The sequence below is a fragment of the Phalacrocorax carbo genome, chromosome 5 (genome assembly GCF_963921805.1).
Source record: "Phalacrocorax carbo chromosome 5, bPhaCar2.1, whole genome shotgun sequence".
Lineage (NCBI taxonomy): Eukaryota > Metazoa > Chordata > Aves > Suliformes > Phalacrocoracidae > Phalacrocorax > Phalacrocorax carbo.
This window is the reverse complement of record NC_087517.1, coordinates 68,109,693-68,180,408: the sequence shown is the minus strand read 5'-3', so window position 1 is coordinate 68,180,408 and position 70,716 is coordinate 68,109,693. Positions and strand designations below refer to the sequence as shown.

Genomic DNA, 70,716 nt, shown 5'->3' with positions numbered 1-70,716 from the left:
GTGGAAGCAGTCGGTCCACCCTTTCCTGTGCGGATCAGTCCTGAGAAAAAAAAGGTTATTTATTTTCCATTGCTTGTTCAGTCCTTGTCTTATATTTTTTAACTAATGCCATCATAGGTATTAAAACTAGTCTACTTCTATTTAACTTAATTTTTAGCGGCTGGGGAGGTGGCTAAAGACCATCCATAGCTCAGCATCAGTATCAAAATTATATAAGCACAGTCTAAAAAAACATTTAAGTTCTAAGCACTCCTTGAAAACTATGGGAAGAGGAAATGCTCTATGCAAGCAGCCGCTGGCTGGCTCATAAACAGGCCCACAGTAGCCTATTTAAAGAGCGTTGCAAACAGTTTGGACAATGTGTATTTTATTAGGAAAAGGAAGCATTGAGGAATCAACCAGAATACACAGCAGGGAAAAGTAAACGCATTAACCAACTTCAGTGTGGATAAAACTGGTGGCGCAGGGAGAAATTCGGTTTTAGAAAGGTCATTCATTTGCCTCTGCATTCCTTCCCCACATTTACATGCTGCTTGCTGGATTCATCAAAGGTCTTCATTATTCGCTCTTGGCACACATAAAACAATCACTTTCAGATATAATGACCTAATTACTCAAACAAGGCAAATGAAAAAAAAAATTGGCAGTTATTTACTTCAGATGTTAGCATTCAGCAGCTCGTCAGAGAAGAGTTTTAAAGGACTTGTAGCAGGCATTTAAAACATGAGAGCCAGTACCCCCTAACAGGGTGGATTTTGACAGCTACAAGCACTGGTGACGATTCCCTTTCAGTGTGACTCTTGGGCTGCCCCAACTTATACGCCTCTCCCTAGGGACCAGGACAGCTGCAGGTAGCCAGAAACAGCTGCAGAACGAGGACGTTTTCACTATGTTTTTCCCCCAGCTTCCCTGTGGTCAAGCCCAGCTCATCCTGCAGGCCCAGGGCTGGCCGGGAAGGCTTTCGGTGGCACTAGGGCCTCTACACAGGCAGGGAAGCCCCAACAACCAGCCCTTACCTTTGAAGGCCATTTTCTACTCCCTCTATAACCTTTTTCTACTGCTCGAGTGGTGCGAAGATCAGATGTAACATGGGAAAATTTTAGACGGAATGTTTGTAAATTAATGCAGAGCTGGGGCAATTCCGTGTTCAGATTTGCTGTGTCTGAAAAAGCGACGTGGCTCAAAAAGTGGATCATTATGGTTCTTGTTTATTTTGTGATGTTCTCTAGGATGGCATAGTAGTAATGATGTAATCACTACCAGTAAATGTCACAGTCAGGCAATGACTCATCTAGAGCTCACATGATTACAGGAAAAAATAGATACTGGTGTTATTACGATGCGTATCAGTGCTGTGTCATATACATAACCATGTGAATTGTCTCAGTTAAAAAGAGTTGATTCTGGGGCCAAGAGTCAAAGCATGAACTTTTGAGCCTCTCTGCACTTTCCCCTACAGAGATGTATTTTGTTTGCCACCCCAGTACCTCTGCAGGTGTGGAATATATGTCCTTGTATTTTTCCAGAGTAGCCTGCCTACCTTACTGCTTTGGCAGTGTTAGAAAATGCTCACAAATGTTACACAGCAGTTTGCTTGAGCCTGTTACATTCACATAAGTATACACCGTTATAGAAAGATCTAGCTCGTTTCCTAATTGCTAAGTATTTCACACTGGATGGCAAATGAAAGGCTTAAACCCCAGTGGAACCATATGCGTCTGACCCACAAATAATTGTTTGACATCAGAAGGTTTATTATCTCCTAGCAGGAATGAGAAGCATATTTCTTAATAGGTTCCCCACCCTGGGCAGTGCAAGCCTTCCTTTGAAGAGTGTCTCTATGGTAATTGATGTTAATGAGCAGCAAGCCAAGGAGAAACACTGGGTCACCAGGTAGGAAGCCCCCCAAGAGATAATCTAATTACTCTCCAAAACAAATTACTTTCAACCAAAACAAATTACTTTCAATTACTCTGCAACAGATAAGATCAGTGGAGGGAGCTCAAAGCTGATGACAGCTGGAGACTGAGGCTTCACGAGTTTATGATTGATCGCTTTTCTCTTTGGTCCGTTTTGTTGAATGACAATGCAGTGACAGAAACGTGGAGCCAAAAACTGAGCTCCCTTTCATTTCATTCAGATGAATGCGGAGGACCTGCCAACTTGATGCTCTTTGCTGTGTGGCTCATTGATCTAAAACAGGAAAAGCTGTAGCCATGCATGTTCACATCTGTAACGTGAACAAAACTCGCCATGAATGAATGTACAGGCTGGGAGGCTATAAAATCCCCTCATTGTACGAGCATCATTGAGCTAGGGAGCAGAAGGAAAACATTACATCGTTGCTTATTTGTGCGTGCACATAAAGTATGAGGCAAAATGGAGCCTTCATTCTTATGAGACCTTGACAGGCCTAAACTATAAATATTAATTGATACTCTAATAATAATACTATCAAGAATTTTTGCAAAATATCTGACTGTTCCCACTGAAGTAAATGAATTTATTCCATGGAAGGCAGAATTGGGCCTTACCTCCTTTTCTTAACAGAGTATTAACAATATTGTTCTGAACGTTAACTGATGATCATTATTATTGTTGTTGTTGTTATTATTATTATTATTATTATTCAGTTCCATATGGTGAAGTCAGACTGAAATACAAACTACCCATGACAAACCACCACATTAACCAAATCTTAAGATTTGTTTCATGGCAAAGTGGTGACTAGACATCATAACTGGAAAATCTTACCTAATGACAGTGCAGAAGGAACTTAGGTAGCAAGGGTTATAAATTACCAGCAAAAGCTGTAGTTGATATGTCTGTCACTACCTTTCTCAGGAAATCGAGAGTTAAAATGTGGCTTTAAATGAAATGTAAGTCAGGCAGTTACTGTGAGGGGTGAATGATTAATCAATTATTTTTTATATCAATCACTGCTATTTGCTGTGAGGATGCAAAGAGTTGTCATTGCTATTTGTGCATGTGTTGGAGGAAAAAGTAAATTTGGGGATTGCTGCCTTTAGAGAATGAGATACTGGTATTGCCACTGGAGCCATAAATAGGAAGGGTTTGTGTAGGGTCCATTTATAGTTCGGTTGCTCTTTATTTCATTAGTATTGGTTAGTTCCTTCTACGATATTATACGATCAATGGCACATCTGCCTAACTGAACCCAAATCACACTGAATGCAATGTGTGACCTATTAGGCAAGAGAATGGCAAAACGGACGTCCGTGGCCCAGCAATAGCTGTTCTTCTGCAGAGTGAGGCTACAGTGACAGAGAGCGGTAGCTGTTTTGTTGCAGGCTTTATCTGCTAGAGACCTCTGATAAAGAGTAATATACAGGTCTCAGGGAGCCTTCACTACTGAATGAAACCTTGGTGCCCCACATAAGGCTATGAGAGGGACTCCTGCCCCACTCTGGAAATATTCTGAACCAGGTTAAATGGGGAATTAGTTGCGGGGAGCCTATCTTTACAATTCCCTTTGCAAAATGAGTGTCTAAATCAATAGATACATATTCAAGAGTATACGAACTTGAGACAGATCCATATGAGACACCATGGCTCCACTTTTTCATCTTCAATACTTTCGTCTGCTTTGTTCACTTCAAGAACTGAGGTGTCCCTGCCTCTTGTCATGCAAGGATCTTCCTTGTACCTCCAGCCATGAAAGAACCAGAGGTAATTCGGCTCTCATCTTTGGCCTATAGTATTTAAGGAACCTTTTTTCCAGGAAAATGAAAAAAATTGAAGATGCATTTAAAATAAAAGTATTTGGGGTTTAAAGGTGGTAAATTAGTATCCTTCTGACCATTATATGTCTGATCACAGTTGTAAAAACACATAAAAGAAATACTGAATTTAATTCTGCTTCTTACATCAAGTCAAGGTACTTAACATACACAATAGCCAGATGGGGGGGGGGGATTTTACATTCTGTTTAATATTTGCTGTGATGTTTAGATAGATAAATCCCTTGTTTTAATGCAGGTGTTTTACTTCACTTTTCAGGGATGCTTCAGATCTTATCTCATACTAAAACAAGTTATTTAATGGATCTGAATTACTTTTGGAGTAAGACGTCCATTGCCTACTCATTTTCTCACTAGTCAGATGTGTAAAACCTAAGTAAACTTGAATTACTCTCTAAAGACCATCCAGGCTTTTTCCATGATGATTTGTTCTGCTTCTCTTACTTTCAAATGGCCTTTTAATTGGCCATTAAACTAGGAAATTATGGCTGATTAGGATCAATCCAAATGCAATGTTTTGGATGGACTGGCTATTTGAACACCATTCTTTTAGATCCCACGTTACTTCTGCTTTGTCAAGTAAAGGTCAATTTTAGCTGCATTGGCAGGATGCTTCAGTAACCTTTGCCCTTCGGTTCTTGACCCCAAATGTCCCACAGCCGTGTTTCATGGTAGCAAATGTGACTAGTTAAGAAGCTGCAATAAGGAACATCAGAGAAAGTTACTCAGTTTCCTGATCCATGGTAAATCGTGCAGCTACTCCATGGCTATGGTATAGGCTTCCTTTCAGCAGAAAATTATTTCCTCTGACCTCCAAGTGGAAGAACGGTTACTAATAATCTTCATTTCTTGCCTCTTGAGCAAAGCCACTGTATAAACTTTCTACGTGACTGTCACCTATGTCAAGGATTGAGTCTGGGTGTCTTGTGAAGAGGGGGGGAAGTTAGCATCACACTTTTTAAAATCCAGGTAAAGTAGCTCCATCTACTAAACAGATTTTTGAGGAGTTGCACAGGAATTTTATTTTATTTCTTCTCAGGTATTTGTCCATGGTTTTAGGCCCAGGAAATGGGCTGGGGTGAACGGGAGCCTTCTATTGATTCAGCTGAGTCACTTTGCTTTCCAGAAGCTGAGGAAACGGCTGTGTGCAAAATATTCTTAATAGCCTTAAATGGTGCCATTAGGAAACTTTGTACATTTTTGAATTTACATTTGTCCAGAACTCTTTCATAAAGGGCTTCATCGTTTCAGTAAGAGTCCTTCCTGCAATATCATCATGATCAGAAGTGATGACAGTAGGTGAATAAGCATTTGTGGAGTGAAGTGACACTTTGACACAATGTTCACCTGCATTAACTAATCATTTCTATCTCTCTAACAGTTTATCCAGTTCTGTTGGTGACCTGCAATTCCTAGTAATGGTAAGCAGCAGAGTGTAGCATGAAATAATAGGCAGCAAGAAAACTGTAAGTCTCAGCTGGCTTCCTTAACTCCCTTTTTACCTCTTTTATGCCACAACATGGTAAACTGTTCAGCACAGACCTCAGAGTCCTTTTGTCTGACCTTGGCCAAGTGTTTGAAGCCCAGATCTAAAACCCTTACAACTCTCTACAGTGGAATATAAGAAGTTCCCCAGACACATATGATTCTTTACAGGACTGAGCAACCTGGAACTAACCCGTATAGGGGCAATCTGAAGCCAGGCACTTCTCCACCTCTGTTCTCCAAGAGACTCATTGTGCCAAGTATCTGCAGATCTTACGTATATATTGGCAAGTGCAGGCTTCTCATAGAAAAAAAGCAGCGCCAGCTTCATCAAACCATGGCTGGACTAGAAACCTTCCACAACTTTTAGCAGAATGCAACAGTGATTTACCCTCAGCCTAGCAAATAGAGAATGTAGGTCTCTTGCCCTGCAGCAGTTCAGACCCTTCAAACCTTCCCTAAGAAAGCACAAAGGCAAGCCTAGCAAGTAGATTGGGCCGACAGCAGCTATGAGGAAACCTAGCTCTTTGTTAGCACAACTGCTTGCATATACGTTTGTTCCATGGACTCTGTACACGGTTGCGTGGGATCATCCTCCTGAGACAGCTGCAGTGTGTAAATTTGACATGCTGTACAGCCTTAGATGAACATCTCAAAGGCATCTTACCTTTGTGGGCTGTCAGGGACAGCTATAGGGTAGTCTGACCCTCAGCATCACATAAGCTGTAACAATTCTCCTGTTGGTTCTCAGTCAAGCCTAACAGATTCTAGCTAAAACACCACTTAGATGGCCATAAACCTACCAAATCCTATTAGTGACATAATTTATTATCATCTTCACGACTAAAAGACTTTGTGGTATCAATTCTACAACAAATCAAGATTATTATCAGAGGTGCTTTTGAGGCATGGAGAAAATGTCTGTCTTTAAGTGGAATTATAATCACATTGCCTGATATACAGGAGGTCTGACTTCAAGAGGAGGAGGGGATTCAGTGCCTCACCAAACCGACAGACATAGCTAAACCCCTTTCACTCCCTGCCCCTTCTTCCTTCTGACTTCCAAAAAATCACCACCTGGGAGCCCCTGGCTCAGTGTCCTTGTTAACAAAGAAAACACTTTTGCACCTCCAGTGAAAGGAAGTTAGACCTTTATGGAACAAATTCGTCCCAGATATAACTGAGTGAAATTGCTTCAGGGCCAGCTTTCGTTTAATGTGCCTGTATCGGTCTCATTACTGAAGTCCTTGCACGTCCCAGCTTCCTACTGTGCTCTTTAGGACCGATTTTGTGGGAACTGTCACTGTATCAGACTAAATAGGATCATCTGGTAAATTCTGTTTCTCCAGGGCTTTGGATCTGTTTGAACAGGACCACAGCTCTAGGTATGCACTCTTGTGAGACTAAAGCATATCTTTGGTAGCAAATCTGTGTCCTTCTTCTTCTAGCATATCTTCTACTGGCTCATTCTGTGTCTATTAAGGGAAAAATATTTCCAGTGGAGTTGGAACTTGTGATAAAGGCAACATTATTTAGCCACTGACAAGAAAGGAGTACAGGTAAATGCTCTATGGACACCACTTTTGACTGAGAAGCTGGTGATCTAGAATTACTCTTTTCTGAAAAAGCTAGATGCTTTCTTCATGGTTTTCACCAACACATTGCATAAACAAAGCCCAGGGGCATTACTCCCTAGGTCAAGCTAGAAATGAAAATATAACCTACTGGCAAAGAAATTTGCAATTATTAATTTCTGCTGTGGGATGCAGGTTTGCTCAAAAAATAATCATGGTGGAAGATTATTTTAAAGAAGATGTCACCATCCATAATAATCCAGCAACACTGCGCATTTCTGTGTTAAGTCCACAACAAAATTAAGAAAAAATGAGGATCTCAGGAGGCCAGATCTTCATAAAGAGGACAGATTACAATTGCCTGGGGTACTGAAATATTTTAATTAAATTAAATGTTTAGATTATGTGCCTACATTTTCAAACTCTTGTTAATTTGGTGTAAATAAGGTGCTGGAGAGCCACCGTACCAAATATATTCCCAGAAAATCAATAAGGCTCCTTCTATACCAGAATTACAAAGGATTTCGTATCACATAGAAAAGATGGGGTGGATCAAGTATTTCCAAAGCATGAAATAATGACTTACAGTGAGGAAAAAAAGCATTTAGGCCATCTGAAGCTAATGAGACTTTTGTAAACTTGAGAGTAGACTTAATCAGAAGATATCATTTGACCGTGAGAGCTTTAAGTCAATTCCAGGCTAAGTATTGCTCTCAGGAATGCATCGACTGATAGCAATAGTTAAGAAAGCATTAGATAACAGAATGGTGAGAGATATTTGAAATTAGTTGTCTGGCTGTGTTCATTGAAAAGAACCAGCAATAACACATGCAACTATGAATTACGGTAGCAGTGATCTCTCCAGCCTGTTGACCTCCTTTAGCAGAGCAGTTTTAGAAGAGGAACCCCTCCGGAAGCTGATCATCTGAAAAGTCTTCAACTATCTGCATTTGGATCCTCCTGGTTCGCTGGGGACTATTATACTATATTATTATCTGGGGAGAGCCTCCGTGAATGCTCATCCCGTCGTATGACATCCTGTCAGTGGGCACACGCAGCGGGAGCTGTGGAATCTCAATTCTGCGCTCATTCACAGCCCAGGGAGAAATATTGTCACCTTTCTGCCTCTTGGATTGCAGAAGCAGCTGGGAAGCAGAGCAGTCCTTGACATATGGTGGAGTAACCTCTCCTTCTTAGGCAGGTTTTTTAACGTGTGCTGTGCTGATAAGGCTCTTTATAGAACAAGCCTGTGCTCAAATAACCGCATATCGCAGTGTACTATGTCTTCACTTCTGCCTTCCCTCATTTGCCTGACATACTCATCTCTCCCTGAAGCAAGAGAAAGGAGTGGACTGTTCCGCTGGCCCTCTGCCACAGGGGAAATAAAGGCTTTCTCTTTGCTGTCACTTCGGGGATGACACGCAGGAACTACGGCAGAAATCAGAAACCAAAGGAGTTAGCATTAACATCTCTAGGTCTGCTTGGGACCTTACTTCCACCAGAGTATTGACAGCCTGTCTAATTCTTCCACTTCTGACTTCAGAGAAAAGGGGGAAAGGCTTAAAGATCTCTTCTCAAAAGTAATATTGAATCCCATTCATGTAGTGCCTATGCCTAAATCTGTGGGAGATCCCAAAGATACCCCAGAGGAAGTAAAAAGTCTTTAAAGTTCCTGTACTATTTTCCTTTTTCTGCAACAATTGACGTATCCAAAGTTTTCTCTGCAATGTTCTGTAGATACTCTGAAGTTATTCTGCTTTTGAGCAGATGTCTCTTCATCCTAGACGCATAAAGTTCATCACGTTTTGACCCTCAATCAGCCTTCAGTGACTCACCTGTGCAGTTTTTGATCTCCACCATAAGGTAGACTCCTATGACCACCTTCTACTCATGGGTGGCTTCGTGCCCCATTTCTGATCATTGTTTGTGGCAATCTTCCTCGGTTTCCTTTCAGCTGGTTCCAATGATGTTATTCAGTAGTTAGGCACAAGCCCTCTGCTACCTTTTTGGCATGCTCCAGGATCTCTGGATGTCTGATTTTTAAACATAGGTAGTTATGTTCTTCCAAAACACATTCAATTCAACTTCAGTGTTACAGAAAGCTGAAGTTCTTGTTCGGCAGAGATTACACAGGGACACTGAAAAGTGCAGTGGAAATAAATGATTCATTCCAACAGGTGAAAATGCTTTTGCAGTTGTGTACTATTGGGTCAGGAGGTATTTTTATTCTATAAGACTTTCCTCATGGGTTTTTTTCCCTGTTCCCATAAAAGCAAAAAGCCCTACGCTACCAGGTTTCGTTGTTCTAGGCTCTGTTTATATAGGGAGCGGGTCCAGTACTGGAAGTGATGGTGTGATTTACCCTATAATACTTTTGTTCTGCAAATATTTTTTTTCTGCAATGCATTTGTAGAAACATGTAAAGATGTGTGTCTTTCTATTGAACTTTGGTAAACAGATGCCAATAAATGATAATGCTTAGTGACACAGATAGGAACTGAAATGAAAATCATATGTTGCAACTTGTATTTTTAAAAGAGTGAGATTCATTACCTCATTTAGCTCTAGCTAAAAATAAGGTTCTTAATCTGGGTTAATCACCTAGGCTTTTTTTCCAGAGCCAGTAAAGAAATGGGCACTTCCTGAGATCGTTTAAACCATATCTCTTAGACAGCTGTTTTGAGATAGGGTTGGTACTATCAAGTCCAGATAAGTACTTGGAGGCACTTACCTCTGTCACTGACTACAGAGGAACTTGGAAAAATTATTTAGATTGAAAGCTTTGTTTTCATTTTAATCGGATTTGATATGAACCTTTAAATGTCAGTCCACATAACGTCAGCAACAGTAACAATGAAAATAATTTTTAAAAGGTCTCCATCAAATGTTAGGAAATTTTCACTTATAGCCAGCTTTGTCACTGATTTGAAACATCATGTAGTGCAAATGATATGCCCTTTCAGCCTCAATTTTGGATCTTCACAAGGGAATAATAATACCATGAAAGTGAACAAACAAGCTGCAAGCATGAACTCCTTACCGCTTGAAAGAAGTTTGACTTCTTGAAGAAAATGAATATTTATGATCATTAATATTATTCACACTATAGTACAGCAGAAATACTAATTGCAAAATAGCTTCTATTTACTGAGATGCACAACAAAATGAACTAAAAAGGCCTTTCAGATTCATTTGAGACCATAACCTCTGTGTGTGTGGTGGGTGCTCGATACCTTGAAGAACGCATATGTAGGCTGGATGAGTTACATGCACAACTGCTGTGGGGCCCAGGGTTGCAGGGCAGCGAACCGCCTTTGTAGCAGTCATGTAGTAACATTGCAGAACTCTATAGAGGAAAAAAATGAGGGTCTTGGATGCCTCAGTATTATTTACTGGGTTTATAATATTGTGAACTTGTGTGAAGTTGGAAAGGCCAGAATTTCTCAAATCGGGCCATGATTTGGAGGATGAAGCAGAAGACACCCAAAAGGGAAGTGGTCCTGATTTTTATCAATTATTCATCAGCCATGCAGAGAAAACTGGGCTCCTTTTTGAGTGTCTCAAGCTGACCATCCAAAAAAATCCAAAGGCAGCCAAAATCAGCAGTTGCTTTTGAAACGGTTGGTGACATAAAATCCCTTGCTCCAGGGAGCTTGTGATACAAGACCCCGATCATTCAAACAGATTGACCGATGTGATTAACTTCAGTACCGTAAGCTACGCGTGGTAATAAGAGTAAGCGTTTATACAAGTGCAGGCCGCCATCCTACAAGAGTCTGTATTTTTGTATGACCTTATCCATGTGTGCAGCCTCACTGGGCTAAGATTGCTCATAAAGAAAAGTTATTTGTGTGAGGGTTTACAGGAAGGAGCTGCAAGTGCACAGACAGGAGGATGAAAGTAAACAGGCAGCAAAATTTAAAAACAGTATGTGGAAGCTGACTGAAACTTTGTTGTTTTGGAGAAGTTGCTGAGGGCAGGGGATTATGTTTTACTCAATTGTTATTTAATGTGTCCTATGGGGGAAAGCATTTTTTCCTTTATGAAATCCCATCAGTACCCATTTTCTTTTTTGAGATTTGAGAGATTTCCTTTAATGCTCAGTTTGGATGGATAGCAAAAAAGCCAGCAGCAATCCCCTAAAGTGCCCCTGAGATCTAAAAAGCATGGAACAAACCTAAATATGTGTGTCTGCTTCTTTCCATCTCTCTTGGTGCACTGAGTGAGCTCCCAGGGAGGACCCTGTGTGGAAAAAGTCCATGCACCAACCAGGACAAAAATCTGATTGATGCTTAGATGGGGCCGCTGGCTGCGGGCAATGCCCTTTTACTACACACACTTTTTTTTCCCCTCCAGATCTCTGTACAAATGGGGAAGCAGGGGAGCTGGAGAGCACCCCCCTCCCCGGGCAGCAGCTCCCCAAAGGCGAGGCCAGCCCGCATCCCAGGTGCCAGGCTCCATCTAGTGACACAGCCGGGGATGGCCGGGCGGCAATAAAGCCCGGGAGCAGCGCTGTCCCGCCCAAAGGCGCCGTACCGGGTCGTGCAAGGGCCGTGTAGGGCCGTACCGCGCCGTACCGGGCCGCCCCGTCGGGTAACGGGGGGCCGGCGGCACCGCTCACCCCGCGCTCCCAGGACGCGGCCGGGGGAGCTGCAGCCGCTTCGGCAGCCGATTTCCCTTAGCGAGGTTTACAAAGCATTCCCCGAAGGTGAAATTTCTTTCCGAAAAGGGCAATAAAGGATGGGCGAGCTCCGAGGCGGGAGCGGAGCGGCGGCGGCGGGAGAGGGCAGCCTCCCCTCCCGGCTCGGCTCGGCTCCCTCGCCTCCGCCGAGCCGCGGGATGGGGTTGGATTTACACACGCCCACCCCACCCCCCCACCCCCCCCCGGTGCCCTTCCCGGCCCTCACACCGGGGCAGGGGCTACGGGGCCGCCAGTGCCGCCCCTCCCGTCCCCTCCCGTCCCGTCCCGTCCCGTCCCGTCCCCTCGGGGCAGCCGCGGCCGCGGGGGTCCCGCCCGGCCCGACGGCGAGAGGCGCGGCCGGAGACGCGAAGAGAAGGGGGGAAAACTCGGAGATGCGGCTGGGGAGGGAGCGACTTCAGGGTGCCCCCTGCGAAATGATGTCATCCGATCAATATTTTCGGGGGGAGGGACTGATCCGACCAATTCCCGCTATGAAATGGGCTCTATATTGGAGCTGGATGCAGCCGAATCGATCGGGCTGATAACGGAGAGCTATAAAAGGCCGGGGGGCTGGCTTCGTCCGCGCTACATCCCCGAGCCGCAGCCAGCGCAGCCAGCGCCCGGCCGCCGCTCCGCGCCCCTCCGCGCCCCTCCGCGCCCCTCCGCGCCCCTCCGCGCCGCTCCCGCGGCATGGGGCCGCGCCCCGCCGCCCGCCCCGCCGCCCTGGCGCTGCTGGCTCTCGCCGCCGCCGCCGCCTCGCTGCCGTTGCCCGACGCCGGTCCTCACGTTAACTACGGCTGGGGTGAACCGATCCGGCTGCGGCACCTCTACACCGCCAGCAAGCACGGGCTCTTCAGCTGCTTCCTGAGGATCGGCGGCGACGGCCGGGTGGACGCTGCCGGTAGCCAGAGCCCGCAAAGTGAGTACCGGCGGTACCGGGGCGGGACGGGACGGGACGGGGCGGCGGAGCTAACGCCGTTCTCCCCTCTGCCCCCGCAGGTCTGCTGGAGATCCGCGCCGTGGCGGTGCGCACCGTGGCCATCAAGGGCGTGCGGAGCTCCCGGTACCTCTGCATGGACGAGGCGGGGCGGCTGCACGGGCAGGTGAGCCGCGACCCCCCCGGCACCCCCCAACCCCGCTCCCGACGGCTCTGCCCCGGGCTCGCCTTTCCCGAGGGATCATTTCCATCCCCGCCGCCGCGCTGAAACGGCAGGCGAGACCAAAGGGCTGACATCTTGTCTTATCGCTGCGGTTGGTAACGGGTTAACAAAGCTTTCGGGTCCCCACCGCACCACCACCCCCCCGTTCCTCCATAGGGCCGGGGATTCTTGCCGCTGTTACTGCCTGAAAGGCCGTGGGGATTCTTAGCAGGCAGCAAGGAAGCATCGTCTAGAAAGCGAAATATGTATTGCCCGTCCCCTGCCAAAATATACTGAAAATACAGTCCAGGGTGAAATTGCATTTATGTTTTAAAAGCCTCATCGGTGGGTGGCTGCGTTTATGCTGCAGAAATAGATTAAGTCACGCCATAGAATCTGAATAATTTCTCACTGTTCAGGTCAGGTATGATGAAAAAAAAAAAACAAAACCAAAACCGAGATTACTCCTTTGGAAATGAGATGTGGCCAGATGGCTGCCAGGCGTGCCCGTCCCAGAGACACGGGGTTGCCATCTCGTAGGTAGGACCAAACTGAAACAGGATTTCGAGGGGAAAAAGGACTCTTCTCCGCTGCCTCGCTTCTGCCCGGGAATAACAGCTCACCTGTGGGGCTTGGAGAGGTTGAGGAGTTGAGTGACCCGCTGACACCACTTGGTTAGGTCATGTCAGCGTATCGGCTAGTCGTTATCAGCGGTATAAACTTTTTAAGGCACACGAATGAGTTGCCAACTCTAGAATTCGAAGGGTAAGACTGAGGTTCAGTCTGTGTGTAAGTGCTTTACGGGAGCCTGAGTTTCACAAGCGATGGCTTTTTATTATGCCATAGTAAAGATAAAGCTTGATTCTGCTTTGATTACTCTGGCAAAATTTCTGCTGATTTCAATCAGGCAAGGACTTGGCCCATCGTCAAAACTCCCAGTATCTTTAATAAGAGCAATACTGATGCGGTGATGTTTTCTGAATGCATATATAACATCAGATTAAGCCTTTCTTTCTGAATTTCCTTGCTTTTCTGGGCTAGAACCAATCGATGCCACGATAAGGTGCATAGGTTCAGACGATATGGTAGGTCAATTATTAGCTTAATGTTTTAATGTATATCCAAAGCAAAATGATCAATGAAAACAAAGCAGAGCCCGGATCCTGCTCCCATTGGAGCTGCCGGCCGGACTTTAGCAGTCGCAGAATTTTAAAATACCTTTCATATAACACCATTTTGAAGGCATATGCATATGCCTAGACTGAGACTGGGTTTGTTAGCGTATAGTATTAATTGCAGGGTTTTTTTCCTGAAAATACAATGGCATATAGCCATGCTGTTGCATCTCTATGTTGTGGACACCTGCCGTCACCTCTCTGCTAACAGCCTGGGCAGGCAGCTCCGCAGGCGATTCTTTGCCTTATCAGCACTACGCTCAGGAGTGGAAGAATGAAAGGGCAAATATGGTGTCCGGGGACTGAACCCGGCAACCGCTTGCACTCCCGAAACATCCCCTTTTTTAACACTATGAAATTGATGGCTAGGGTTGATTTTCGAACGTGCAGTGTGCCATGGTCTGTGGTTTAGGGGGAAATCATGTAACTGCTGAATATACTGACATACTACAAATCCCTCCTGTGAAAAAAATGATCTGGAAATACTTGAAGTGTGTTTGGTACTTGTTTAAGAAATACACTAGAGGCAATCCCAATGAAATGAAGAGTGAATTATGCAGTTGGGGCATGGGGGGTGGGGGTGGGGGTGCAATCAATAACAGTTATTTGTGATGTGCACTTACTCAAGAAGCTTTTTTATTTCATCATCCTTGCTAGTGAGGCTGAGGAGTCAGAGAAATAAAGACAGCTAACAATTCAGGCATAAACTTGTATCATAGACACATGTTTTCCTGAGATATAATATGTGTAGAAGGATAAATATTGCAGAATTTTGTTTGGAGAAGAATGCCTTTTTTTAAAATTACTTGATTAGTTTAAAAAGTGCTTTTAAAAGACAACCACATGCATGCATTTAACTGTATTCCATATTTCTGAGGGTGTTTGAGGAAGGACTGAAGAGTACCATGTATGTTCTCAGACAGGCAGAGCATTCATGTATGGACACTTATATTGCTGCAGAGTGAGACATAATCAGCAATTGTCTTTTATTGACCGTGAGTTCAATCACCTGTAGTGGCTGAGCCTGAAATAGCACCAGAGTTCTAAGAAATACAGTGATTGTATAAGGACTGGAAAGGTCTGACCTGGTGATACAAAATCCTGATACACTATCTGTGCAGTATATCACAAGTGTAATTCTACAGATTCATACCTAAGAAAATACATTCTTCTATACAAAATTTCAACTTGCACTGTTATTAATTTGACAGTTCTAACTAATGTGTAATGAGAAAACAACACTGTGTTACTGGCCTTCTGTAATTCCAGTAAATGCTGAGTAAAAAAACCCGGGAGTTAACTTTTTAGTATCGTTTTACTGTTTGGCCATGTGTGTGTAAGTGCTGTCTTTGACAGCACTGCCTTTCGGCAGACCTGACCCTGAAGCCCTTACACAAGCGAATCTCTAACAGAGCTGGAGTTTTATGCCCAAGGATTGTTGGGTTAGGGCTCCTGACTGCGGTTAAGTACTGTTAGCAATTAAGGACAGTTTATCTAAATGAGCACTGTCATCTGAGATTCTTTTTCCCTGTGCTCAGGACAGGATGAGTGTGGTAGCTGTGGAGAAGTACACATCCAGGAATCAAAGCTTATTTAATGTGATGGGCATGCATTAACTTCAGGAGTTCTGGATTAGGTCTTTTAACAGCCTCATAACCCAAAATGCATTCTACATGCAACGTGGGGAGCTCTAGTAGAATAGAATAGAATAGAATAGAATAGAATAGAATAGAATAGAATAGAATAGAATAGAATAGAATAGAATAGAATAGGATATTTCATTTGGAAGGGACCCACAACAATCATCCAGTCCGACTGCCTGATCACTTCAGGGCGCTTCAGGATACTTCACCTCCGTGGCTGTGGTCCATCACTGAAAGAGCAGTCACCAGAGCAGTGGGTCCCCCCTGCATCCCTGCAGCAGCCAGGTAGAGAGGCAGTGGGCAGCTCACCAGCAAGGATCTGGCAGTGGGGTCTGCAAGGTGCACCAAACTGGGGCACCCATGACAAGCCAGAGGGATGCCCCCACTGACAGCAGAGGGAGAAGGGCTGGTCACATCAAAGGTTTGCGTTGTGGTTGAATACAATGAGTCTGGTGGGTCTGTTTGTAATTCTCGTTACTCCTTGCTGTTCAGCTCAGGTATTCCACTGAGGATTGTTCCTTTGAAGAGGAGATTCGTCCAGACGGCTACAATGTATATAAATCAAAAAAATATGGAATATCGGTGTCTTTGAGTAGTGCCAAGCAAAGACAACAGTTCAAAGGAAAAGATTTTCTTCCACTGTCTCACTTCTTACCGATGATCAACACTGTGCCCGTGGAGTCAACAGACTTTGGTGAATATGGTGATTACAGCCAGGCGTTTGAACCCGAGGTGTACTCCTCGCCTCTCGAAACGGACAGCATGGACCCCTTTGGCATCACCTCCAAACTGTCACCGGTGAAGAGCCCCAGCTTTCAGAAATGACTCTGATCACACACACATGTTTTTAAAGAAATATAGCAGAATACTGCAGGGGTTTTAGCTTTTCATGTAGTGATATTTTGACCTTTTTTTTGTATATTTCAGTACGGAGCCAGCCTTTTCCTTGCCGTGTGTTGTACCTGTAAGAGATGAGTGCCCAGAGGCTATTCTGTAGTCTAAAGAATAGTTTATCCATAGTTTTATTTGGAACAGGATTAAATAAGAAAAGCTGAATAGCTTCATCAGAGTTCCTCCATTACCATGGTGATGATAAAATAATTATAATTTTTCTACATCAACTTCATTACCACATATGTTCACCTGTTATCTCTGCTCATAGGAGCAAACACAGAACACCTTTTTTTCCAGTCACAGGGAGGTTAATGAACTCTTAGCTTCAGAGGCCTTAAAGACAAACATTTGGAACACAACATGGTTAAGGAAAGCCTAGAAAACATGGTTACGTGAACTAGCGTTAATGCTGTTTCTTGAAAAGCTGCTGACAATGTTCTGGGAAAACTTTCTATTGAAAGCATACCACTGAAAAAACAATTCCGCTTGTACATTGTGCTTTTTCTTCCCTCAGGAAATAAGGGAAGAAAGGGAATAATTTCTTCCTTCCCTTATTGCTAAAGGGTACTTTGGAAAACTGGATCTTTGATTTCTTTTAAAGGCTAATTTATATTCACTGTGGGATCAGCATCATCGAGCAGAGAGTTCTCATTAACACTAGTGAGAATTCAGTGTGTGTGGTTGGAAGAGTGCACAGAACTAGCGTTTATGTTCATCAGGTAGGGAATGAGCAGTTCAAATTAGTGTTTAAATTAAAGTTCTGTTGTATATAAGCATGCATGTCATTAGCAAACAGCGAGAAAGACTGAAAATGGATGATGTATAGGTCAAATCAATTGCAAAACAGGTTTTCGTGTTTAACCTTTAACCACCGGCAATTCTTTCAAGTCCTTTCCAGGCTTGATTCTGAATCCGTGGGAATCAGTGGAGAGACAATTTAGTGACTTAAATGCCACAGAACTGGGTCAGCCATGCTGTTCTTCTTGCAGGAAGGGATTATGAGCACCTCGTGGCCAAAACATGGATGTCTCATGTCTTCAGTTCTGTCCTCCCATTGTAACAATTTGATGAAGGAATAAGCAAGGTGAAACCAAAGAAAAAAGGGGGAAAAAAGCCTAGCAATGTCAGAAAAGGGTTCAGGGATTCTACTCATTTCCAAAGGTTCATTTATAATAGAGATTTCTATACAAAAAAAAAAGCTCTACTGGAAATACTGGTGTTCTTCTGACCTAGCACTTCATTGCCAATGCAATATTTATAATTAATTTATTGAATACATACATCTGTTTATTTTGTTACTGTTATTTATGCTCAAAATTCTATTTATATACTCTTGAAGGTGGGTTTTTTAGTTGTAAGAAATTTTGTGAAGTTTTGTAATCATGAAATTTTAGCAAAAGATAGCTTTTTAAATTTCTGTGCATTATCAATAGTGTAATGTGTACATTTGCAATAAAAAAAAAATCATCTTCAACACAGAATTCTAGCTGACTCTTTTGTCACTCCTTTAGTCTAGAGGTTTCAAGGAGCTTTAGCAAACCGTGGCATCTGGCTCTGCAGCAGCCGTGTGAAGGTGGAGTCCCTTGTGAAGGCGGCGTGGTTGAGGTACAACAGACAAGGACACGGAGAGACAAAGGGGTTTTCCCAAAGCTAGGCAGTGAACACCATGGCTGGAATTCGAGTTTGTCTGCTGCCAGTTACTGGTGAGCTCCATGTGAAACAGCAAGTCTAAGAAAAGTACCTCTGTTATGGAAGGGTTTTGGAAACAGCTCATTAAATTATGACCTTGGATTATGTGTGGGTCACTCCACCTAGTCCTAAATTGTTATTTTCTTCATACAATAAATGGGTGAAGCTCAGTTTTAAGCTGTGTGAGCGTGTCTTGATGTTTTCCCCTCATTCCTCATCATTCAATCATAGGAAAGAATCAGAGAATCATTCAGGTTGGAAAAGACCTTTAAGATCATTGAGCCCAACCATTAACCCAGCACTGCCATGGCCACCACTACACCATGTCCCTAAATCTTTTAAACACCCCCAGGGATGGTGACTCAACCACTTCCCTGAGCAGCCTCTTCCAGTGCTTGACAACCCTTTCGGTGAAGAAATTTTCCCTAATATCCAATCTAAACCACCCCTGGTGCCACATGAGGCCATCTCCTCTCGTCCTGTCACTTGCTGCCTGGGAGAAGAGGCCAACACCCACCTCACTACAGCCCCCTTTTAGGCAGTTGTACATCTAGGCTGGGGAGTGCTGCCTGCAGACATCATCAGTTATACTTCATCTGCAATAAAGCAGTAGTGGATTTGTATATATTATAGAAAACATCCCTTTCATATTCCATTTACATCATTAAACCCTGTCGTTCACACTGCTCGCACACAGCCTTCAAGGTGCTGGACACTGAAAGGAGTGTTAAACTCCAGTTGTTCAGAGGAGATGATTCCTTGGGGAGATGGAAGAACTCCCGATCAGGCATGTTTTTTTCTGATTCTTCTTTGGCTGCGCAAAATACACCTGAAAAATGCAAAATATCCTGTGGGTGGAAGCCTGATTCCTTTTAAAAATGGGAACCATACTCAACAGTGCAGCTGGGGGGGGCAACTAGTTCCTTTTGCTTGAAAAAGATGTAGATTTCTGGCAGGAAAAGAGACTGAACGTTTCCGTTTGGAAATGCTGTGAGTCACAGGAATTGCAGATTTCTTGGCTGGCAAACATCTCCCATGGTGTTTCCCATTCTCCTTTGTGCTGAGCCACTGCCACACATCCGGAGGTTTCTCGCCCCTCATGTACTGGGAGATGTAGTCCTGATTTTCAAGCTGTTTTATTCAAAAAGTTTTTAGGCTTGGGACATTCTGGTTGTCTGCTTTTCATTTCCAGTTTTCATTAGACACTATATTGTCTTTGAACATTAGATACTTTTCAAGACCTTTTTGTTCAAAACTAAAAACAGAGAAAACAAAATAAAATAAATATGAACTTTTAAAGTTTGGTCAAAAAAATCCACTTTTCTATTAAAAAAAGAGCACAGTTTTGACAGGAAACACAGCAAATAACAGAATTCAGAGGGTATACTCTTTAATTTAACTAATGAGAGATTTTTTAAAGTAGATGTAACATCGTTGTTCGTGAATATTGCTCAAGAGCAGAAATACGAGCAAGCTCACGTTTGTGAACTGCATCTTGAGCTCTCTTGTGACCCTATTTGCTGACACCTTTGGATTTGCATCTTCCACCAGCAGCGCAATGTTTCTTACTGCAACAGTATGGTTAGAGGTTGGTTCAATATTTATTCAGGCAGCGGGAAGAATGCCAGGAGCTAAATTACCCACACCGCTTCCTGGAGCACTTTAGTTTTCCTTGGAGGTTTCCCATCCAAGCTCTGACCAGACCTGGGTGTTTTGCTTGTAAAATCTGACAAGATCACAGCTTGAGGTGGAAGGATTACTGGAAAATGCTTTCCCTACCATCAGACACCTGACTCGGTCAGGAACTTGGTGTGCAAAACCTCGAAAGACCATCGCCTTTGGTCCTGTGGGAACGTAAACACCACCACCACCACCACCATTGCCGATATACCTCCCGGTTGATCATAGTTTCTCAAAGACAGTAGGACAATTGCAGTGCTTTCATTTGCAATAGTACATTTTACAGCCCTAAAAGGTTCTTAAAGGTCAGGTGTCAAATGTTTCCTTGTGAAGTCTCAGTTAGAAGCTATGATGTGCAAATACCTGTTGTTAGAGTAGTGGGAAGGCTGTAGGAAAGGAGTTACTGGGCATCTCCATTTCCACTTTGGGGAAGTGTAAAAAGCTATAAATCTTTTATTCAAGAGCCATAATATCAACTTTACCTCTGCTCAAAGCACTGAAACTTTGCTTGTGGAAAATTCGGGACCACTCTACTCTGCCATTGTACTTTGTGTATGAACAGAGCGCAACACAATAAATCACATAAATGTACTTTCTTCCCTCAGAAATGTGTGGAAGCCAACCTTCCTTTCAGGCAGCTTCAGACGTGATGAAAGCAGAGATGCATTTCCCTTGGAAGCGAATGCGAGTGCAAAAAAGACATCACCAGGACTCTGAATTCGGGGTGAATTTGCAACAGTCTAGGCACACAGCAAGTTCATCAGGAACCCCGTTGGATGAGACTGGTAGTTGAAGGTAAGTAAGAATGACCCAAAATGAGACTAGTGTTTGGTAGTCGTCTTGCTAGGACGGTATTATGTTTTCAGCATTTTTCATCAATCCCGGTACCTACTGAGATCAAAGAACTTGTTTTTCATTAAATTCCAAAGCAAGGTTTAAATTGTAGCTATTAGCGTAGAAGAAACCTTCAAAGACTCCATATATTTCGCCAGATATCGGTGAACAATATGTGTTTGCTTGTGACTGTGTGGTTGTAGAGAAGGTAGGTTTTCACACCTGGCAAACCTTCAGCGATTTCATGGGTGATCCGGTGATAGCTACGCTTTAAATTAATGTGGAAAAACGAGCTGGCCGACTGACTACAGTCGCTCTATTTAAATGACTATACCCCGCTGCCACAGAGCATTTTTAATGAACTGTGATTGCCACATCTGGTTAGCTAAGCCTTCAGTAGCGTCTCTTTATTTTCACTTTAATCTAGTTTTACTTTTTCTTTAGACCCATCTCTGGATTTTAAAGCTGTCTTTTTGAGCCCTCTGCCCTCCTGTGTGTGATTCGGAGGATGACAGACCCCCCCGTACCCCCGTTTGGATTGGCAGACTGCTTTGGTGTGCCCAGAGCTGCATTTTCATTGAGTATCTGGAAAACAACAGCATAAGCTAACATTAAAGTATATAGTTATAAAAATGTATAAATGCTTCATTTTAGCAGTGTTGATCTGTAACAACCAAGAAATGCTGTAACAAAGCAGTCTAGAATGGCACACTAAAGCTTGGTCTGGGTATTTACATTAAAAATATTTACATTTTGGCTAAATACATCAAAAATACGCTACTTGGGGATGAGAAACGCCTCAGGCCGACGCGAAACTGGCTTGTGTCGGAGCCCAGGGCTTGCGGGGCTGGAAACGAGCCTCCCGCACCCCGCTGGCCGCACCCCGGCTGTGGGTGCCCGGTCCGGTCCGGCCCCCCGCCCCCCCGGTCCGCCCCCCCCCCGGTGCTCCCCCGATGACACGCACCCTCCCTCCCCGCCCCCGGAGGCGCTCGAGCGCCCCCTCGTGTCCACACCGCGCGCCGCCGCTCCCGCCCCGGCGAGGGGCGGGGCAATGCGGGAGGAGGCGTGGCCACTGTCACCATTGGTCCCGCCCTGCTCCAGGCCTTGCCGAAGGGGCGGGGGAGATGGCGCGCCTGCGTACTGGCACCACCGCGAGCGCGGCCCCTCCGGCTCGCCGTCCTTTCCCGGCATACCCGGCGGGGGGGGGGCGTGGCCGCAGCGGGGCCGCCGTCGGGCCTTGGCGGCGCGATGGCGGCGGCGGCCGCGCCTGCGAGCCCGGATATGTTCGATGAGATCGTGATGGCTGAGGAAAGGTGGGGCTGGGGGGGGAGGCCTGGACCGGGACCCGGGGACCGCGGAGGCGAGCGGGTCTCCTTGCTTGCCGCGGGTAACGGGCGGCCTGGGGGGAGGGAGGGGAGGCCTGGGCTTGGGCCTAGGCCTGGGTTTCCACAGGCGGCAGTAGGGGCTGAGAAGGAAAAAGTGAGGGGCAAAGGGCGGATAATGATCCCGGGGAAGGGGCGAGAAAGGAGAAGGGCGGGAAAATCGTTCTCTTTGCTCTTGCTGAGAGACCGACCTGATAGATCTCGGCGCTTCCACCGTGAGGAAGCTTGTCCCGGGGCTGTGAGCTTGTAGTTAGCTGTGTTAGTCTGCTGAAAGTACTCAGCTGGGTTGCAGAATGTGTTGTTCTGGGCAAATTGCTATAAACTTGAAGAACTCATAGCGTTCATAATTGCATCTTAAATTAACCTTATATGAGATTTCTAAATACGGTCAGTTGTATTTCCGAGATGATCCCGCATGGCTTTGTTTCTGTGAGCTGCTAGCGTGCAGCGTGAGTTTGCTATAGAATGAAAATAGGTGGTAAAAAAATTTTTCTTCTGCGTTTACAGGTTTCATGGTGAGGGGTATCAGGAGGGGTACGTGGAAGGCAGTCATGCTGGAGTTGTTGAGGGAAGGAGGTATGGATCGCTCCATGGTGCCAAGATTGGGTCTGAGGTAAATGGGAAAATATTTCAGAATCGCAAGCTTTTTGTCATTAGAAAATTATTGTAATATAGAAGCTGTTGGGCAAAGCGTGATACATTGGTGGCTTGAGGCCTGCTCTCTTATACTGCTTTATATGTGTCCAAGAGGACCCATAAAACTAGTTTAAAGGTGGTATTTTGATTTGAACAGTTAAATAGATGGTTTGGTGTTTTCTGAGCTTATTTGCTCTATGAGATTTTGATTAATTTTTTTTTGAAAGAGAAGATGAGAAGGGACAAAATCAAACAAGCTTGGTCAGAAAAACAATGATGGACTGTACATTCATGTTTTTAGCTCCAAATTGTGGCTAAAAGCCCCCCTATACCAGCTCCTGTGGATCAGCATTAGGGAAAAACACGGGACATTGAGGCATCTTGGATGGAGAGCCTCAAAGGGGCAATTCTGGGTGTCTCTGCTGCATTCTTTGTTATTTTTAATACTGGGAGAGTTTGTTGGTTGAGGCACTGTTGTTCTTTAGTACATGGAGTCAGTTCTGTGTGTTGGCATGCTCACACAGTAGCATAGCTGAATCGATATGCCATCCTAGAAATGACTAGAGAGTAATGGTGAAGGACCTTAACTAGTCTCATATGTCCAGCTCAAGTTTATCATAACATGGAGTGTGTTCAGTGCTGTACAATGTAGTTATAGTGGCTTTGGACCTGAACTGGATTTTTTCAGCTTTGATGGGAAGCTGTACTACAGGATTCATGGCAGGCCTTATTTCAAGTGCAGCACCACAAATCTAAATCTATTCTAACTATTGAAACCCTTTGGGTAACTTGGCAGTTTGCCCTTTTGTTGTTTTCAGGTTTCAGAGAGTTAATTACTATGCAAAGAACAGTAGCAATGGTATTAATCCATTCTGAAGTGAAAAAGGTAAACTGTCAAATTCTGAAGGAGTGGTAATTGTAAAATTTTGGTTTGCGTTTGGGTGTGATACAGAGATGTACAGTGATGAAATATTTTCCTACTTACACTACAGCTATGTAATTCCAAGATGAGAATGTCAAACAGCGGCCTCCAAAGCCAGACAGTTTTATACAAAATGGTTCTAGACAGACCATAGTAGGCAAGTGCTCTCATCTAATTATATTGGGGAAGCTGCAGAGGACAGGGAGGTTGTAGGCAGCTAGTCATGTTAAATAAGAGGAAGAGTGTCTTGGGTAATCTTAGACCTGTCTTGGGCAAAATTATGATGCTGATCTGATACCGGCCTTGCTTGATAGAGAATGAAAGTAAGATGGTATAATTAAAGTGTGTTTGTTTTCAGGCACATCCCTCAGGCAGGCTTAGACACAGCATCTGCTTGGGCTCAAGCAGAAGATTGGCACTTTGCCCCTGTGGTAGATCAGTGCTTATTAAACTGAGAAGTCTGTGGCTAAGTGTCTGGGGGCCAGGTGTGTTTTACCATAATAGCTTGCGTTTCCAGCAGCAGTAACTGCTCTGTCAGTTGTCTCAGTTTACCGTGGGTATCTATACAGTTTTGGGGCATGCAAATTAAATTGCTGTCAATGAAAAATTAACTGGAAGCCTCACCTCAATTAATCTTGAGCACTTAACGGGATGTCAAGTCCCAAACCCATGTCTGGGCCTTAAAAAGTACCTCCACAGTGTACTTTAACAAATAATAATGAATGGAAGACTGGAACTACCAAACACTCCCACTCTGCTCTGAAGTGGTTTGCAGGCCACGGGAGCTTTCAAGTCCAACAATGTTTTTTAAGTTTAAATGGCAGGTGTATGCACATGCACGTGTGTGGACCAAAGAGGGATTAGGCTGTAGTTTTGGATTTAATTTCTCAAAGTCAGCTAACTTTTGTTTCAGGTGTCTGCATTGTTTTTCTGTGAATCCTAAGTCACTTTTGAAAGCGACTTCAGCTGACTTACCCGGTTGGTGCACTGAAGAACTTAACCTATGTTCCTATTTCATTTGGTGTCCAAAGTTGTAATGAAAAGTTCTGGCAGCAAGACTAGCTTACTCAGCTCCTCGTGCTTCCTTCTGACGCCATGATGCATTTTTCCAGCCTCTTGAGTTAGGCTGGTAAAATTGTTTGCGTATCAGCTCAGAAAAAAGTGTGGTGTCCTCTTTGATTGATTTGGTAGCTTCCTCAGACTGGCTGGAATACCTTTTTGTAGAGCTGTATGTGGGCTGCTTAAACTTAAGTGCTGCAAAAATAAATACTTACCAAAACATCTTAAATAGGTGGTTTTCTGTTTTCCTTCTACCACACTAATAAGTTTGGGGGTTCAAAGAATGTAAAGTATGGCTAGCGTTTTGCAGAATTGCTTTTTATGCTCTATTTTAAATATTTTGTCCTCTGATGCTACACAGATTCTTACGAGTTTTCTGACTCTTGTACTGTGTGACACACATAGCCCTCGTTTATTCTACCCTAATTTACTGAACTTTTCAGTGCAGAATAGAAACATGTTTGTATATCCCGTGTTTTGTTTCCTGAAGAATGGGATACAATGTAGTGTTTTATCTTTGATTATATACACTACATGTTTTTTCCCCCGCCCCAATGACATTCTGATGAATTTGCAGATTGGCTGCTACCTTGGGTTTGCACTGACGTGGCACTGTCTGCTCCAGAAATGTGCGGATGAGAAGAACAGGTAAGGTTGAAAAAAAAATTACTGTTCTTTTAATACTGTTTCAAATTACGGTGTCCAGTTTTGCTTCTTCCCCAGTATAAAAGAAATACTAAAAAACAGAGGAAAGGTGAGCACAGGGCCGCCAGGGTGGTATCATAAGCTGGACCATGTGATACTGAAAGGAGTATAAGGGAACTTGGCTTCTTCAGCCTGCAGAAGAGAAAACAAGGGAAATAACTATTTGTACCACATAAGGGCAAGTTCTAGATAAGGTAGAGGCACATTCCTTGCAAAAGTGGACAGTGAAAGGACAATAGGCAACTTTCACAATTTGAAACGAGTTAAGTTCTAACGGAGCGTGAGGAGAAGGTCCTTTCCAGTGTAAGCAGCTAAGCACTGGGACAGGTTGTCCAGAGAGACTCCAGCAGCTCCATCTTCATAGGTTTTCAAAATCTGGTTGGGTATGGCCCCGAGCAACCTTATCTAGCTTTGAAGTTAGTCCAGCTTCTGCAGAAGGTGGGCTATGTGACCTCCAGCTGCCCCTTTCAACCTATGTTTTTCTGACTTTCCTTCTTTCCTCCGTATTTTTTTTTCTCTCCAGTTTTGATTAATTTATCTGACAGAATTGCCACCATACTGTCAGCCATTTTGATAGTGTTCTGGTGAGCTTTTTTTATTGCATTTCTTTACTTTGCTCAGTCATCTAGTCAATATATCTGAAGATTCTTGAATATTTCTCAACTTCTGGCAGGTAAGTTAAAAGGGAAACTGTAACTTTGTCAGTTGTGCTACCGTGTAATTTCTGATTATGTCTTAAATATGTGTCAAATGCACATTTTCACTGAGCTAAATGGGAGAAGTTGAATTAAAGAAGGATGGAGGGCTGGGTTCTACGCTCTGAATTATTATATATAATTTTTATATTGATTGAGAAAACTTCTGTAGTAGGCTCATTGTTTTTTCTGTTTTGATTTGATTTTTTTTTTTTTGGTAGCAAAAAGATAAGGGCTCTGGATTCATTAATAGGGATGATTCAGAAATTCCCGTATGAAGACCCCACTTACGATAAGCTGCAAGAAGATCTGGAAAAAATCAGAGGAAAATTTAAACAGGTTTGTAGGATTAAGTTGTTACTTTAGCATGAAATGGTATTAATTTCTGAAAATATTTAGTCTCTACACCTGCTGAAAACCACAGTATTTGTGCAGAGCAATTATTGTTCTTCTTTTGCAATCATAGTAAAAATACTTGAAGTGAATTAAGTGAAAATACTTGGTAGCTGAAAATTCCCCAACTGATAGCAAATTCAAAAGAAAATAAAAATATTCTGTAAATGAAAATTTAATTTTTTTGACAATTAATTATAAGTGGGTCCAGAAGAAGAAAAATGGAGGAATTGGGAGTTTTGTTGAACATTCTTTGTGGGAAATAGATGCTTTGAAACACTTTCGTGTATTCTTTTTTAGGTTTGTTCAATGCTAAATATTCAGTCTGATTTTAGAATCAGTACTGAAAGAACTTCACTAACATTTTGAGTATAACAGATGAAGATAAAAATGGATGACCAAGAAGAAACGTTAAGAGAACAGATAACTGGAATAGTGTTTATCTACTCTGATTTTAAACAAAATCAAAATAGTGAAGAGGTGCTAAATATTAAAGGGGAAAGGGAAAACCATTGAACTTGCAATAGGGCTTCTCATTTGTCATTTAACATTTGTTATCTCTAGGTTTTATTAAGAATTGCTGAAACACCGGTGTGTATACCTGTTAAATAGAAATATTTGCTTTAATTCCTCGCTGGCCTTGCACTGACAGATCAGTTCCCCAAAAGGAAAACATAGGCATTTGCAAAGTTTCCTTATTTAAAGGGTTTATGTCACTTAAAAAATCTGTGTATGCAGATCATCAGTTTACACGATGTGTAGATATTGTAGGTGAACTAAATATAACCAACTGCCTGCAGACTTTGCAGTAGGAAACATTTTTGTTTGTGAAGGGTAGAATGACAAATGAAGTCAGAATGCAAAGGAGAAAGGTTAAGATACCTGCTCATAAAGTAGCTGCAGCTCAGAATATGAAATTTGCACTTTCCCTAAGTTCTGCAGACCGATGCAGGTTGGGAGGGTGAGGAAACCCCACCAAACCCCCCAAAAAGTAGTCAGTTTGTGATCAATGAGAGAAACATGACTACCAGAAGAGTTGTGATACTGATACTAGTATTTACTAGTACCCTTTATTCAGGAATAGCTTTTTATTTTCTGGTCTTGAAAATATACTCTTTAGTCTCAAAAACAACAGATGCTGTCGGCTAAATGTATTCAGCTACGTTAGTTTAAGAGAAATACAGTCAATTATTTTACCTGAAAAATGTTTTCGTTTGGGCTGCTCTAGATGTCTTTGCATACCGTTTGCAATACAGTTATATAATGAATATATACTTCAGTCAGTTGTAACGTATGCATGTCTGCCTGAGTCTACGTGGCATAGTGTAGCTTGATACAGACAGATTTGACCACCGTGAGTATGGGAAGCTGTGCGCAGGGTAAACTATCTCAGGTGAAGGAAACATTTTAATGCGGCCATATCCTTGAACAGCACTACTTTGTGCCACCTAGACCCCAATTCTGTTTTACTTGTACAGCTTTTTTATTATACAAGACAATAAGCAACTTGAATTTTTAAGTTGTTCACTGTATGTTCATATCTGGGATATGAAGGATGTGCGTTCTGCTAAAATTTTTGGATTTTGGACTCTGAAGATAAAGTTTTGCTGACTGCATGGAGGGGCTGATTTGCATATGTATCAATTTATTTTAAAATAATCTTTTACTTTTTGTCTGTTTTCTGAGTATGCAAATATGCCAATGTCAGAGGATTTTCTCAATAACTGGTTGCTGGTGTGCTTTTTTTGTTTGTTTAATTGTCTTACATGTGTTAAGTGTTCAAACAGCTCTGATGCATATAATGAGTGTCAGGGCCATCTAGTGGAGGAGGTTGTTGTATAAGAAACAGATTATAAGAGTTCACAAATATTTATGTAGATAAAGTTATTAACATAGAGAGTACAGAACATATGTATGCATGATACAGCTCTTCTAATTACGTGGTGAACTTCTTTGAAATAAAGTAATATTGAGGTAGGATTCATTTGAGACTTGATCCTCATTTGAGACCTTGGAAGGGGCATAGCTGCATTGATGGCCTCTTTGTTTATGACAGTTTGAGTACAGTTGGCTTTTAATTGTTACGCAGCTAAACCACTGGGAACCAGAACAAGCACCAAACTGTAAGTGCCTGAAAATAGAAGCAAAATAAAATAGCATAGCCTGCAATCTCAGTAAATAGGTAGGCACAAAACAAAAAGCTGGCATATTAGAGAAAACAAAGCTAATTTGACCTTATAATCAATCACTTCAGAGAAATCCAAATTTGTAAAAGTTGTCTCTGCATCCACAAACCAGTTTATTTTTGCAAATCAAAGTATTTTACTGTTTCCTTCAAATTAATGGAAAGTACTAGATATTAATCTGTGATCAACTTTGACTCAAAATATTTTTTGTTGAAATCCATGAATTATGCTTTAAATAAAGTCCCCCTGGATCCTGATCTAAAAAAAGGCTGTTTTGTTGTTCTTCTGAATGATAGTACAAAGAGAAGTAAACACTGGAGGTCTAAGTATGCATGTTTTTAAATGTAGCCTTTTTGGAAATCTTTGTACATGGTTTACAAAAAGGTATGTAAAAGCAAGGGAAGGGATGTGAAAGCTCAAGGTATCTGTGAAGAATTTGATTAATAGGAGTGTACGATGTGTGAGTTGTATGCAAAGTGCTACTCTAGAGATTGTATCAAAGCAAAATTATTTTTGTTTGACTCTGGAGTGAAAGGGTCTTTGCAGATAAAGCGGTTAATGACAGTTGTTTTGGAAATTGGTTTGGTGGCTGATTTTCTTGTATTGCTTTAACTTTATTTATAACAAGTTAATATTAGAATAAAATATTATATAAATATATGTATTTACACATTTAACTATAAAAATTGTAGCAACCAGGATTTCAAACTGGGATATGCCAGGTTTAGCGTTGCCTATTAGGTCTTTAATTTAGCTCCGTAGATGTGTAACTACTGATTGAGTCTCTTATTCCATGAGTCTGTATTTTGCTGAATATCTTCTGTTTCGTGTCTTGTACTGGCCTGATGGTGTTTATTAAATGAGGTATGGTTAAAAATTCTGTTGGCTATGTAGTTGCATACTTTCTTCGGGGCAAAATTTTTTTAAAACTGTTTCTGCTACAGAGTTGTGGGGTTTTCTGGGGTGTTCAGGGCTGTAACAGTGGAGTCTTCACAGCATACTGGAGGGGTATTTCAGTACCTTATTTAAAGCTAAGGAGTTAAAGCCCAAGTTGCATCAAGAATATTGATCTTCCTTAACCAATGTGAGATGTCTAATGTGACTCGTTCCAAATGATTTTACATTTTGAGGACTTAAATACTTCAGAATATGCTTCTTGCCAACATCAAGAGTGGCTGAGTATCTAGCTTTTTTCTAGGTTTGTATTTTTGCCTGTGTTTCTCAGATCAGTCACCTAGAAAATGAGGGCCATTACAGTTAGCAAACACCTGTGAAAGGTGTGTGCTTAAGCCAACTAGAATGCCACTGGGGGAGAAAAATCCATCAAAATTTTGAAAACCAGAATTCAATTTTGTGAGATATAAGCATACGGTTTCTTTCAACACCTTTCCCATTAGGTTAACATCTTGCTAAAATCTGTAACAAATGAAAACAAATTCTGATAAATGGCCTCATTAATTTCACACCCTGCTTACTCATCCTGTGCCTTGAATGGTCAGGGCTCTGGTGGTAGAGCAAGTGTTACACTGTAGGTAGAGATTCTTTGGAAGATCTGGGCACAGAGAGGCTGAATAAAGCTTCTGTGGACCACGGTCATTAGGACATTTCCCAGTTTGAATGCTTGACTGCGCAACTTAAATATTGCTTTAAAGACTGGGTGGAAAAGATTCAGGAAAAAAAACGTGATCTTGTGGGTTATAATATTGGCTGTTAATAAAGTGGGACATAGAGATGGCTCTGTGCTGTATTGTCAACAGGTTTAAAATTTTGCAGAAGTACTTGAACTGTTAAAAACAGTTAAGACAGAAAATTTCTGCTAAAATTATTGAAGTTGTTAAGACTTAAAAATGTATCATGGTATTCACCACCTCTAGTTATTGCTCAGTAGTTAGGGAGGAGTGTTTGAAACGTTTAACTTAGAAATTTATGACTTGCCTGGACTGTGTTGTAGCTTGTTTTGTTTCTTCGTGATTGTCTCTTAGCTGAAGCTGTAGAATGCAGAATTCTTATTAAAAGGTGAATACAAAGCTAATTGCTGCTAATGTACTGAGGTCACTGCCGTCCAGAAGACTTGTAATTTTTCTTTCGACAGTATGTGATGAGTACAAGAAATTTTGAGTTTTGAGGCATCACCAGAAGCAGGTAAACTCTGACTACAGCAAACTAAATCCCTGCAGAATTGCATGCTGATGCAATGCTGTCTTACAGCCATGGGATTATTAACTGCTAATACCAAGTCAGCCATCACTAGAACATGTAAATCTGACTTTGTAGGTTATCTGTGTCATGGTACTACATCAGTACAGTAAAAAAATAGGCTGAGGTTTGTTAAAGCCTCCTAGTAAAAATCCATGAATAAAACACCTGTTCCATCTTTATTAAGCAGAATACTGTCTTTCCATTTGCTGTAAACTGTAATGTGAAGGGCACCAACTTCAGCTTTGAAAGAACATCTGTAGTCAACAGAAATGGGTGAAATAATAAATCAGAAAAAAATCTGGGTATGCAACTGTTTGCTTAAAAATCAACCCTGTAGGAGTAGCGTGGCTCATTCAATCCTATCATGTTTCTCTGAAACAAGGTTACGATCATTTACATGTGGATGCGTAGGGGAAGTCTGGCGTCCCAGCTTGGCATGCCTTGTTTGGTTACGTGACTTTGTGATCTGGTTGCTAGTGAGGTATGAAATCTATAAGCAACAGTGTGTTCTAGTGTGCACATAAAACCTGTGCAAATGCATGTTGCTAGCTTTCTGGATATACACTGTTTAGAGGAAGAAAAGTAAAGACTGGTTTAAACGCTGCCTTTGTTGTATTATTTTTGATGAGTAAAGTAGCCATGTTGGTCTGTGTCTTTAGGATTTCTGGAAAAGTAGGACATTTTTGTTGATTATTTTTAAATAGATAGATTACATTGAGATAAAATTATGAGTTTTAATTTTCCAGTACATGAGTTCCGAAGTTTATAAATCTGTAGACTTTGTTTTCTGAAGAGATGCAAGAGAGAGTTTGAACTCTATGATGTATTTATGAATGCTTAATTAACTTCGGCTGTAAATACAACTTCCTTTATTGGAACAAAGGGAGATCATCTGTCAAAAGTCTGCCTGCACCCTAATACTCCACAGTGCTTTAGAGTAAGAACTGATACCCTTTAAGATATATGACTTACCCAATGGAAATCCTGTTCTGTGTACATATTTTTTTGTTTGGTATGCGTCTACATCCCTTTGAATCCTTGAGTCCTTTTTGAATATAAACTTTTAATACCCATCTCCGCATTAAAGTATTACAAGAAAAAGGCATTAAAAATGGAATCTTTTATTTATAAAAATCATGAAACTACAGCCCTGGATCTAATATTTATTCATTTACTCACAAGCTGCCAAAGTTGTATATTTTACTAAATACAGCCTTCTGTTTCAAGATCTGATTTAATAATCTTAGATTATTTTCTCGTTGCTATTAAATGAAAGCGGTGCCTTTCCCTGGGTGGCTTGTTTGAACATTTGTGGGTTGGTTGGTTTGTTTGTTTGTTTTTATAACGTCCTGTAATTACTCGGCAGTGTTGCATGCTTGAAAGGGAATGCTGATGATATTAATGCCATTTTCTGGAGATAAAGATGTGGGCAAGCAGGGCGAGGGTAAGACTCCTTGTCAGGGTCATTACTGTCTTAAACAATTTCTGCAATGATAGCAGCATGAAGCACTAAGTATTTTTACACAGTGCTGGTGTGGGTGTGCCTAATGATCTTAAGGATATAGTTTGAAATCTGCCAGAATTTTCTGAAGTCCCTCTGGATTAGAGTCTATTTTTGATGGGAGTTTGTTCAGGGCACTCCAAAGAAGGTTGTAACAAAGCTGGGTCAGGCAGATGGAGCAACGTGTGTGTGATAATGTATCTCATCCTGATCTTCTGAAAGAGCAGGGCCTTGGTTTGAAACAAAAGGTTTAATATTTCTACTAATGTTATAATTCTTCATATTCTTGGTGCTACTCAATATGAATGTTAGTGCCTTTTGAATACTGCCCTTTGCAACTTCTTATGGAAATGGGTTCCGGTCTAATTACAGCCCAAAACTTTCATAGTTTGGCAAGTAACCATGAAGATTCTCATTTTACAGTCTGCCAGAGTTGTTTTTTTTTTTTAATAGATAAAGTGATGACAATACACATTACCACAGAAATCTGTATATCACCAGAGAACATGGAGATTGGTGGGTGTGAAATGAGTTCTGCAGCAAGTTTTGGTGTCTAGGATTGATGTATAAAGGTCACCTAGAGCAATCTAGTACTGAAATGCTTCAGTGTCTCCCAGGATTTGGAATTGCAGAACCAGCTCAGCCTCTAGTGACATTAAAAATAATAATAAAAAAGCCTTGTATGCTATTTTGAAAGCAGTCTTCCAAGTATTAAACTCTGTGCACTCAGACTTGAAAATATTGGTTTCGTTAGCAGGGGCAAGAAGAGAACTTGGAGGTCTTGGATTCTTTGGGATTGTCTAGACTACACTGTGCAATGGGGTGATATCTGGGGTAAAATTAAAGCCAGCTTAATGCAGCAGAAAGAGCCTCCCTATGTTAGAACAAAGCACTGATCTAGTTGATGTACAATGCTGTTAAATACCCGCATAAGCTCCATTTCAACACTTCTTACATTTAGTTCATTTGTAGCTAACTCAGGTATCTCTTTGGCATCACACTGTGAATATTCCTACCTTAATCACAGGAGTGTTTATTCTTGAAGTGTAATTACATTCTTGTGGCATTTCTCATCCTAAGATTCTTTAAGTACTTTGCAACTCCTGAATATATGTATAGCTCTACCAAATGATGCAATACTATGCAGAAGGAAAGATGGTCAGTACACTTACCTGAAACGTAGACAACATAGGAGCCTTTGGAAATCTTTGTTAGCGTAAAGTAGTACCCGTTCACTCTCATATGAAATATATGAAAGGTAAAAAAAAAAACCAGGCATAGTAAGAGCCAGTTGATTCTGAAGTGGCTTGCTATACAATGTTTTTAATTGTTCTGTCATATTTCATATACATATGTAATTGACCCATAATATGGCATTCTGGGTATCTGGTTTTGGCACAGCAAAATTGCCTACAGAAGATTTCTGAACAGGTATAAGAAATAGCATATAGCTTTTGTCTTGAAAGATGAGAAAGCTTGATTGTAGTTGTGCGGCATCTGGATGGATGGCGTCTGAAATAGTGGTGTACTGACTGAAAGAATTAAACTGATAGTTGTTTATAATAAAATTACAGAGTTTACTTTTAGCAGACTGTTTAGAGAGCAGATCGATATTCACCCTCTGTATCCTGACTCTGATTCTAGACAGAATCAACATCAGTTTTTGTCACTGTCTCTCATTTTTGATTGTTCAGCAACGTATTTGCCGCTTTATCTCAATGCAATAGTAATTACAATTTTTAACCTTCAGCATCTTCAGGATTCTGGGGAATAATCAACACTGCATGGAATCTTTATCCATTGTAGGAACTGTGAGTCAGCAACCCTTTAATTTTTTTAGTTGCAGCTATTGTTCCAGCAGCGAGCTTTACTGCTATTGTCCACTGTTTGTCCAGCTCACGTTTACTGGACTGTGGGAACGGATTAGGGTTTCATGGCTTTTTTTTTCCTTCTTGCATAAACTCTTGATCAAAGACATTCCTTGGATGACAAAACACTGTATACTGTGTCACACAGTCCTGACCAGACTGCACGAACAGTAGTTTAAAAACACATGCCTACATTGTTCTCTAAACTGGCTTTTTTTTTTGCAATGTATGTGCAGACATTGAATTTTTGAGACCCCATTTACCTCGTTTAAAAAACACACATATAGAAGTTATTGTTAATAAGCACTAGACAGCTTCTGAAATATGAGTGAAAAACAAATTACTATTTGAAACTAAAAATCAGTGTAACAGTATGTCACTTTTAAGTGGAGTTAGAGGTTAGGTCTGCAGTGTGTTTCCTTCCTGAGGAGACCTTGGGTCATGGTGCAGTTAGTCAAGTGCGCTGTAAACCTAAAACCACATGGACTTATGGCATCATGTTATGTGTCATATGCAGAGCACCTGAGTAAGATGGAGAATGATTTGAGCACAATTGGGGAATTCATAACCTTGCTTCACCATAGGTACATTGTTAGAACTGCATGTTGAGAATCTGGCTCATTACAGTTGTATGGTTTGTTCTTCTTTTAAGTTCTCTTATGCAATAAGATGAGGACAGACTTCACAAAAATCCACTAGCATTATTATTTCTCAAACTAGTGAGAAAGAAATCATGTTAGAGAAAAATAAGAGAGTTTTTCAAGGAGCTTTGACTTGTGATTTGCCTGAAATTATCCTTCAGCAGGAGCATGAGAGAAGTACAAAGAGATCCCTGAAGACACCTTAAGCAGGTTTACAGAGGGATTAAAAACCATGGAGGACTATATTTAGGTGATTGGAAAGTTATCTGAGGATGAGACAACACTTAGTTTCCACAGACATGTGAGGCTTTGCATATACTTGTTTGACCCTGCAGCACTGTTGAGCGCTGTCATGCAGGAGTGGAGGCAGATGAACTCTTTCACTTAGATTAGAAAGACATTGTGCGTAACGGAGGAACCTTTCTGATCCTTTGTAGTCCAAGGGTCTCTGTGAAAAGAGAAACCTGAATTAATATGTGGCTGATACATTGTCTAAAAGGAACAAAGTGGTCATAGTAAATGGCTGAAACAGCTACAGAAATATTGAGTCAAAAACATGAAATAAATGTATTGTTCATAAGAAATAACGTTTACTTTTGAGTAAATAATTGCTGATGCCTTCTGGAAATCTTGGGAAGATATTATATCTGTGCATGTAAAAAGAACATAGCTATATTTAACAGTATACATTTGCTAAAGATCTGGTCTTTAAAGTAGCCAACAACCAAATGTAAACAACTATGGCCTGCGGGTGTTCAAGGAGCTAAAAAGCTGTTCAAAAAATAATACCCTGTATTCAAACAATCTGTAGTGATAAAATCTAATAAAAGGAGAAATAAAACATCAAAAAGCTCAATTGTCCGTTTCAGACAGTTTGCCATCAGAGTGGTGACTTAGGACGCTAGGTCACTCGTTTGGTGCTGGCTCAGGTGAGTTGTCGTAATGCTCTAGTGGTGGTTTAGTGGTCTTTGTTAAATGATCTGCCCATCTCAGCCCGGCTTCTTGAAGACTGGTGCTGATGTTACAAATAACATCCTTACAGTGGGTAACATGTTAGCTGTCGTAGGAGACCATTTAATGGAGTATAGCTTGTGAGTGGGTTAAGACAAGTGTCACAGGGCAATCAGGTGGGATGAAAACCATACCACTCAGCAACATATAATCTAAAAATTATTTACTTAGCAGGTTGGGATCGGTGAGTGGAGAGCAATTTCCATTCTGTAATGCACACGCTACATGCAGAAGTCAAAGCCCTAGACCTTCAACACCCAGGAGGAGAGGGCTCCTGGCTTGGAGCTTGGCCTGTGCATGTAGCGATTCCTCCTTTGGTTCAGCTTTCTTGATGGTATTGGATATCGGTACCTGGAGCTCTCTCCAGCCCTGAGGAGTTAACTCTCTTAACCACTTACTGCTTTATGTGTTTGCCAGCACAAGCAGTTGCAGGCCATTCTCTTTGACTTTTTCCATATCTAAGGTGAGTTGCTGGTGCGGAGGAGGTTCCTGTCACCCACCCCAAATGCGTTGCCAAGTGTGACTTTAGCAACAGTTGCCTAATGAAGTTCTTAGTTTGCTTCTTTGTTTTCCAGTTCATGCCACATTAGTCAGAGCTGAGCAGATGTAGTCAAGGTCTCATTTGACTGGGCAGTCTTTGGCTTTCAGGTAGGCTTCGCTCCTCAACAGACATGTCATCAGGGAGGGAAGATTGTACTGTGACTCTCCATTAGCATATATAAAATATGATGGGAATATAATTTTCTACTGCAGTCTTCAAGTGAGTGGACAAGACTGGTATTCTGGTTTTGAGATGAATCGCTGTGTAGTTTTTTAACCTGAAATAAGCACTAATTTTTGTGTTTCCTCAAGGATATTATCATAAATGAGAAAAATCACATAAGCCATAATTAAAATGAGAAGAGAGATGAAATCCACACAGATGGATTTTTTTTTTTTCCTAGTGTATAAGAGGGAATGCCTCTAGCAGCCACTGAACACAGCCTCCTGTGTCCAGAGAGGCAACTTGAGAAAGGTAAAACTGCTGTTGCGTTGGTCTGTATATGGTAGTGACTGCTCCCTAAAATCTTGGGACTGTTCTGTGAAGGAATTGGCGTTCCAAAGACCACATTAAAAACAGCTTCAGGAGTTCAGTAGAAGTGGTGGTGTACACCCCAGGAGCAAATCTATTGCCCACACACTGTGGGTGGTGCCCCTGCATCAGCATGGCCCGCGCAGAGCGAAAATGCTGCCTGTGTGCCACGCGGCTGATGTGCTGTGAGCACAGTGTCTTTCTGGCAGTAGTTCCCTCTTCAGGTAAGCGCGCTGAGGAAAATGATGGCTGTGAAGACTTAGTGACTTCCCTGAAATATGAGACATTTTAATACATAGTCTTGACACAGGCAGAAAGGAGATCTAAGTAGCGCTCTGCAAACGCTAATAGGATCACCAAGAAACTATTTCTGTTTTCCATCTTTAATGTCTATCACATTAAAGAAACAAAAGGATAACTTCTGCCTTACTCCTAAATTTGCACTCCTTAATCCTAAAGAACAAAATCACGAGTCTGGCAAGTCTCACATTCAGTGCAATCCAGCTGACTGATTTGCAGTCCTTTCTCATAATTTAATCGGAATATTGTGTGGAACTCAGTCAAAAGCCGGATGGGAATCTATGTTTGCCATGCCAATGCAATTACTATTATCAATTATATTTGTGGGATGGTAAAAATACCATGCTTGTCTGAAGAGATACATTTCCCATAACATGATGCTGGCAGGAATTCATTAAAATGCCATCATTTATAGCTTTACTGCCTTTGTCCCATTGTAGCTTTTCAATGATGTTGCCAGGAATCTTTATCAGAGTATCTAGCCCACATGCCTGGGTCATTCCTATGACTCCTTTGAAATAATAGCTCCAAGCTTCACTTTCTCCTCTGTCTTCTGGAATTTTCTATCACTTAAAATGCCAGATACGCTTGAATGTAAGCGGATTCTGAGTTTTTACAGTTAACAGATCTTATTTATAAAGAGTATGTGAATTTAAGTGTTCATAAATGGTCCAAGCTTGTCAATCAGTCTGAATTCAGCAATGGCTTTTGGAGGCCTCTTGGAGGTTTTTCTGTTTATGCGTCCCAATCTGATGTAAGAAAATACAGTATTTTTCCCTTTAATAAGCTACAGCATAGCCTAGCTGAACATGCATATTTTTTACTGCCTATAGTAAATTGTTTTTCTTGCTACATTCTTGTCTTTCTGCCCTTCGCAATGTGAGTAATACTGGCATAGTTCACCCAACGTTCGAATTTAGTAGTCTGCATTTAGAGAAGGAAAATGTAAATAACAGAGCTGACTATGTGGGCTTAAACCTACTTAAGTCACAGAACACTTCAGTCAAGTTTAATAGAGTTTATAAAACAGATAGGAAAGGCAAAACCCACTTAACATGCTCAACAAAATGCAGAATGTCTCACTGAATCATTTTGACTTTTTTTATCAGCAAAAAGGTTTTCGTCCCAAATCAAGATTTCACAAGTAAATCTTTACTCAACTTTCAAACATTTAAAATCAGAGGACTTAGCCATCAGTGACACAGAAGTGAGTCGTCTTTTTTCCTGTTTTTTCTTTAAAACATGCTGAAACTTTGCAGAAAACTGGTAAAAGATCTGTGTGGAAAAAAATCAGTCTCTCTTTGACTGAGTCCAGTTTAAGGCTTAATCTGAATTTAAAGTTGCTGTTAAGGTAGTTTAGATCTTCTTTCACTGCTATATGAATCTTCCTCAGTGGCTTACCAGTGTAACTTGACCATATTGAGCAGCTCCCCATTTTGAATGGAAAAATTACAGATCACGCTATGTACTGATCTTACTTCACCTACCTGATCTATGATTTTAGGGTAGGCCACGTAAGTCAGGTTTCTGTCTGAAATGACTGGGAAACTGACAAGTTAATACAGGCTCAGTGGGGATTCTTCTGATGCAGATGGTTTCCCATCTATTGGTAACTGCACTAAGAAAACTTTTTTTGCACTAGACTATAATTAACGTGTTAGGTGTTAACTTGGGAGTTTCATTTTTCATTTCCTTTGCTGTACTTACTGCATAGAATCAGTTGTAATGTGAAGTTTAGTCAATGAGAAACTCAGGAGGCAGATACTAGATTTCTAATTTGCGACAGGAGAGACAAGCACTTGACTTTTATGTAGATTTTTTTTACGGCAGAAATATTTTCATAGGGTAAATAGTCAAATACAGAGGTTAGAAGCCTGACCACCTCCACTAAGAGTAGGCTACTGCTGTGTTCAGCCCTGATAGTAATGGATAATGTGCATCCTCAGTTTTCAGAGGTACTTTGGAATGTGAATCGGTTATAACTTTTTCTCATTTTACTTTATAGTCATATATCATTTTTGTCCTTCTAGGTCTGGTTCTCTTTTATGTATTGTTAGTAGGCTTTTACATTTTTCTGGTTTATTCCTTATTATCTTAGTGATACAATAGTAATGTACGAGGGGAAGGGAAAGAAGGCAGGTTAACCTTACTGCTTTCAAAACAAACCATCTTCTGTAAAGGTATTCTAGGACACAAAATCTTACCCTGATAAATAAATACAAACAAGCATTCTGTACCATCGAACACCTACTTTATTTTACCTTTTATTGAAAAGAACCACCAAATGGTGGTTTACTCTGAGAAATTAGCTTAGATGTTTAAAAGAAAGTCTTCAGCAAAAAAAAAATTTTTGCTTTTTTAAAAATACACATTACTGTGACAGGCAGTCACCTACCCATTGCTAAAAACCGCCTACGGTTTCCCAAGATAACGACAAAAGGTTTTTAGCATTGCAACTATTAAGGCAGAGAGTCAAAACCAGAAAATGTCATGCGGTTTTACTCATTGCATCAGGTAGTTAATACCATTCAGCATTCATGAAGGCAATAAAAAAAATAAGACGACGACGACAAGCAGACATTGGGTTTTACCAATTTTATTTCTAGACTTTAGTTTTTTTTGCTGGAAACTTGTCTGTTACAGGTCTGTTGGTGAAAATGTGCATTTCAGACCAGTGATGCCAATAAGTACAATATAAAAATGTACAAATCTGAATTGCTTGCTTACTACAGATTGTTATAATAATGTGACAAATAAAGCATCTCTGTTGGCACATGAACCCACTTAATCTGGATTTGGCCTTTTAGTACATACAATATTTTAAAGAAATTTGCAGTACACACTGCCACTCAGTGTAACACATAATATAACCAACAAGCACTAACTCAATAATCATGTTTGGTTCAGAGACACAGAGATGCCACAAACAGAAGTGTTTTATGAGGTAAGCAGTAAGAAATGTTCCTGAAATTTGGACAGAATGTATCCAGTCCTCCTGGGTCCTGCGACTGCTAGTAGCATTGCAATGCTTTATTTATGCACTATGTAGGATCTTAACTGCATTTGCCTCAAAATGAGTTCTAATTCTGTTTTGGTTTAGCAGCATACAGGCAACAGCTAGATTATTCTTCAGCATACAACTCTGTTAGCTGGCTTATTTATGAGATTTACAGGCTTTTTAAATTAGCATTATGCTATAATTAAAAAAAAAACCAACAAAAAAACTAGTATATCATAACAGATTAAACACACAAAATACTTAGAGTTCCAGAAGATAACCTATCATACCAAATGATGTGTCCCAGCTGGTGGAAAACCACATCAGGTGGCATACAAGAGTTATATTATAATGCACCTTTCATATATCAATGTGGCTAATAACACAGCTTAAACTACTATGATAATAAACCCCAGATCAGACAAAGAATCCAGCTTTATAAAATGCATAACAAAAAAACTGACATTACTTGATCTTCTGAAATGTCTGCTGTTTTTAAATTAACGCAACCTAGTTGCAAATCGCGAGACCCATTCAGAATAAACGTTCGATGCATTTCAGTTTGCAGTAGAACTATGAGGCACTGTGTACGAACATTAAAACCTGGTCTAGACACGGTTAACTGAAGTATGAGGTATTGTGAAACAGGAACCTTTTTGGAATAGAGCAGTAATCACATTAAGTAAAAATTGATCACATAAAAAATCTACAAAAAAAAATGATGTCAATAATATAATTTTCTATGAGAAAATTAAAACCTATAACATGGCAGTATATGACATTGTATAACAAAAAAAAAACTGATCCACAAAATAGCAGCAAAACACAATGACAAAGATACAGAAAAGCAATGTTAATTTTTTTTTTCAAACCATGCTGGGAATTTATCCATAGCAGCTCAATAAAGATGGAGCATCCGCTCCTTTTCTTTTTTCTTTTTCTTTTTTTTTTTTTAAATTTTAAAACTTTTTCTTTTTTTCCTTTTTTTTTTTTTGTTGTTGTTGTTTCGTGTTTTTACAATCAACACCTTAGCGGCAGTTTTCTCACATACATTTCACCATCACATTCTCCTCGAGCATCAACTTCAACAGCTATGTCCACGTCCCTTCAGCTACTTTCTAAAATAATAATAAAAAGATACATAGCCAAGATGTGCAAATTTTCTATTTGTAGCTAAATTAAAAAAAAAAAAAATGGGCCATATACTGGAATAAGAACTTCTTTCAAGTACTCCAATTTTCGTATCTATTAACTATGGCGTTTTCATGGTTAGACTGCTTTTGAAAAATGTATAGGAAGGGGCCAAATAGACTGCTTTGTTTGGGGTTTGTTCTTTGAAGCGTGTCCTCTTTTCTTTAATAAGCTGGTTTAAAACTGCAACATCAAGGGTAGAAAGATTTTTCTTTAAAAAAAAGGGGGGCGATTGCATTATTTTACAAATCATACTGGCCTCACGAACATCCTCTGCAATAAATATTCTTTTTAGCCTTAACTATAAATTATATATTTTAGTGTTTAAAAACCTTCAGTTGTAAAACATCTAGCGACAATCCTTAAACTATGTGTCCTATATGTGAACCTTTAAGGCCCCTAATTTATAAAGATGAGTTGGCACCAAAGGATTTCTAAACTTCAACTTTTCTATAGAAAAGGATAGGAAGATAGCCTGGCAATTTGTGAATGCAATTTCTCTCACTGGAACACAACCTTCGGAAAAAAAAAAATCACCTCTCCTCTAACACCATAGTTAAATGCACTTGCTTTGCAATTCCAAGTTTGCGAACAAGCACGTATATATTTCCAAACCATTCCATTAAAAAAAAATTCCCACACAATAAAGAATGTATTTCCTATATCTAATGGACTGAAAGTGCTTTGAATGGAATGGTTTTAGAATATTACAAACAAACAAAAAAAAAAAAGACTAAACTGTGGATTGAACCTGACCATAATTAGGCTGAATATCTGTGGGGTCAGACCAGCATTTTACACAGGTAACTACAAAAATATGAAGATTACAAAAATATAATATATTATGTCACTATTTCGGTTTCTCTTTATAATAGAGTATCGTACGAGTAGTACATTGGCCTTTCCCAACAATGCTAAGCTGGAACCCTACAAATGCCTTATGCACAGGCAATCCACAGGCACAAAAAAAAGATTAACATATAATAATGCTGCATACTAACATACACTAACTTATGGGTTACGTTAACCATTTATAAGGTGAAGAGGATAAAAAAAAACCTAAGGAAATAAAATAAACATTTACAGATGAATTATAAAGTGACTAAATGCATAAGCAAGCAAGATACAGAAAAGCCTAGAACTGCGTTAAAGCTATGCTTTTTAAAGAAAAAAAAGAATATTTCATTTACTATCTAAAAAAAAAAACCTCTTCTACTTTAAAAATGGTTGGGTGGTTGGTTTTATATGTAAGAAATCAAATCTAATACCTCCCCTGGAGACATTTTGTGTGTTAATGCCTATTTTTACAACATACAGACAAGAACACTTTAATATAAAAACTAGTTGATTATTATTGTATAAAATCCTCTATTTTTGTAGCACAAACCCCTGGGGGTAATGCAAATACTATTTTTTTCTTTTTTTAAGACAGTTTTTGGGGTATTTTTTGTTTATTTGTTTGTTTGAAGTCACAGATGGAAGGGAGACAGAGCAAGAAAAAAATATAACAAGACTGGTTTTCCCTTCTGGTATAAAAATGTCCTGGAGAAAAGGGTTTCTGGGGGGGAGATCCTGATGCTGATTCCTTCTCAGATGCCCTTTCTTTGTCTGCTTTTCTCGCCAAGCAAACCCATTAGAAGAAGTCCTCTTAAATGTTCACATCTCGCACATCAGTAGGTGTGCAGGAAAGGTCTGCTTCATCCTCTACAGTCTTTGTTTCTGAAGATACGTTGTGCTGCTGTGCCTGACGTAGACTGGATTCAAGGAGGGATTCAATCTGTTCTTGGCAGGCTCGTAAACAATCCTAGAGAAGATTAAATGGAAGGAGAAAAAGACCCAGGGTTCTTTAGAAAAACAGCAAGATCACAGACCAAATACCATTGCTTGAAAAAGCAAGAGAAATATAATCAAGTTACTTGGGAGGGCAGCAGACTGAAAGGAGTGTGGGAAGAGCACAAGAAACCCTGAACTATGAATGGATTGGACGAGCCGCCCCGTTTTCTGCAGGATGCTAGCCTGCCTGGATCCAGACTTCGGCAACTTCTACTTAACGGCCTAGGTGAGCATCTCCATACACAGTCCTCTGGACAAACCATGACTGCCGTTTTGTTGTTAGTCTGGCCCACAGGTCTACGACTGAATATGATGAACACTCTGCTGCAATGACACAGGCGGTAATTAACCCGGGTAGCACTGTTGCACAGTTAAGATGTTGTAGCTCACACTGCTACTTTTCCGCCTGTGCTGTTAACGCTTCAGCAGTTCTGTAAAAATCCGCTCATCATATCTTTTACCTCACTGTCCTTTATGCCCTTTGAAAAATAGGAACAGTCTGACTGGACAGCAGCGTGAATCAATCAAAATTAAATGAGTGGAGCTGCAAAGACATGAAACTGGGCTGGAGTCAGAGCTGGTCCAAGTATTGCTGATGCTGTAATGACTTCTACTTTTACCATAGAAACACGTCAGCAGTACAGTCTGCTAGAAGTGATGGTCATGAAGAATTATTTTCCCAGGCTGAGTTACAATAATATACAGTTCTTAGATAGAAGTGCCACATATATCTTTAGATATTCATGCCCGAAGTTGCCTGCCAACTGCTGCTACATCCAGCAGTGGGCAGCTCAAGTCAGCTAACTGATTTCTAACTCAGAAAGCATCTGAACAGAAAAATGGACCAGACTGTATGACCCCAAAATGGAGAGATCTTTCAGGAGGACTGCTAAACACCTTTGTAACCATGCATCACCAAGTGCTGCCAAGCTTTCAGTTTGCTACCACATTCACCTTAAAATCTCAGTCAGGGTGAGATCTCTTTCCCTTGCTTCAAAAGCATTTTCTCAGAGCTGAATGCGTACACAGTCCTGCTGAGTGTTCAGGAGGGTGCAAGGGCCTCACCGCTCACACAGACTTGGGTGTGAATTAAAAGCACAAAGCACCAAGCAGGATCACGTCTATGGTGGGAAGAGGTAACTTCCCCCAGGCATTAACCATACCATGAGTAGATCTATCCAATTCTATTTATTGATCCACAGCAATTAGAATTGGGGAAGGCCCGTTAGCTCAACCTGTCCAACTTTCTGCAAGTTGTGTTCTTCAGAGCCACGTACGTCCATTGCAAGGACACAGAAATGGTGCCATAAATAGGCAAAACAAATCAATCACACTACATTTTGCCAAAATTCCTCCAGCGTGCTGTTTACTCTCATCTTTATAACAAACATCGTAAGCTTTTTCCCAACATATTTAACTCTGTGTATTAAGGACTTTGAAGTTTCCTTTCAGTATTGCCTTTTCTGATTTAACCTATGACATGTGTTAGCCCTTGCAGTGAACCCAGTCTTCCATGATAAATTGCCGTCAAAAGTGTTAGGATGTGCATGACTGAGAATGAATGTTGTTTTCCTGAGAGGGTGACCTGCCTGCTGTTTTCTTTATTTCCCAGTTTCAATTCTGCCTTCATTCAGAGGCTTCTTGTGTGATCTACCAGCTTTTCACTGATTCCACTACCACAAGAATCTCCTCTGCCACCAATAAGGGCACATGGCATTTGGGGTAAAATAAGATTAGAAACCCAAGCAAACAATTCTCTGCAAGTCCTTTCTGAGAGAGAGGGAGGTTAATCCTACCTCTAAGCAGATCAGACCATCAGTTACAGCTCACTGAAAACACATAACCTATGACCTTTTCTGGTTTAAACCCTAGTGTAATATTTCCTCTTGACAGAGACACACAGCGTTTTAAATGACAAAAAGAAACGCCTCATATCCTGAAGTCATCACGCCTTTGGCTCCTACATACCTCTGGCCTTCACAATAAGATCTCTATGAAGTCCTTTCACCCCTTCCCAAGATATGACGGATCAATCCTGACTGTAAGGCTTCTACTTGCGTGTCCTGTACCGTGTACCTCAGTCACACTTGGAGTTAGATGTTCAGGTATTTTCGGTTTTACAAATCCAGGCACTTTTGAGGTTGACTTGGTTTTAATAAGGTAGCACGTTCAGTGTTCCAAACTGAAAGCCAGTTTATTTTCAGAGCAAAACAAACCCTGCTTACCTTTTTTTTTTTTTTTTTTTGAGGGGGTGGGAGGGGATTGTTTGGTGGTTTTTTGGTTTTGTTGGGTTTTTTTTTTAGTTCTACCATTTGCATATAGCATGTTTCAGCTCCGAAAACTAAGACCATTCAAAAGAATTTCTATAAATACCTATTCTTCTCCCTCTGGTGTCTAGTCATGAATAATTACATAGGACTATGTAATTTAAAGGTGATTTTTGACCACATAATTTTTTCCTCTGAGATTCTCAGAGTACAGCTTGGAACTGTATTCTTTTAAAACATAATCTTTAAAATTTATTATGAACAGACTGTGTCTTAAGCTACAGTTGAATGAACAATATTTTTTCATGTTTTAGGCATTTTTGTTCAAATAATTTCTTATCCAGACAACTATTACATGAATAGATTGTCTGCAGGAATGTATTAGAGCTAGCAAAAATAACTGCAAAATATAACATTCACTGTGAACAACCTCACCAAAGCTTTTTTCGTTCTCAGTACTTCTCAACACTGAACAACAAATACAAAACTTATGCATTACTCTGATAACTTCTCCCAACAACTTTTCTGCTTCACTACCCAAATTTTCAATGCCCATAGTTTGTTCAAGGTCATAAACCCTTCCTGGATTAATTAAGCTCCTCAGTGAAAAAAAAAGGGGGGGGGGGGGGAAGACTTGCTAGCTTAACTGATGTGGTCAAATACCTTTAACACACACACACACACACAAACAGACACAGTAGACATGATCAGACTCCAGGGTCAGATACTAAAGGAAACAAACAACAACAAAGAAGAAGCTGCTTGGAAATCCTTTGTTACTGCCTGACCCGTTCTGGATAACAAGCACATGTCTGAAGGTGCCTCTGAGTAGGGGCAGGCAGGAGACGAATTCCAATGTACTAACAGACAGCACGGAAACCCAATCTAATCTAGTTCAGCAAATTTCTGGCCTGGAAATGAATGTCAGGTAAAATTCAATCTGTTTGGATGATGGGGTCAAGAATAGAATGATGGAAGACAGCCCAAGACTTCTAATTGTGATTATCTGACTTCTAATTACCCCCGATCAAAGGCAAAATGGGAAATTGGACTCCTACCAACGTAAACATGAACCATAAAGGAATTCCAATCAGGTGATATTCATTTTACTCTAGATTCAGCTTTCTTTGAGACTAAAGGTAAAAAAGTGTAATTATATAACCTGAAATCCAACAGACCGGCTGCTCTAGCTAATAGATAATCGGGGAGAGCGTTAGCCATGTTATAATGCATGCTCTTAATAGATTTCAAGACAATCCATTACAAAGCGTATTCATTTGTGCGGTCGCTGTGGAGTAACAAACTTCGTATACATGCTAGTGGAATAAGATAATAGGAATAGCATTTGATACCATGGATTACGTAGGCATTTCTTACAGGAAATTCTCTGTGCAGGGGGATCATGGTATGAAACCAAGCAGTTTTCTCTACTCAAAGCAATAGTAGTGAAAAACGCTGTTCCCTTATTCCATTACAAACACAAACATATACACAGGTACAATTTTATGATGCTTATTTCCTGTAGCAACCTATACAAACCCCTTTCCTTTAACTTTAGCTGCTCTAACACATGAATATATTTAGCAATGAAAGCTGGAGGAGAGTTACTTCCTTTTAAAGCTCTTAACTTTTGAGTCATACAGTTTGTAGCCTTGCAATGACTCTTGACAATAAAAGAAGAAATAAGCATAGATTCTCCTTCTTGCTAAAACTACTTTCTTTTCTTTTAAAAGAGCTCTACCATCAACTAAGTCAAGTCACATAAGGACATGCCGCTGTTCTCCAAGATGTGAGAGAATCTACTTCAATGCTTTGTATCAGGAATGATTAAATAATGTTATTGTTTGAATCAGATACTGTCAGAACAGATAGCGAGCCTAGTATTTTTCCTCAGTACCTGCTTCAAATATCTTTCACTGGATAGTGGCCAACCATACGCTGAAATATCTACATTGTTCACAAACTGACTAAAAGCATTACTCCTACATACTGAATTGAGCAGCATTTTATTTCAGCATTTGAAGTTCTTATAGCATTTAACATTTCAGTGCTGGATCCATATTACTCTAGCTGCAGTAATAAAAGTGGCAAAAGTAACATGCAGAATACTGAGGCATTGTTAAGGTGATCAAAATAATAACCTGAAATATCGTATTTGTCAGCAAGTGTTTCACATGGTCTATCAAAAGTAAAGTATTCTTTTGTGAATAATTAATTATAATGCATTCAGCTTTCCAGAAATGACTCGATCCTGTCAGCAAAGTCCAATTATACAAACCTAGTTTTGCAGTGTCTGGACTAGTACAGTTCTCTACATATTTAAATTATTAACATGTAAAATAATCTAACAGCATCTCAAAGATTCTGCCTCTAACCACAGAGTTGTCTTTATTTGACTCATTGTCCAGCACTTGGAGACCTCACAAGAACCTTTTTAAAGCATCTATTTATTGGTCTTCCTTATTGTTACAAAACAATGCTCAACTCTGCCCCAACTTCACACACCATTATGACATGGATCATTGACTTTAGGTCTTCCTTGTAGGCTCCCTTCCTGGCCCATTCACTCATGAAAGGTTTATTGCTCGCTAGTTACTGATGTGCATCTCCTGGAAGCTGCGGGGCAAAATGAGAGTCCTGTGAGGACCATCTACCTTGTCAGAAAGTCGTGGGACAAGCATTTGTTCCGAAAAGGAATTCAATACCAGCTACTGTGCAGGTCTAGCACGTAATAAACCAAATTAGATCATTAGAACTCTTTTAAGAAGGGCTTTTTCACACCACTTGGCACAATAAAAGGCCTCAAGAATGGTCAAAGATAAGGTCAGAGATACCACGGGGTCTCAGTAACCATTTCCTCCTCTTATTTTCAAAGTTTTGTTTTACATAGACTCCCGCCTTAATTACCTACAACCAAACACAGCCTCTGCAACGTCCTAAATCGATGCAGGGTTTCCTTTGCTTTGTCAGATACGCCTCTCTGTTACAAACATTAGAGCTGGATGTGGCATTCCTATCAGCGAACTGCAGCAGCGTAATCAGACTGATGGATATAATGACAGCGAAATAACAAGGATGGACACAAGAGAACACGTTCAAAAACCCCACTCTGAGGCTTGACTTTTATCAAGATTTACTGGCAGATTAGCTACTATGCAGTAAGCAGGCATTCATTCTTAAACTCTAAGGCAGGAGGTCAACTGAGAGAAAGAGTCACTTACCGGATCACATTTGATAACTTGTGATAGGAAATGTGTGAGGCATTGATAGGAGAGGAAAGTGTTAGTGTTCCCCAGATGCAGGCCTTGCACAGCTGCTACCACACTGCCAGCTGCGATCATGGAAGGTGGGTTTGAAATAAATTTAATATCTGTATGAAGAAAGAAGAGAGAGAAACAAAAAAGACTGAAACGATTGCTTTAGGAGAAGCCTGCCCATACACATACACTCTTCTACCAGTGTGGCTTCAGCTGCCAACTATTGCATCCAAAAAGGTAGGGAAAATTGTGAGCAGAAAGGTGCCTCCTGCTCTAAACTGTTACAGGTCCAAACCTGCGAACACTTATCCTCACGAGCAACTGTACTTCAGTGAGTTGCCCTTCCTAGCACTAAGCCTGGGAGGCCGTTCATCACTCCGAGGTATTTTTATCATAAGCAGGGCCCCCCATTCTTCAAATGTTAAAATACATTGCGCACGTGAATAATGCCACCGGGGTCAATGGCACTATACATCTGAGAAAACCTGTTCGCGTTCGTGTTTCGCACGATCAGATCCTAGGTGCACTCTAACAAGGAGTCCTCGGGGCCTTTAAACCTTTGCACTGACATTCAAAGGAATATAGCTTTAATGAACAACAACATCAACAAAAAGAAAGAAAAAGACAGACTGCTTAACGCTGTCAGGAGGCAGATAATCCATATTTAAATTACGGTTTCATCTTAAAAATGCTTTGTCTCAACCTAGTCTCTTGTCAGTGGCTGCCATCCATCCTGGCAACAGGGATTTAATGTAAATGTGGCATAACTAAGTGACGGGGGTCCCAAGAATTGGCGGACAATCAGTTACATTCTGATGTGACACCATGCTGACAAGAGGCTGGGCCCCCTTCCAGACTGCATTGCTGTAGGTCTCTCCACAAAGCCACTCCCATGATTCCTTAAGGGGCTATCTCTGCCATTTCGCATGTTTTTGGTTTGTTTTTTGGTGTGTTTTGTTATTTTTTTAAATCAGAATAATCCACGTTTTAATGCTAAGACTCTTTCTGCTGAACAGGAATGCGTTTGATCCGCGGCAGTGTACACCTTGGAGGAGAATCAGAAACAAAGGAAATGGCACAAGTAAGCGTCTAATTTTGTGAGGAAGAAAGGGAAATGCCACATAATACACAAGAACCTGAGATACATTCCTTCAGCTTTTATCAGAATACAACTTCCTCTGGGTTGAAAAAATATAAACCATCTGTCAAACCCTTGAATGAAATCAAAGGAATGGACAGCTTAGAGGGCTCAGTGGAACAGTTAAGTATTAAATCATGCATCTCCTTTATTATGATAAAATAACTTTTGTGTAAATGTTTTACCAGTGAAACTAAAGACTTCGGGACTCCATGAAAGTCCTCACCCTGAATCTATTCATATACCTCTGACGCTCCATTGTAGCCCTGACCAATACCCACCTTCAAAGGCGCATTTCACCCAGCGTTCTACGAACCTTCAAAATTGAACTGATACGATGAATTGCAGCCAAACTTTTGTGATGCGCTGCCAGCGAAAAGGCAAGCTTGATCTAAAGTCATCTCATTTACGTTACCGTGCTTAAAATAAAGTCAGTTTATCCCCTTTTCCTAGCCTGCCTATTTCCGGGCGATATAAAAACATCCACCTTCTAGGAAGCTTCTGTCATTCCCAAAAATCAAAGTAGTCCAGGCTGCTTATTGACACGATACCCATTCCAAAGCCAGTCCCCTGACTAAAAGACTGATACGCAGTTGCAGGTGGGCTTCAGAAATGAGGGATTTCAGTAGGCAAGCATGATTTCCACCAAGACCGGGTTGCTCAGAGGGGTATGGTGGCAGTGCGTTCGCAACACTACTTACTGAGTTCCCCAAACAGAACATGACCAAAATGTGTCTGTTTAATGAGTCTGTCCTGACAGGATCACGTTTGGGATTAATATTTGCGTTCTTCTTTTAAATGGAGCAGTAAACAAGAACATGAATTCATCGTCACACCCTCATTCTTTCCAAGGTGGAAAAGTGATAATGAAGTTTAAATGACCAGTTTGTGTCTGTCCCTATAACCACTCCAGACAAGCAGCATGGACTGCCTTTTTGTTGCAACTCAACAAGGAATTATTTGTGGCAGAGGCCACTAATTTCAGCATATTAATCAGGGGGCCCCTCTCGCCTGTAATTGGATGCCCCCAAGTGAAGAGTGTGGCATCATTGTCAGCCTCCATCGCCTCATCTTGCGCTATTGAGCGCTCAGGAACAAGGGGGCTTCGGTGAGATGAATTAGACCTGACACAGCCACAATGGGGTAGGGGGCCCCATCAATTGAAGCACACATCCCCAGTAGCCTATCTGAGACTTCATCCAAAAAGAATAAACAACTTCAGCGTTGTTAAAAAGAGAGAGAGAGGGAGAGGGGGAGAGAGAGAGAGAGAGGAGGGGGAGGAGAGAGAAGAATGCCAGCCACCCTGAAGGGAGGACAAAGCAGGCATATAGGCGCTGCAGCGCTTTAAAAAAAATTCCTAACAAGGCGAGTCACCCCTTTTCCTTTTTAAATGGAGCAGCAATTCCATCCGTCTGGAGAGCTGGGGGCTATGAATGAAAATCTTTTCATTGAGGCAAATCAAAACTGCGAACATAAATCACTTGCTGCAAGATGCAACAGGTTCCAACTGGTCACATACCTTGAGACTCCCAATTTTATAAAGGCCAGAGAATAGGAGAATTGTAACACGCTTCTTTCAAAGGGGGATCTTTCTTTCTCCATCCGAGAGGAGGAAAGCAACAACAATAATAGCAATAATAATAATATAAAAGGAGCCTGGTATGTTTTGATAACCAGAGGAACATAATGAAATGCTGAAGCTCCAATATTTGTTGCTATTCATTGTTATGCTTGTATAGAGCTGCAGTTCTCCCTCAACACTGGTCTTAACTTGGGCCAAAAGAGGCCTGCTTCCTTTTGAGCTCTCCCTGCCTTGCTCGGCCATGCCAAAGCCCCATTCATTAAGCTCAATTATGTGTTAACTTCAAACAACCCCTGGTAATTTTTTTTTTTTTTCTCCCGAACCTACCACAGCACAAAGACATCCTTTGGTGAAAATGGATTTTTCAAAACTAAACCAAATCAAACAAATCTACTTCTACTAGCCAGACAACTGAAGAGGGAGCTTTGAAGGAATTCCCCTCAACTTCACCTTGCAGCGTAACCTCTTTCTGGAGCAAGCACATACACACTCATCTACACGCGCTTCCACAGCCTTCACCTTGTTCAGCCAACTGGCGGAGATTTTATTTTCTAAGGAAGCATTATTTTGCTGCCTCTTCTTAGAAGACCCTTCTTTACAGTAGAGGACACAGGCTGTACTTCAAGCAAGGGATATACTGCACTTGCCCCTGAGGCCACTTAAGCGAGTGTCAGTGTTTCCAGTGGACTTTGGATTGGGCCCCACAGCATCCAGGCAGCACAACGCATTTGCAGTCCATCTAGGTTCGTTTTGGCAAGGGGAAATACAACACAACCCAGCAACAGCAAAGCAAAGTCCAGATGCTACTTAAGCCACATGTGATCTTCACTAGCCAACAAAAGTCGTGAGGAAAGCAAGAGGTAGAGAAAATCCTGACATCCAAAAATAACAATAAAAATAAGAGAGCCTTAGTGGCAGCCTTCCTGAGCACTCTTTCCCCAGGCAATATTCCCAACTTCAGTAGGGAGCTGAAGAGGGCCCCAATTCTGGTGAGCTCAGCACTGTTCTTTTAGAAAGCTAAGTAGAACTCCCAGAACATGGTTCTCATTTACTGATCCATTCTCCAGCTGTGGTGTGTAGTAGTGTTAAATAAAGGCTCTGGATGTGCTTCCTAAAAGAAACATAACAACACCGACAGTAGATCAAAGTACTGGACTCTTAGCAAGTCTCCAACCTTTGAACTACTCTTGTTTTCATCCCTGTCATTGCCAACACAACAACCTAGGTTAAACATCCCCATATCCAAAGGGGAGGCCGAGTAGCTGTTCTTTTTAGCTAACAGCCGAGGAAGCTTCACACTTAGCAAATCACACTTTCGGAGTCGCAGCAGCCTTATCTGGTAGAATCGGGCATGGAGAGTTACGTGTGATTTTCCCAAAATGCTGCTGCAGGTAGTCTGAAGGCTGTCTGAAGGTTGTAGCGCTCCCAACACCGGGCATTACTCCAGGCAATCTAACTTACGAGCTGCCCGTTATGCTGATGTTAGGCCCAAGATGAAGAGCAACGCTGGTGTTTATAAATTTCTCTTTTACGGCTTGGTCGTTCTATCTTTAGGCCTTGCAGTAGGGCCGGTTCTGTGAAATAAATTTTTTCTTCTGAGTGCCTGCAATCTTTCTTCAATCGTTTTATACCAAATCCATCTCTGGAAAATAAACTACACAATATTAATTTGTGCCATTGACCGCACGCATCCCACCAAAGATTTCAAGCGTTGGATACCTCTTCTCAAGTCAAATGCAGGCTTGATCTCTTTTTTTAGCACAACTGCTACTGAATATTAACATTTACTAAAGCACTGTATCTCCTTTACACTTAAGTTTTTATCAGTGTCAACAGAGTGTCTGGCATTCCTCTTTACGTGCTACTGCGAAAGAACATTTGCTTTGGCTGCTTTTTCCTCCTTTTGCCGTTCCTGGATCGGTCTCGCCATACTAACAGCAAATGCGCCGAACACATTTTGTTTAAAAGGAGTATCTTCCCTCTAGAACTTCTTTTGTCCCTGCTCCTCCACGCTGTCCTGCGGGAACAGCGAGATCTGGCGAACAGAAAGGCTCTTCTAAAACTTTCTTTCCTCCCCACTTGCTAGGGTTCAGTGGGTAAAGCCGGTACGCGGACAAATGCATACACACGCAGTCCACACGCAAACATGGAACTTCAAAGAACCAGCGCGCGCACGCACGGTGCCCTTGAAACCAAAGATCAGGCCTCTGCAAACCCAGCCTAGCGAGCAGTCGGTGTCTTTGGAGGCCGGCCCTGCACATGGCTTCAGCACAGCACGTGGTAGAAGAGGGCAGATGGCAGCGGCTCGGTCCTGTGCCAGGAAAGCCTCTGTGCCGCGTGGCCCTCCTCCAATCCACCAGCCACCGAGGAGGGGGGAAGAGGCAACTTGAAGAGGGAAGTTTTAAAACCCCCACGCAGAGCTATTCACAAGCAAAATCTCCCTCCGCCTTTAAAAAAACTGTCTTTAAGAATGAATCCACACGGGGAGGGATTCCCCGTACGGGCAGCAAGCCTTTTGCAGCCCCCGCACAAAACGCAGTGTACCGAGGTGAAGAAACAGTGCCGCGCTGCGCTGCGACTCCACAGCTAAGCTACAAAGAGAGGGGGGTGTACTTCTCCGTCCCTGCCACCACCACACACTCGCCTCAGAAGCAAAATATCTTCTGAAAACACACTTACCTCTGCAAAGTAATCCACCTTCTGCAAACAACAAGAGGCAATAATCGGGGCTTAAACTACCTCCCCGCAGCTCTGTGAGCTCGCTTTAGACCACGGCTACGGGAAGCTTTACAAGCCAGGGGGTAGGTGCGTGTAGGGGAGCAACACGCTTTGCTTAACGTGCAGGGCTCATACCTGTAGCGCACAGAGCCACAAAAGTCTGAGCATGTTTACGGATGATCTGCTTGGTGTCCTCTGCCAGAGGCATTTTAGTAAGGAAATGTTCAATGAAATCGTGGGGGGTCATTGCAGCCAGATTCCATTTCAGCTTATTCACCAGAAGCAGCTCCATTTGCTGCAAAGACAAGAGGGAGGGAAGGGGGAAGAAGAGAAGAGGAAGGGGAAGAGGGAAAATGTGGTTAGCTCCGCTCGCACACGGTCGGGCGAGCAGTAGCCGCAGCTGGGGCGAGTCAGCTCTCGGCCCAGCCCGCTCCCCCGGCGGTGGCGGGGGGCGGAGGGGGAGGGGGTCCTCCCGCGGCGGAGCCCCGGCCCAGGCGGGGGCCGGAGGGCGCCGGGCCGCCCCCCGCCGGGAAGCGCCCGCCGCAGCGCCCCCGCGGGGCCGCCAGGGGGCGCCCGCGCCGCGCCCAGCAGCGCCGGCGGCGGCTCCGGCCGGGGCAGCCCCCGCGGGCGGGGGCCGGGGGGGGGGGGCGCCGGCCACCGGCGACGGGGACCCCGACACGGCCCCGCTCCCCTCCCCTCCCGAGGCTGAGGCTCCCGCGGCCGCGGGGGGGGCCCCCACCCGCCGCCGGCACCCCCGCGAGCGGGAGGCAGCCCCCTCCCCGCCTGGCCGGCGGTCGGCGGGGGGGGCGCTCGCTAATCGGCGTTTCTGCTCTCGGTTTTACGTTTGGTTTTGCTTTTCTTTTCTCCCCCCACCCCCCCCAGGTGATTAAACGTGAAATTACCAGTAATTCGTCGGGTCTAATGGAGTTATCTGTATAAATACACAGTTTTTCTGCGGTCAGAGGAATAGTTTCCTTCATTTTTGAAGCCACAAACATGCAGGTAGCTCCGAGCAGTTGCAATCGGCTTTTCTTGAGGGGTTCAAACGACAAAAATCTGTCCAAATAATTCATAGCCAAGGGGAAAACCTCCTCTTCGCACTTCTGCTCCTCGCAAACCTGCAAGAAGGAGAGAGATCGTTGAAGAATAATTTAATATAGGCGCAAGCTAGGCTTGTCCCGCTGCCCTCGCCTTCCCTCCCCCCGGCCCCCCCAGGCTTTGCAGGGCAAGGTTGAAGGAGACGAGAGGGAAAATGCAGTTGGGGAAAACGGATAAATATGGGAAAAAACAGAGGCATCAAAGAAAATGAAAGTCACGAGTGACAAAGTGGGGAGAAATGTGGCGTTAGAAATCCGCAGGCGATTCATGGTAAAAAAAAAAAAGAAGGGGGGGGGAGAAACGAAGAGGAGGTCTGTCCCCATCTTTCTAGCCTCTACAACAAATTTTAGAAAAGGGAAGAAAAAGGAAAGCGGAGGAAAAAGCGAGCCCCCGTGCCTGGGAATGGGGTGCAGAGCCGGCCTTGCCCCCGGCTTTATTTATTTCGCTTTTATTTTTTTCATCTAATTTGCCGTTGTGCTGCCGATTCCCCTCTCTGGTCGAGACACAAAGGTGGCGTCCAGCCTCATTTCCCCAGACGTCATCTTTTCAAAAAATATTTAAAAATATTTAAAAATTTCTTCCAGCTTTCAAAAAAGGTTGAAAATGAAGCGGCGGGGGTCCTTTACCGAGCCCTGTGCCGATGGTCCTGCTGGGGGGCTCCGGGGAGGCCCCCCGAAGTGAAATTCACCGCCTCCCTCTCTCGCCCTGCAGCACAGCCGGGCGCGACATTTCCCAGAGCAAGGCAGGGCGCTGCGCTTTCAAAAATTAATTAAAAATAGATCGCGGGCGCCCAGGGCTTCCGAAAAGGCATGAAAATGTAGCCCAGCTCCTGGGGCTCCCGCTGGGAGCCCCCCCAGACGTGTCCCGCCAGGGGACGAGGCCCTTTCCAACTCGCTTTTCCCAGGCGACCTTGCAGATCGCCGCCGCAGCACAAGCATGCCTTTGAGGGGTGACCACAGCTCGAGCCTCTCTTCGCGCTGAACAAAGAAACTTTCACCCTGCAACTCCCCCAAGAAACGCCGGAGCCCCTCCGGCCGGTCCCCCTGCCCGCAGCCCCAGCGGGGTCCCCCGGCCCCCGACCTTCTTCCCCCGGCCCCCTTCCCCCGCTCCCCCCCGCAACACACACCCTTGGCTTGCTCCCCGGGACTTTCTTAATTTTTTCTCCCGATTAATAAACACTTTTGCTTTGCAAATAAAAGAACAAAGATGGCGCATAATACTGGCACGGGCAGCCACTTGCATACGTGTACAAGGATATTAATTTAAAATAAAATCCTCAGGAAAAATTAACTGGCAGGGTTTCCCGGCGGCCCCGCACCGGGCGGCCGGGGGCTCGGCGGCCGCTCCCCGGACGGGGGGTACGGCGGTGCGGGGCCGCTCTCCGCGCTCCCCTCCGCCGCTACCGCCTCGCCCCGACGGCCGGAAAAGGTGCCGGGGCACCCCCCGACCCCCGCCGCGGTGTGCCGGGGCGGGGAGGGAGGGGAAGGGGTGGCGGAATTGGGGGGGGTGGAGGGGGGGTGCGGGGGTCGCCCGCCGCCCCTCGGCGGCGGGAGCTGAGTGCTGCTGCAGCGGGGATAAAGAAGCGGCAATAACGGCGGCGGCGATCGCAACCCCGGGCCGCGTCCCGTCGTTACACGCGGGCGTCTCCGAAGCCAGAGCAACGTGTGCCGCGCCGGGGAGCTTATTTCGGGGGGGGGGGGGGGGGGGGGGCCGGGAGCTGCTCTCCGGCTCAATTCATTTCGGTGCCGAAGCTTGCAAAGAAAAAATCCCCGACAAGATACAAACCTCTAACATCCAAGTGGCAACTATTTTCCTCATATATGGCAAGATTTCTTTCTGCACGCACTTGAAGTAGGAGACGGAGGGCGAGCAGGTCTCCTCCGCCTTCAGCATTGTCTGCAGCACCCTGTCATTGAGGAGGTTGGCATCTAGGTAGGCTCGTCGGATGGTCTCCACCTCGCAGCACAGCAGCTGATGTTCCATGTCTGCCTCCGTCGTCTCGAGTCAGTTTTCTGCAGCGGGACTGAGTCAGTCGCTCGCTCGCTCTCTCTTCCCCTTCCAGGAGTCCCTTGGATGCTGCTTCTGCTACTGCCGCTACAGCCCTCTGGAGGCTGCAAAACTTTCTAACTTCCAACAAAACTCTCCTGTATAGTCCCTGTGACGTTACTGTTGTTAAGCAGAGATCAAAGCACGAGAGAGAATGAGAAAGAGAGAGAGAGAGAGCCAAAAGCAAGGGGCAGAGCCCTAAAGCCATCCCATAGGCTTCAAGTCCTTCCCCTTTGCTTAGCTTATAGAGAGCAGGGTTTTAATGCAAATGCAAATGAGACAAGGGCTTGCTTTCTTCAAGGGCAAGGGAGAGGTGGGGGAAACCCAAATTGTCTCTTCAGTGTATCATGCATAATTTTAAAAATGGAGCGAGTTCTGCAGTGGGAGCCAAATGATGAATGGGGCTAGGCCACACACAGACACGCAGGGATATAAATACAAGGAGACTTGGTTGGTATTATTTTACTGGGGGCGCCGGGGAGGGGGAGCAGGGCAGCACCGGCACGTCGCTCTTCTTTATCAATTATTATTATTATTATATTATTATTATTGCCATCACCGACGCGTACCTGCAATATCTGTTGTTTAAAAAGGCGCGCTCCCAACGTGAACTCCCAGTCTTTGTAGCTGATCCCAAGGGAAAAGCTTTCTCCCGTCTCCTCAGTCCTATTTTTTTTCCCCAGCCTAGATGGTTTTGCTGCACACCGCGATTTTGAAGGCATTGGGGTCTCCTCCACTCTGCCAAGATGGTGCTTTTCCTTCTTTTTTTTTTGAATTTCCTTTTTATTTTTTATGTCTTTCCTTTCACTTTAAAGGTTTTACCCCCCAAGAGGGGCACAGAGGTGGCAGGGGACAGGGCGACGGCTAAGCCGAGCCGCAGTGGGCGGCAGCACACGCCGGGCAGGCCGCGCTCGGCACCCCACCCCCACCGCTCACAGCCACCCAGAAAAAAATATCCCAGCAGAGCAGCAAAATGGTGGCCAGAGCTTCCTCTAGCACCTAAAGGGAGATGAATCCGGGGGGGGAGGCGGGGAGGGAGGTGCCGGCAGCCGCCGGAGCCTGCCAGGGCCTCATCCGACGCGCTGTGCCGCAAGGACAGCCTGTCCACGCGTGACGTGCAACGGCGGGGCCCCACCGTAAATAACTCCCGTTCCCCGGCTGGACTGCCTGTACCTGAAAACACTTTGCTTTTGCATTGTTTCTAATAAAAAAAAAAAAAAAAGAGTCTCTTTTAAACTCATTTTTCCAAGAGGCTGAGAGGGGAGCTTGGGGCCCGCTGGAGAATACGGGAGGTGAAGCCAACGCACCGCCGCATGGGAGGAACGACTTGTCCCGCACCAAAGCGGAGCGGGGCGAAGCGGGAAGGCCGCACGCTGGGGTTCACGTCCCTCAAAACCTCAGATTAACCTCAGCCTCAGTGCTTTAGCATCACCTGGGTGCAGCACCGACAGCAGGAACCTACCGGCGGTACGGCACTCGCGGCACCATCGCCAGCAGGCGTCGGGGCAGCCGAAGGGTCTCGTGGCCTCTCATGGCCGCGGAGGACGTGCCGTGGTCACAGAGCATCCCTCCTGCATGAGCCGCGGGGAAAGCAGTGCCAAAGATCACAGGGCACGTTGTTGCACAGTTGCGCGTTTACGTAATCTCTTTGCATGAAATTTCTGCCCATCTTTCCTAGTTTACCCGTTTGCTTGACCGTTTTGTCTCCATTTTGTCTTCGCCTGTTGGGAGGATGTCGGAGGCCCCGGGGATCTCAGTTCCCCTTGCGTGCCGCAGCCCGCGGGGCGAATCCGGAGGGTTTCTCAGCGGGGAAGCCGTCCCCCCGCCCGCCTATCGTGCTTCATACACAGGACACGCACTTCGGTGTTCACAGCTTCAGTTGGCCGGGGAGGCTTTAATTTTTAATGAACGCGCCACGACCCCGCACTCCCGGACCGGAGTCGGGCCTGCCCGTGATGCACAACTCGGGGGGATCCTGTTCAATTGACTACCCCGCACCCCCAGCACCTTTCTAGGGAGCAGCTGCTTTGGGGGTGCAGGGGAAGGGTTTGGGGGAGCCGCTCCCCTCTCTCTTCTCCTCCCCGGTTTTGGGGGGGCGAAGCGTTGGCACCAATAGTTGTGCCTGGCCGCGTCGCCCACGCGCAGCGTCTGTGCCTCCGCCACCCTCGCCCTCCCGGTGCCTCCCGGCTGGGGCCGCGAAGGGGGTCCGTGTCCGTGTCCCCCCCCCCTTTTCGGCACGAGGCCGGTGTTTCATTCATAAACGCCCGGCGGCGGGGCGCGGGGCTGCGCGGCGGGCGGGGCCGGCGGCGGGGCGGGCCCGGGGAGCCCCCGGCGGGCGGGGCGGGGCGGCGCGGCCGCAGGAAGCGGCCATTAGCGGGAGCCAATGGGGGCGGCGGGCTGTTACCAGGCGGGTCGGGCAGATCTCGGCGCGGGGCTCGCCCGGTCCCGCCGAGACAAGAAAGGGGCGCTGGTTAGGAGTTACGGGAGATCCCTGGGCGCGGGACCCTCCCCCGCTCGCCCCGGTGAAAGCCCTGCACCTGCCCGGGAAGGGGGGGTGGTGCTGCCCGCCGTCGGGGGCCGCTCCCGCCGCTCCCTGCCCGCCTGGCAGCGGGACGGGGCTCGGCACACCGCCCCCTCCCCGGTCCCGCTGGCCGGGCATGCCCGCGTTCCGCGCCCGCCCCGGGGTGCGGCGCGGTGCTTAACGGGCGTGCCCCGCCGCATAACGCGCCCGGCCCGCGGCGGAGCTCCCGGGGTCGGGCCGCGCGCTGCAGCCGCCACCGCTCATCGCCCCGGGGGCTTCCGACGGCGCTTCCTTCCTCCCCGCCCTCCTCCTCCTCTCCCCTCCCCGCGGCGCCCGCTGCCGCCGGGGACGCCGCTCCCGGCCGGCACTTTCTCATGATGTCATCCCGCCCCGCGCCGCCGCGCCGGCCCCGCTGACAAAGGGCGGTCGGTCGGTCCGTCCCGCCCCGCCGCCCCCGCCGGCGCGCGGCCCCGCCGCGGGAGCGCGCATTCCTCGCGTGCCGCCGCTGCCGCCGCGCCGCCGTAATCTTACGAAGAGGCGCGCAGAGGGGCTGCCGCGGGGCGGGCACTGGGAAGCGACAACCCCCTTTCACCCACCCCACCCCCCCCTCCTCTGGTTGGGGGCGAGACGGGCCAGAGCGGCTTAAACCGGCACAAACGGACAGGGGGCAGCGCCCGCGGCTGCCCCGGGGGAGCGGCATCCGCGTGGCTGAGGCTTCAAACCCCGGGTGCCTCCCCCTTGGCTCTCCTGCCCCTCACCTGCTTTCTTTCTCCAGCTGCCTCTAATTACACCCTGCTAACGAAGCAGGAGGTGCCCTGGTGCCCAGTGAGGGAGTAGGCGATGGGGTCCCTGCGTGTGGGGGCTCCGGTGAGGAGGGCAGCCCGGGCCCTGCCATGTTTTCCCCTCAGGGCGCACACCCACAGGGCCTGGTGCAACGCCACACGCCTTCCAGATGGATCCAAGAGGTCCCCAAATCATCTCCCTTGGGCAGACACAGTGATTATGGATGAGATCTCCCCTGAGGTGTCGCTGAAGAAGTGGATCCTGAGCTCTGGCCGTGGGGCAGCTTGCCCTCATTTCTGCCTAGTGCTGACCACGCCAGCGGCCAAAATGCAGGGCCGCCATAGGGGGCCTGAGGAGGGGTTTGAAGGAGGAAGGCTCACGGAGGATTTCTGTGGGGGACCTGTGACCAAGCTGGAGAGAGGCACGAGCCTGGGTGGGTGAGCCCGGTGCAGAGCCAGGGCGGCCGGCTGAGGTGTCCCAAGGCGAGGAGGCGACACTGGTGGGACCGGGCAGGTGGGGACCGTCCATGGCTGCCTTCCAGAGCTGATGGAAATTAGCCCAAGTTTAGCCTGGATAGTGGAGGTAAGAAAGTGGAGGAAGGAGGCAAAAGGGCTAAGGACAGGGATGAAAAAGGAAGGAAACAAGGGCTGGTTTTGTTTGTTTCTTCATCAAGGGAAACCTCATGTTCAGCCATGCCAGAAACGAGCCGGTGGAAGGAGAGGCACCGAAGGAAGCCTGGCAAACAGCATCAAGGTGAATAGACAATGTCTTTATGCACCAACATCCTCAAAGTGAAAATGTTTCAGTGGAAAATATTTTGAGTTTAAAACCAGCTACTGTTTCTCTTTTACTGTGCACTGTTAAGCCAGAGTCCTCAGCTGACAGTACGTTTTGGTAATACGTTAGCATGAAAATGACCAACGTAGATGCCGGTGTTTGATATGGATTAGTGAACTATGAAAAAGCATGTCTTAGCCACGTAGAGCATTTAAACTCCATTTACAAAGTAGAAAAGGAACATTTTCTCCATTCCCCAAACTGACGCTTCCACGTAGTTTTGCAAGGCAATTTAAAGACATGTCATAAACACCGTTAGAATCTTATTGTTGAACTGGGTATTGGTAGTGGTTTTTGAAACATAGTGTTACTATTTTTTGTGTCTCTTTTCACCAGTATTGCAAAACAAAAGACACAGGGACATGTTTCGTGGTGATTATAGGTTCAGTTCTGCTCCCACTGAAGTCAGCAGCTGTTGGGTTGCCATAACGGGGCAGATTGCTGATGTGATGACTTGCTTGGGGCGGAGGGACAGAGAGTTTACTGGAATGATTCCTATACTGTGTTATTCATTAGTGGCAAAGCTGTAATGAAATTTTGCAGAGTACCTTGCATAATTCCCGGTAACTGCCAGTAAATCAGTATGTATCGCATACGCTGTAGAAAAGCTATTTCAGGAATGTCTTAGGTGTTGTTGTCTTACATTTTGTTTGTCTCCCTGTGCCAGAAAAGATGCATTTGTAGTCATGATCTAGACTATCAGATAGGCTGGGCTGGTGGGGTAGCACCATGGAGGCAGATTTGCTTCCCGGCTAAAAGCATTGGCTCCAGAGAGAGGTAGCTGCAGAGATCAACACTTGTCCCTGTGCACTCGTCTTTGCAGTAAAAAGGTGTGATGATAGAAGCTTATCTTGGGAATCTGGTCTAAATACAAATGAGATCCGGCACGGTTTTTGTCACTGTCTCCACCACCCGTTCCCCAGCTCTTCCAGAGTCCAGAACCGAGTCTATCCAGCTACACACTGCACTTCTTGTTTCACTCACCTGCCCTGTCTGCTCTCTCTCCACTTGCCTGATAGTGGTAAATCTGCTTGCCACATCCTTGCAACACACTCTCTGAGTAAAAGCGGTACAAATAACCTCTGGGGCCAGACTTTTTAGGGTGCTCAGCACTTCTTATCACCAATTTAAGCCAGCGGCAGTTCATGGGATCAGTTCTTCTGTGCATCAGGTGCTTGGCTCCCCTGTAATCTTCTTTAATTACTGCCGGTGGCAGTTCACAAGTCCTTTGGTAAGGTCCCAGTTCTTGGCACTTCAACATGGTGTATAGGAAGAGGCTTTCAAAATCGAAGCCCTGTCAACATCTGACACCTGCCTAATTAGTTCTGTATTCTCTCACCCTTTCTTTTGATTTAAAGTCCCATTTTGGGGAAAGGTCATCTGCCTTGTTTCAGAACTTCTTGAATATTGCTCTTGAATACATTTGGTTGAACGACTGCAATGACCAGAAGAATTTACCTCTTACTACCCAACACCATGCGGTGTTTTCTACCAGGGTCTGAGAGAAGGTGAGGATGAGGAGAGGAAGAAACCTGCTTCACTTGAAAGCGGTGGACTGGATAATGTAAATGATTAGTACTTAGGATATTTCACTGAAAGAGCTGCAGTCAATAGCACAAACAATCCTGGAAAGTCTCCTCGGCTTCTGGTGTTCTGCAAATGACTTCCCCAAGCCTTTCTAAGCAGGTGGGCACTGTTATGCCCCCAGCAAGAGGAGGGCCCTGCTGTTCACTGCAGCGAGACCCTGGAAGCTGAGATTGCTGTAGTCACCTACAAGATGTTTGCATCCTGCAGACCATTTTGAAAACCTCAACCGTTTTACTCCTTGGTTGTAAAGTGGATTGGCACCTCTCTGAAGGACAAGTATGCATTCTTTGAACCTTTAGTGAAAATAATTTGGCTCAAAACCAAGTCTAAACACTGGATTATAATTTTGACCTGAAGCATAGATGACAAAATGATAAATTTGCAAAACTCAGGCATTTTTCAGAGCACATGAATTCAATGGGAGTATTACCATCAACATCAAAGGGAGCAGGATTGAACCTGTAATGTATAGCACTAATGACTACAATCAAATAAACTTACATTGCTTGGGTTTTCTACCACCTTTTGCCTTGTGTGCGTGTGTGCACTTTTATGTGTGTGCCAAATGAGTGGATCCAGAGTGCTACCATTTTGAATCTGGGGCAGTTATACTAGATGGGTAAAAATATAAATAATGATGCAGGGTGACAAGTTTTGGGGAATCTAGTCCATTTGTTTCCATAAATCAGTAAAGGAAGTGAAGAACTGAAGACCTTGAAAGATGAGATTATAGTCTTAATGAAGTCTTCAGAAGCATTTACACTTAGTTTGATCTGCTTGTGGTAACTGCTAACTTTTACTTACTTGTGGTGAAGCTCAATTTGGTTAGAAAGTATGGAATAGCATATCGCTATGGAATCGCATAATCCTACAGTTACATCTTTGTGTACTATTTATTTTACATTGATCGATTGTTGTTGCTGGGTTTGGAATAGTGCACAGCTGTCAGCAGTAGCTGTTTTGTCCCCTCTAGTTAGTTCATACCTGGCTCGCTCTCCACAGAGCTGCAGCTAGTGACAGAAGAGTGTAAGGTATGACAACAGTCTCCTATTTAACTCAGTTGGATTTCTTTTGTTGGCTAATTTTCATTTGTGTTCACATTGTTTTCTAAATTGCACAGATTTGCAACCTTAAACTGTGGATGCTTCTCGAGGAAAAAAAAAAAAAGAGGAATCATCTTTGTGAATGTGTATTATATTTCGGAGGGATTAAAGCAAAAAAGTCAAAGCATGAATGTCAGTTTTGATTAGCAGCTACATCAGAAATGCTTTGTTTCAAACTATGACATTTTCTTGGCCCAGAAAGAGCCTAGAGTTTGTAGCAGCATTGGTGCCCACTTTTAAAGTAAAGAACAATCAAAATTTAAAATTTGATGTCATTCCATTCTAAATTCCCATTATCCTTTACGTTTTCTTGATTCCCAGCTTGGGACTTGAGTGGCTTTATCCACGTGCTTAGTCTGCTGTTGCCTGTTGATAGGATCCCCAGTCATTCAGAAGATGCTAAGGCTCTGTCAGCATGTGTAAAAACCTCCATTCGCTTGCTCATTGGAAGGAGGTCTTTTTAATGCAGCTAAAAAATGCAGAGGATGCTCTCATGGGATTGCCTAGTCATGATTGCATCAGGCTGAGAAGACGTCTGGATGAACGCAGTTATGTTAGATGAGATCATCTGACAAAGATTCTCAACTGGAAAATGATACGGCACGCAGATCCAATGCTTCAAACACCTCAAGAAAAAACAAGATAAACTTTAATATTTATTTCCAACCCCAAATACACACAGAAGTCTCTGCCAGGCACAAGCTTGTGTCACATGCACGGGTATCATGGCGTGAATGCTAATTGTGGTGTATCCTGAAACGTGCAGGTAATTTCCCAGAGTATTGTGCTGGGAAAGGGAGGATCTGTAAAAGGGGAATGGCTACATTTTTGCTTGAAACACATGATAAAGCTATGCCCCACCTTATCTCTCCTCTTTAAAATCTGTGTATAGTTTGAGAATATTTTGTCTACAACCAAAGTACTCCATCAAATCCCAGCTTTGCCTTTGGATTCAAGCTAGGGGTGGAACTGGTTAAAGAAGCTGAATCTCGGCAAAATGTTAGTATAAGAGCAGGATAACTTTCTCAAGAAACACTGAGAATATTTTTTCCTACTTCTGGAGTAATCAAATGATGTAGCACAACGATTTGCATTGATGGCAATGAGGCCAGATTGTGAATGATTTGAAAGCTAATTCAGTAAAAGACTTAAACATGTGCCTAAATTTAAATAAGTATGTACACGGGAATTACTCATAAGCTTAAAAATTAGATATATGTTTAAATACATTGCTGAACTGGAGCCTAAGGGTACAGTTTGAAGTTAAAGCTAAGCTAATCTAGAGAGTAGCTGTTGCTGAAAGTGATTAGTCTTCTCCTGGTTTGCTTCACTGAAATGGCCCATGCTGGAGTAAAACAAATGCAGTTTGAGATGATAACTGCTACTTCCTCAAGAAGTTTGAAAAGTATTAATCTCTCATAAAAATGCAAGTAAAAGTCTTAGTACTAAAAATCAATGGAGATACGCTGACGCCAATTTTTGTACTAACATGTAATCCCTATTTGATTTCACAAGCTACAGTCTGTTAGAGAAAGAATTAAGGGGAGCAGTTCTCACATGGATGAGGATGCATTTATTTCTTTTCTTTATGGGCTCCTACATCCTCCTAGTGATAACTGAGGGTAAGGGAACAGCAGTGCAAATATGTCACTGAAATCAAGCTGTCTGCAAAGCAGGCGAGAAGAAACAGGGTGTTTTGAGATGCTCTTCCTTCTCTGTGGGATGTAGAAGATATTGTAGGCACGCCAGCATCACTGGTGGCCTCTCAGCCTTGCTGAAACCAGCCACAGAGGGATTAGGGCTTCACCGCTTCTGTTTGGCCCTCTGTGCAGGTTTTGCTACAAGCAGGAGGATCACACTGTCTCCTGGCAAACTGACTGATATTTTTCTGGAATAAAACCATAGAGACTGAAGGCCGTTCAGAGGATCTGGCACAAAGGCAGGTGACCCCTTGGGAAGGTTAAGGCTTCCTGGCCATACATCAGGAAGTCATGGGCTCGGGGAGATGATGCTTGCAGAGTTGTCTGCATTTTTAAGGGTGGTGAAAGCAGATAGTCTCTCAGTGCAAACATTTAAAAGCAGCGGAGGTCTGAGGACCCCAGGTATCCTGCTGGCAAGCTTTCCGTGCAGGGAGGAAGACTGGGGCCTGTGGATTTCTATCATGGTCATTTGTGCTGCAGCTAAGCACTTGGCTGCCTGCCTCTGACGGCTTTGTGATAAGACTGCAAAGATCTAGCATATTTTTAATCAAATGTTTCCATTAGTTTTAATATATTGTACCCATCAGATTACAGTCACTCAACAAAAATCCAGCCTTCGACACACAGCCTCATTTATCCTTGTTCCTACCATGCACCCAGCTTTGCTTTGCTGACGTTGGTTCTGGTTGTACAGTCCTGTTGTGGGCTATTTTTTTGGAGGGGTGGGGGGCTGTTGCAGTTAGCCTGATTGGAGCAACTAGGCCAAGGAACATCAAGCAGTAAAATAAAGTCTTGATGACATATTTGAACTCTTGTAGACTGTGGGTTATCTGATCTGCAAGGTCACTGCTATTCTCTGGGAAAGTTTTAAAAGAATCTGCTCCTGTTTCAAGCTTAAAGGGCCCTTCTTGATAATTTTAGGATGAAAAATAATTTTTTCTGAGGTATATGCAGTTCTGCATAGGTGAGTGTTTCAGAGTATTTGCTACCTGTATTTTTTTTCTTTTCTTTGCACTTAACTGCACATCAAAGGCAAACAGAGTAGAATTAGTTTGGATAGAAGGAAAAAGTGACTGCAATACGGTTCCTTCTGCTACCAAAACTGAATGAAATGCAGAAAGGAAAATAATAATAATGTGAAAATGAGAAACCTAAAATGAACTTTAAAATTCCTTTTAATAATTTAAGCTGTCAGCAGCAGCAGAAATAAGGAATTACATTTCAGGCATGACTTATACCAGGCATGTCTTAAAAAGAATAAGAGGAAGACAAATTGATAATGCCTGAAGAGACTGTCCCTGGGAATAAAAAAGTGCAGAATTAGGCCCTGGGAAGCCAAGTATCTTTTCCACCGCTCAGTCTGTAGAAAAAAGAAATGATGGCCCTTGATCTTTTGCAACTCTAACAGATGGACTTGGGGAAGCAGTAGGACAATATCATTAGAAGTGTTGTCTTTTTGTATTTATGAAAAGTCAAGTTCTGCCTTGCTCAAAATGTTTGAAGCGATTATATTACAAAGATTTGGTATTAATATGATTAGCTTAACAGTATTCTTCTGTAATACACATCATAAAGTCCTGTCAGAATGCAATTGAATGCTAAAAACATCGCATAATAACTTTCACAGACCATTAAGGTTTAAGGCTACAGTGTGGGAGTTTATTACAAAGGGACCCTGAAATCTTGTACACTCTTACATCGGCATATACTTTAAATTAGAGGTATTCCCCCCCACTAGGCTTTATTTACTGCAAAGTGTGATGTTCTAACTTTGTGTTCATATACAGACTAACTTAGCTTTGCAGTGGGGTTCTTGCAATAACTCAGGGAATCCTATAGGAAGGGGTCGAGGAGGCTGTTCTTTTCCTTTCATGGGAATCTGAATATGGAAACTCTTGGGCATTTTGTCCTTGCTGGCTGTGGCAAACTATCACCCCGTTTCCCTCCTATTATAGTAACAGCATTATCCAGCAGGATGAGGTATGACTTTCCCTCGCTGGTGTGTTTCATGCTACTCTGTGTACTGTTGGGAACAAGGATAATTCACGCCCTCACCTCAGGGATTATAATTTAATGCCTTTAAGGAACATGTAGTTTATCTACAAAGCAATGCACTACTTGTGCCATAAAGATTTCCTATCACCCAGTATGAATATGGATTCAGATCCATTTATTTGATTCTGTGTAGGTATCAGAGTTTAAGGAAGGATCCTATTACCTTGCTGTTATCTCCTCGGGCTGATTTTAGCCTGGTATAACTCCACGTGCTCCCATGAAGCTAGTTCAGACTCACGTTGGGCTAGTGGGGAAAGACTGAGTGCATGTACTTGATGAAGTTAGAGTGATAGCAAAATGTGAGCTGGAGTCATTGGCGGAAAAATCTATCATTCTCCATTGATAAAAAGTTTATGATTAATCACCGGCTTGATTACATTGCCCTTTAATTAAGTTTGTAAGTGCCAAAGAACAGGGACTTCGGTGTGTTTTTTCTTTGTTATCTCCTGACTATGGCTCTGCTGGTGTGATTTTTATAAAACGCCTTGCATCGATTTCTCCTTACTACAACTGTTCATACCCCTGAAGGGGAATTAAGGTCATATTCTTCCTTGCTGATGCTTCCACAGTTGGAACCATTTCAGTGGAAAGCAAAAAAGTAGGTGAAAATATGTGCTGGTTTCACTTATATTGTAGAGTTACCATCCTTTACGTTGGGTTCATTTCCCAGCTTTCCCTGGAGCTCTCGGGAACCCACACAAGCATCCATGGGATTTTCTTCCACAGAAAACTGCTGATGCTAACCACGGATCTCCAGCACAGGCAGCTGTTACCAGCAGTTTATAGTAACCTTCCTCATACAGGATCCCACTGCACTTTACAAACTAATCAAACACAGCACCACTGATGTGCAACGGGTGCCAGAGCAGAGCGTGGCAGCTATTCAGTGCAGAGTAAGTGCATCAGGATAGTTTCAGCCAAAGCCAGAGTAGCCAATTCCATCTCTGGTGAGAAGAGTCCTGGGGTGATCAAGGGCCAGAACGAAAAAGGAGAATTTTAGTTCCTAATGAACATAGTAGCTGGGAGAAGAAAATGTTACAAATCTCAGCATGGCTTCCCCAGAGAAATAAAGGGTGCTGATGGTGCCTGGCAGGCTCAAGGACTTTTGTTGACGGGCTCACTGAGGTCTTGGATCTCCTTCTGACATTGAGCCATTTTAAGCCCTTTGCATTTTTCTAGCATTTCTGCTGCTTTTCACTAGATCATACCTGATGCTTTGGTACTAAGCAGCCCTTCTGATAAAAGGGGTGCAGTGCTGTAGTCCCTGAAGAACTCCCCCACTCCCATAGTACCATCAGCACAAGGAGAAACAGCCTTGACAAAAATCCCAGTGGGACTCTGTGTGCACAGTTCCTGCACCGAGAAGTGAAAATTCAAGTGCAATGTGTGGAATTTGCAAGTGCAGCTTCCCTTGTTTCTAGCCCACCCTCTGTGCTATAAAAATATTTTTTTGACTAGTGGTTGTTATCCTTACAGCAGAAATGTAACAGCAACAAAGTATGACTTGAAATATCAACAACCAAGCAAAAGGCCAGAGTGCATTGCTTTGGGAGGGCTGTCTCACAGATCTGCAAGAAACCTCAGCTCCTTTTGTCCTGAGGGGAGGATTCAGCAGCTGGGGTCATTTGGGAACAGCCACCCAACTGGGTGATGAACAGGGATCAGACCCCCTCAGGAGAGTGGCTGGCTGCTCTGGGTGCCATCATCAGTGCTGGACTCTCCCCACGCAGCAACGCCAATTTACTCCAAATTGTCATCCCGCTCCAGGGACCACACGCTGTAGGACTAGATGTTACGGCACCTATTCTTTAAATATCTGAGTCTAACGCTGAATCCAGTTCTTAGGAACTTAGATGCTACATTAGTGAGTGTGTCAGTGTCTAAGCCCACCTAAAAATCCAAGCTTTAGCCACGTTCACAAGTCAATCGTTGTCTTGCAAGAGTCAGCCCCAAACCAGAATAGAGTGAGACCTTTGATGGTATCAGTCTGAAGATAAGGAGGAGACTTGCCAAGCCAGATGTTGGTTGCCTTGCATGCCTAGCAGGCAGCCCATAAGGCATCCATCCTTTCACAAGTCACCCTCAGGAAAAGTCACTCTTAAGATTTACCTACTAGAAAGTGCATGCAGGAGTTGGAAGAGGGTAAGGATCAGGCCGCAGGTCTGTTACACCACTTCGAGCTGTCGAGTTCGGCATTTTGTCACTGGCTGCTGGGCTGTTTCAGGCAGTGTGGTCACATTTCCAGTCCGCAGTCCAGTGGAGCTGGCTGGAAACACTGGTCAGACACAGGTTTCTTGTGCTTCTGTGCTGCTTCATACTAGGAAAGCCAGTTCCTCAACTCAGGCTGGATCTTCTTCCTGCTCTTCTGATGAGGGAAGTTAACATAGTTAACATGCTCTTGTTCACAAACCTGCCTCTTCTTTAGAAGCCCTCTCTGCCGCCTTCACTTCCAAGCTGATGGAGCCCAACCAGCTCGGGGCCCTGGCTTCACTTGGGGCATAGTTATCTCATCTGTCTGGCTCAGCTTATCAAGAGAGAGATGGAATTGCACACAGGTATGCAATTTTGGACTAGTTTAAATGATATCACGTAATAATAGTAATGGTAATGATAATGATGATAATATGCTATAGATGAGAAAAACTATTGTCTCAAAATGTATCTGACAAGCAGTATAATGCAGTGTTATGTACTCAAGAGGGGAGAATAGGAGTTACTTCACTCATTTTCATCCCATCCTCAGAGTCTTGTCTAGCCTACGGGTTAAATCTGGGAGACAGAATCATCTGCATGAGAAATGTGGTATGAACCATCGGCTCAGGCTGATAGGAACTACAGGCTCCCACACAGCCCATACCAAACGATAGTACTATCAGA

At 43.5% G+C, this 70,716-nt stretch overlaps 3 protein-coding genes across 9 annotated transcripts; 2 read left to right on the top strand and 1 right to left on the bottom strand.

Moving 5' to 3' along the window:
- Nucleotides 1–12,082: 12,082 nt before the first annotated feature.
- On the top strand, nt 12,083–17,833 carry FGF19 (fibroblast growth factor 19). The gene is made up of 3 exons (XM_064452888.1): nt 12,083–12,420; nt 12,501–12,604; nt 15,951–17,833. The coding sequence occupies exons 1-3, from the start codon at nt 12,192–12,194 to the stop codon at nt 16,281–16,283; spliced, it is 666 nt and encodes a 221-aa protein (XP_064308958.1). The 5' UTR covers nt 12,083–12,191; the 3' UTR covers nt 16,284–17,833.
- Nucleotides 17,834–21,735: 3,902 nt separating this feature from the next.
- Nucleotides 21,736–50,256, top strand: LTO1 (LTO1 maturation factor of ABCE1). 4 transcript variants are annotated; one of them, XM_064452886.1, is made up of 8 exons: nt 21,736–21,868; nt 22,445–22,550; nt 25,132–25,202; nt 26,176–26,293; nt 26,648–43,373; nt 45,041–45,188; nt 49,688–49,752; nt 49,998–50,256. In XM_064452886.1, exons 1-5 carry the CDS (start codon nt 21,804–21,806, stop codon nt 26,714–26,716), a joined length of 429 nt encoding a protein of 142 aa, XP_064308956.1. In that variant the 5' UTR covers nt 21,736–21,803; the 3' UTR covers nt 26,717–43,373; nt 45,041–45,188; nt 49,688–49,752; nt 49,998–50,256. The 4 variants fall into 4 exon arrangements, with proteins under 4 accessions (XP_064308956.1, XP_064308954.1, XP_064308957.1 ...); XM_064452884.1 differs by having other exon boundaries at nt 45,041–45,252; XM_064452887.1 differs by lacking the exon at nt 45,041–45,188.
- On the bottom strand, nt 39,706–58,806 carry CCND1 (cyclin D1). 4 transcript variants are annotated; one of them, XM_064452879.1, is made up of 6 exons: nt 58,716–58,806; nt 56,993–57,373; nt 55,012–55,227; nt 54,245–54,404; nt 48,636–48,784; nt 39,706–43,118 (listed from the first exon to the last, which is right to left on the bottom strand). In XM_064452879.1, the coding sequence occupies exons 2-6, from the start codon at nt 57,188–57,190 to the stop codon at nt 42,963–42,965; spliced, it is 879 nt and encodes a 292-aa protein (XP_064308949.1). In that variant the 5' UTR covers nt 57,191–57,373; nt 58,716–58,806; the 3' UTR covers nt 39,706–42,962. The 4 variants fall into 4 exon arrangements, with proteins under 4 accessions (XP_064308949.1, XP_064308952.1, XP_064308951.1 ...); XM_064452882.1 differs by lacking the exons at nt 56,993–57,373; nt 58,716–58,806 and adding an exon at nt 56,334–56,412; XM_064452881.1 differs by lacking the exons at nt 56,993–57,373; nt 58,716–58,806 and adding an exon at nt 55,604–55,747.
- Nucleotides 58,807–70,716: the final 11,910 nt, after the last annotated feature.

Coding starts and splice junctions, on each gene's coding strand:
- FGF19 (XM_064452888.1), top strand. CDS start 12,192: ATGGGGCCGCGCCCCGCCGCCCGCCCCGCCGCCCTGGCGCTGCTGGCT. Junction 12,421..12,500: donor CGGTAGCCAGAGCCCGCAAA/GTGAGTACCGGC, acceptor CTGCCCCCGCAG/GTCTGCTGGAGATCCGCGCC. Junction 12,605..15,950: donor CGGGGCGGCTGCACGGGCAG/GTGAGCCGCGAC, acceptor CTTGCTGTTCAG/CTCAGGTATTCCACTGAGGA.
- LTO1 (XM_064452887.1), top strand. CDS start 21,804: ATGGCGGCGGCGGCCGCGCCTGCGAGCCCGGATATGTTCGATGAGATC. Junction 21,869..22,444: donor ATCGTGATGGCTGAGGAAAG/GTGGGGCTGGGG, acceptor CTGCGTTTACAG/GTTTCATGGTGAGGGGTATC. Junction 26,294..26,647: donor TCAGAGGAAAATTTAAACAG/GTTTGTAGGATT, acceptor ATTCTTTTTTAG/GTTTGTTCAATGCTAAATAT.
- CCND1 (XM_064452879.1), bottom strand. CDS start 57,190: ATGGAACATCAGCTGCTGTGCTGCGAGGTGGAGACCATCCGACGAGCC. Junction 48,785..54,244: donor TGTGGCTCTGTGCGCTACAG/GTATGAGCCCTG, acceptor TTCTTCATACAG/ATATTAAATTTATTTCAAAC. Junction 43,119..48,635: donor AAGTTATCAAATGTGATCCG/GTAAGTGACTCT, acceptor AATCTTCTCTAG/GATTGTTTACGAGCCTGCCA.